The sequence below is a fragment of the Marmota monax genome, unplaced genomic scaffold (assembly GCF_021218885.2).
Source record: "Marmota monax isolate L192 unplaced genomic scaffold, Marmota_monax_Labrador192_F-V1.1 WCK01_AAM20220418_F8-fsc00013, whole genome shotgun sequence".
Lineage (NCBI taxonomy): Eukaryota > Metazoa > Chordata > Mammalia > Rodentia > Sciuridae > Marmota > Marmota monax.
In genome coordinates this window covers 18,012,252-18,084,340 of record NW_026692202.1, presented here as the reverse complement: position 1 = coordinate 18,084,340, position 72,089 = coordinate 18,012,252, and positions in this window count along the sequence as shown.

Below are 72,089 nucleotides of genomic sequence, written 5' to 3'. Positions count from 1 at the left end.
TTGAAGTATCAACCAAAAACACCACACTTAAAAATGCATTAAATTCCTGCCAAAAATAATGAAATGGTAAAAGCTTTCTCTCTGTTTTACAATGGGTGCAGTCCTTTGAAGAACTGGATGAGATTCTTTTACAGCTCCAACTGTGAAACATCAACACTGAAAAATTTGTCAATCAGGTTGAATCCAATTTCATCATGTTAAATAATGCATTTTTAAAATTTTTGATTTGTTATTTTATTATATTTAAATTTTTAATTTGTTTAAATGGTAGTTTTGTATGATAGCAGAATGCATTACAATTCATATTACACATACAGAATACAATTTTTCATATCTCTTGTTGTACACAAAGTAGAGTCACACCATTCATGTCTTCATACATGTACTTAGGGTCATGATGTCCACCTCATTCCATCATCTTTCCTACCCCCCCCCCACCATTCCCCCTCTCTTCCTCTCCCTTTCCTTTGCTCTATATAGAGTTCATCTAATCCTCCCATGCTCCCCCTTAAATAATGCATTTTTAAGGGGATAAAACCAGATAAATGTTGCCTAGGAGTGTAGCAGCTTGGAGTGGACGTTAATGCTAGCTTAGCCCTATCCTTTTATGTCTGTCAATATTAATGCTGTCCCTCTTAAAGCAGAGAATGTCAGAGACCCCAGACAAGTATCATTTGATTACACACTTATCTGTTGCTTTGTCACCAGTGAGTGTTCAGTAAACACTCCTGGGTGGCGTTTTCATCATGAATGATTATTTCAAAAAGATATGTGATAGAAACGGTCATTGGTTTCAAACAGAGAACCATTTTGCAGTAATTATATTTTCTTATTAACTATGTGATAGGCATCGGAGACACAAATTTCCTGTGCTTAATAACTACAAAGGATCTTTGATAATAAGCCCCAGTCTTCACTTTCAAAAGTTTCTTTTTTAGTGGGAAAAGAGAACACAGGGAAATCACGATCCTGAGAGACTAAAAAAATGGCTGACTTGACTCATTGTTTAAATGGGACAGGATCTTAGATCTCTTATCTTTTGATGGCAGACAGGGGATGGGGGATTGAAGAAAAGCATGGAAAATGAGCACTTAATTTTCTTGATGAGGTTATACCAATAACTACAGTAGACTTTATAATGGAAGTTAGAAATGTTGACCTAAGTGGACACAACGAAGGCCAATTTTTTTTTTCCATATGTACCCTTGGGCTTCCCAGTGTTATTTCTTCCACACTGTTGCAGATCTTTCCTGTTCAAAGAGCTCCCTTTGGAGCTAATGAAACCTCATTTAACTGTACCATAAGTCATATACGTTTCCCAAACATGAGACGGCCTGACAGAATAGATAGCTAGATAGTTAAGCAGGGTAAGAGGATATCTTGGAATTGAATTACAATTGTAAATATTGTTTGGTATGATCAAAACTCTCATAAAACAGCAATTAATTTTAGATAATTACTACTTGGAAACTACATAATTGGGTGTTTCTCTCTGGAGTCACCTTGCCTTTGTGCAAAGTATTTAATCGGTCATGCAGTTAACCTGGAAGGGAAGGGCACTTACAATAGAATTAAGAACTGTAGCAGTGTGACATTCGAAATTGCAGCATGTGAGGCCACTGAAATCTTTAATAAAGGTACTTATTATATCATTGGAAGTAATTTTGATATAGAGAAAAAACTTTTAATTTTAGGATTGGTTACATACGAGCCTCCCTTCTCAGCATATAAAAGAGCCATATGTGTGAAAATCTGAGGGCTGTTTTTGGAGGTAAAACAGTTTTCTATCCACTTTGGAAATGGGGAAGGACCAAACTGGGAGATTTGCATAAGAAACTGGCCCAAGAGGAATGCTGATTGTTCCTGATAGTATAGTGGTTAAGACATAGGCTCTGGAGTCCTTTGTGTTTGAAATTATTCTGTCACTTATTTACTGAATAAATTACATCCTCTTTGAACTTGAGTTTTATTACCTATAAAATGAGAATAAGAAAGTACCAATGTGGGAAGGTTGTGACTTTTATAAACTAATATATGTAAACTGCTTAGCATGATACTTAGCATTGGGTAAATATTCGGGTGTAAATGTTTATTTGTATTATATTTAGTTTGAGATGGCAACTTTTTCCCTGAAACATATACTATAAGACATACATGGGCTTCAAAATTTTGCTTCAATTGTGATTTCTCATTCTCCATTCAAAGAGATTTAGTTTGAGCTAGTCAAATACAAATTCTCATGACCCTTATCTAGGATGACATATATTTTAAAGGCAGTTCTATCTTTGTACTTTTGGTGTTTTAAAATGTTGCAGTGTAAAAAATATTTACTGTAAAAAATATACATTAAAAGACATCATTTAAAAAGTCCTCAGTAAACTTTTTTCCCCCCTCTGAATCAGAATTTCTCAATGTCTTTTTAAAGACTCCTTCCTTGTCAAATTTTATGTGTAAGATCCCATCTGGGTGGTTCAGATTTAAATTTTTTCTCATCTTTTAAATGGAGATATTCTGGATCTCTTAAACAACATATTTCATTGGACAGTCCATCCAAATTTAATGATAGTTTCTTCTTTAAATAATTTTCGGGTTTCTCTTGCCTATATTTTATTTGTGGAAAAGACAGGTTTTAGGATACTTCTTGATTTGCCACCATTAGAATCTTTATTGCCTTATGAGAAAGTTACCAGTGATCATAGAATTTTGAAGGCCCAAATGCCACAAACTTGATATGAATCTGTATTCCCAAGGCCTACTCAAACCCTATGTTTTAACATCATATCAAGAATATCTAGTTTATCTTCAATTTACACAATTTTATTTGTCAATTTTACCTCAATAAAGCTGGAGGAAAAAAAGGAATCTATTGTATGTCCCTGCAGATTAGACAACAATTTGCAAGGGTCATGAAATAAGGCTGTATTCTGTCCCCTCTTTTTTATAGTTACTATACAAACTACTAGAATTTTGAGTGGTATAGAAACATAGCCCTTTTATCATAAAAAACTTCCTTCCTTCCTTCCTCTTTTTATTTCCTTTCCTTTCTCGATCCCTGCCCCCTCTCCCCCCCTAAATGTCTTCTCTCCTCTGATATTATGGTTTACTTCTCCTGCACCACAATATAAAACTAGTCCTATTAACTCACTGTTTCTAAAGGAAGACAATTATATTTCCTGAAATCTAAGATATCATTAATTGTAAATTTCACCAAAGAATTAATAACAAGTTTTCATTTTAAAAAATAAACATTATATTCATTGTTTCCCAAAGTTAAAATAACTTTTCAGTTCAGAAATGCTAACATGAGAGAGTGAGCAAGTGTATCTTACAAATAATGGTGAATTGGTAGGGCATGAGGTGTTCTTGAAAGACCCTGGGAATACTTTTTGTTGGGACTTGGAAGAACCTATGTAGATACTTCTCCACTGAAATGATAATGAAGGATCAAATCTCTCATAGGGAAAGTTCAGATGCAAACATGATATTAAATGTTTAATTTCTATTTAAGGCTGGAGGACATTCCATGTTTCCTGGGGAAACTGAGGTGAGTAGTACCAGCAGTAGGCATTAATTTGAATTACAAAAATCTTACATTCAGCTTTGGGCAAAGCCCAATTAGCAGTCCCAAACAGTGAAATGAAATGGACACATTTGGAAAAAAATTGTATTTATTGTTTATGAGTCTCAGGTAGGGAATATCAGTAGTGAAGAATGTGGTAGTGTTTTAGTCAGCTTTTTTACTGCTATGACTAAATGACCCAACCAGAACAATTTTAAAGGAGGAAAATTTTATTTGAGGACTCAAAGTTTTGGTTTCAGAGGTCTTAGTCAATAGACAGCAGGCTCCATTCCTCAGGGCACAAGGTAAGGCTGAATATCATGACAGAATAGAGCAGCAAAGGGAAACAGCTCACATGATGATCAGGAAGGAGAGAGAGAGAGAGAGAGAGAGAGAGAGAGAGAGAGAGAGAGAGAGAGAGAGAGAGAGAGACTCCACTCACTCCACTCACTCAGGGGATTAATTCACTGTTTGGGTTAAGGCTCTCACAACCCCCCAAAAGCTCAAGCCCCCCAAAGCTCACAACCATTTCACAATGAAAACTACATTTTGTCCATTTCTTATAGTCCCCATAGTCTCAGCAGTTCCCAGAGTACTCATAGTTCAAGTCCAAAATCTTCTCTGAGGCTCAAGGCAATCTAGCATTGTGTCCTCCTGTAAAATTAAAAGCAATTTACAAGTATCCAATATATAATAGCACAGAGTAAACATTTCCATTCAGAAAAATAGGGGCATAGCAATCAGGGATAGGACCAAAGCAAGACAGAAATCTAGTTGAGCAAACAAGTCCTGTAGCTACATGTTTGGCATTTGGGGCACATGATATTGTGATGTTCTCTCCAAAGAATTTGAGTAACTTGTGTGGCCATGTTGGTTGCAGTCCAAGTGGCCTTCCAGTTAACTTGTCTCTGCTCAATTTCTGCAGCTTTCCTAGGACAATATCCTATATTACTGGAATTGCTTAATCTCAGGGTTATCCACTGCAGCTTCGGCTTCCTCCTCAAATCTCCACACATTGCCTTCTCAGTGGGTGCCCACAGGGACTCCAGCCCTCCTGAATCTTGTCTTGCTTCCAAGGTCTTCCTTGGAAATCTTGTTGGAAGCCTCTATGACCCCCTAACTCCATCATCCTGCATTCCTGTAAAACCAGCGCCATGTAGTTTACTCCAAGATCTGCTGCTATCTTGAGCAGTAGCCAAGCCTCCAGTGACCCTGGCTGCATCAGCCTCCAAATTCTAGGGTGGCTGAGAATGTTGAAAAAACTTATGAGGCCCCCTTTTGCAAGAAGGGTGCTCCACTTATTTCTTCTCAAGAGAATTTTTACTTTTACTCCCTTGATCCTAAAATAGGTGTGGTCTTACCAGCTCCTGAGATGCCCTCAAGCCATCTTTCTTATAGTCTCTGCCCAAAGTTTTTAGCATTTCTTTAGTGACAGTAAAGTCTTTAACAACTGCAACTTCCTTAGCCCCAGTTTTACTCCTGCCTTTCAAGCCCAAGTTTTTCACATCTTTCTGTTCTGCTTTCTGCTCCTGATGATCACAATAAATTTGGCTAAAAACTACCAGCAGTATCCATGCCACTGCCTGAATACTATGCTGCCTAGATATTTCCACCAGATTAAGAAGTCCATCACTTTTAATATCAGCCTTACTGTAAGTCTCAGGTCCTGGGCAAAATGCAGACAACTTCTCAGCCAGAACACAACATGAATGACCTCTAGTCCAATTACCAATAGTGCCCTCCTTTTCCTCTAAACCCTTTTGAGCCCTTTCCTCCACTATCCAGAGTCCTGGCCAATTCTGGTCTTCTGAGTTCCCACCAGAATTGGCCATTAAGCTCTGCTTACAACAACCAAAAGCATTTCCAGCTTGCACTGCTAAGTATCTCAAAATTTCTCTCATCAATTCCAAAAAACTCTTTCAAAAAAGTCTGAACAACCTGGTCAGGTTAGTCACAACAATGACCTTACTCCTGGTACCAATTTCTGTTTTAGTCAGCTTTTTATACTGATGGTACAGAGGGTTGGATCTCCTGGCTACCACATTTTAAAGACCATGCAGCTCATTCTCCCAAATACTTCTGTGCACTGCTCGGTTTATAAGGATTTGTGTCAGGTTCCTACCTTGATGAATTTTCTTGCTTTGAGTGACCATCACGCCTTGCTGAATGGGGAGAATTTGGTCAACATGTACAAACTTTTAGTTATAAGATGAATAGGTTCTAGGGATCCAATGTACAACTTGGTGGCTATGGTGAATAATATTTTGTTGTATACTTGAAATTTGCTAATAGAATATATTCAGCCCTTTGTATCCATAGGTTCAACATCCACAGATTCAACCAACTGCAGATTTAAAATATTTAAAAAAGAAATTGCATCTGCACTGAATATGTACAGACTTTTTTGGTCTTTATTCTGTGTACAATACAGTATGACAACTATTTACACTGTATTAGGTTTTACAAGTCATATAGACATGATTTAAAGTATGCAGGAGGATGTGTGTAGGTTACATGCAAATACTATGCCATTTTATATAAGGAAAGGACACATCCATAGATTTTGAAGTCCTTATGGAGGGTCCTGGAACCAATCCCCTGCAGTTACCTGTGGACATCTGTAGGTCTTATGTGCTTTTATCACACGCTCACAGAATATGGACTCTGCAAGGTGATAATTGACATGGTTGTGGAAATCATTTCACATGTGCATATGTCACATCAAAATTTTGTACATCTTAAGTATATGTAATTTTTGTCATTATACCTCAATAAAACTTGAAACAAAGGCTTGTTAATTCACTCAAAAAGATTAGTAGGCATAAGAGAAAACAGTCATACCTATTTCAGTTCCAATTCATAGCTGCAGAATTATTATACTCTGCAGAATTATTTTCATTAAGTTATGATGGACATTCTATTTTCAGTTTATACATGTTAGATACTATACAAAATAAAATATTAGTATAAAACTCATCAACGCATTTTCAGTGGGGATGATACTAAAAATATTGTCTTCTATTTTCCCTATTGTCCCCTGATTTTAGACTTGTGAAAAATTCTTTGAACATCTTTGAGTTATTCTTTCTGCATTACTGAAAAGGTAACATATCTGATTTTGTTACTGTATTAATTGGAAGCTGAGAAATGATAGTTTAGCTCAGTTTTATTAATAGCATATAAAGTAAATGCAAGGTTAACCTTTTCGTTTCTGATATTCTATCTTAATTCATATTTTCCCAGGCCTTGAATGTCTCTTTATATTTCAATAGAAGTGATCTTGTGGGATCTTTCAGACACTGTGTAACACATACTATTAAAACATGTACACTAAAGCATTTATAAGAAGTTCAAATATATTTTATTCTTGCTCATTCCTTACTTTTATTCTTCCTTCCCCTATTTAGTGTGATCTGATTGGTGAATTGTTAGTGCACTAGTTATTGAGTGATTAACCAGTTTGTCCCACCTGCTATATACTGGGACTGTGGGGTTTCCAAGAAAACCAGCAGTTCTGCAGTGGACACAGCTGAAGTGTCCTCTAATTCTATTCAATTTTGACATCATCTACTTGGTTGAAATCTCAGTTCCACAAGACTGCTTCCTACTTCAGACTCCAGTCACAAGTCTAGGGTTTCTACAACCCATCCTCAGATTCAATTAATCTGCTAAAATGGCTCACAGAACTGAGGGAAACAAAAGGACCAGCTTATTATTAAGAATACACATAAATGGCCAGATGAGGAGACATACAGGGCAAGGTCTGAAAAGGTCCCCAGCCTAGGAGTTTCCATTCCTGTAGAACTGGGGTGTGCCCCACTCACAGCAGGTGGACATGACTTGTTTGCTTTCCTAGAAGCCCTCAAACCCAGTCTTTTGGGTTTCTTATCAAAGCTTCATTACATAGAAATTATTGATTAAATCATTGGCCATTGAGCTGAATGACCCAACTCTGGGGCTAATCATGTGTTGGTCTTTGAGGTGATTAGTCTCAACACTAGAGCTCTCCAGGGGCTTCCAGCCAGCAGCCACCACCATACAAAGATACTTGTCAATCCAGAGATTCTATAGATTTTAGGAACTAAATGTTAGGGATCCAGATACAGACCAAGTATATATTTCACACTATCACAGTTATAAAAAACGCTTGTGTGTCAGGAATGTAGGAAGTGGGATTTGTTAGAAAGACAGAAACACTAGTGAGAAATGTCTGGTCCATAGGCTGAATAAAACTTTGGTTGCTTAGGGCAAATTCAGTTATTTATAGGGATTATGTAATGGATGACTTTAGTCACTTGTTCCTCTTCAACTTTTAAAGTGTTTTTGCTGGCTTTGCAGCATATTATTCCTCATTGATATAGTCACCTCTGTGAATTAATCTCTCTCTTCTGGAAAAGGAAACTTCTAGCTAAGCTCTCTAAAGAGAACATTGATGGATCATGAGGGAGGCATCAATCGTGAGGAAGGGGACCTGGGCATTTCTGACCAGCCCCAGGGGAGGTGACATTGCAATAAATATGAAGGTCCTGTGTAAGAAAAACAAAAGCTGTAAATATACATTACATGAGTGAGTCTCAGTTAAGTGCTTTGCAGAAAGTTTAAGGATTCACTGGAAGTTTTGGAGCCCTGTGTTCTTATTCTAAAAGTCACCAAGTTTATCACTCAATATCTGGGTGCTCTGATGGCAGGACTGAGATCACACTCAGATTTCCTGCAGTCCAGTGCCCCTGTTCTTGCCCTTTTCAATTCCAAATAAAATACGGGAGAGACTGCACTTCTAACCTTGGCAGTGACAGTCATTCTATTTATGTGGAATTGTGGAAAATCAAATCAAATTTGAAATCTGTGTCTGCTTAGATAATTTTAAGTTTCATCTAACTCATCTCTGTGATATAATTTCTCAAAGAATACATAGTCTATGTAGAACTCTGACTGGCAAAATAGTCTGCTGCTTTTAATCAATACATATCATTCTTAGTCATTGGTACAGAGTTGAGAATAGAGGCTTTGGAGCCTGACAGACTAAATCTGAATATTGATTTCTCTACTTAGTAACTGTGTGACCTTGGTCAAGTTCCTTAACCTCTCTGTATGTCAGTTTCTTCTTCAGTGTAGTGGAGGTCATATGAGGAACTGGCTCATTTTTCATGAGGGTTAAATGAGTTCATGTATAAGCACTTTGTACAGTGCCTTGTGCAAAATAGATAGTTAATAAGTATTAACTCTTATTTTTCTAGTTTGTTTTTCTATTTTTAACTTTTAGATTATTATGTGTACAGATTTTCTCAGGTTTTGCTATATTTAAACAATAGAACAAGATGCAGAAGAGAATACGAGTGAGCTAAAAACCATGCAAAGAAACAGTAATCAGACAATCTGTGGGACTGTTTGATCCATAAAGGTCTATTGGAGCAGCCTACCAAATGGTCATCCTGAGTGCGCTTAAGTTTTGAAAGACAAGGAATTCACATTTTTCTGGAGGCATTCCATTTCATTTGAACAGCTTTATGAAGAAGTTATCCGTATATGGAACTGAAATATTTTTCTAGTTTCCATTGGTTCTAGCTCTTTGGAAAAGGCACAAAGCAAATTTAACTTTTCTATTGACAGCGGCTAAATTTTTGAAGATACCTTTTACATGGATCTGCCTTTCCCATTTTTTTTCAAAGAATATTGAAACTTGTGATTTCAAACATTTCCCCCTTTCTCCCCTCTCTATCCTGGTACTTTTTTCAAAAAGTATTATTTGTCTATAATAGTTTTAATCATCAACTAATTGCTATATACACTTTCTGTTCTGATTAAGTTTTAGGATCTATTTTTTTTTGCATATTTTATGGTTAGCATTTGATGAAACATTAAAGCAAACTGCTAAGGAATTTACCTTTTGGCAGAAAGCCTTCAGGATACACAGACTCTTTTTAAAAAGGTGACATATTATCTAAAATACCTGATGGTTCTTATACACTAGAAGTCAATATTTTACTTAATAATTAAAAACCCCCATAATTTTAGTACATAGCTCTCCATTTCCATTGATTGTGAACATGAAAACTCCATACATCTTTAGAGTTCTTAAAAATCTGAACCGTTGTTATTTTGATTTCTCTCACTATCACTAGAAATTCAGGTCAGAAGGAGTTTCAAGTGGCTCAGTTATGCACTCCCACTCCTGGGTAAAGGCAATGGACCACATATCAGTAGGTTCGGCCCATACTTTCAATATAAGGATGGGTCTCAATATCTAACTCTTGTGTGTTTTAATGTGGATTTAAAAAAAAAATAAGTATGTGAATGGATGAGTGTAATGCCTTACATAAAGTGATTGCTTAGCTAATAAAAAGTAATAGGACTCATGAATTTCTGGTTCAAAAGGAAACCTCATTGTATACTATGTTTGTAATGTTCCAGACATCGCAAAATATTCCATATCTCTTCCTAAGTATGTGATATTATCAAAGAAGCAAGACATAAAAAGTTGTCTTTTCCCCATCCTTCACTTGTGAATTCCACTTTCCAGAAATAACTATGTAGATGGTTCAATATGTGTTGTATCCTGTCAGATATTTCATTTTCATAAACTATATATGTTTGTGGGGGGGTGAGTAAAATGTACGATTGATACGCATATATCTATTAATATTATATTAAATATTAATATCTATTAAATATGTGTTGGTTTATAATTGAAATCATATTACATTCTGCTGTGCAATCAACGTTATTCACTTGATAGTACATAGACATTTCTCCCCGGACTAAAAATGCACATACCTCATCTTTTTAAAAGCCACACAGCGCTTCATTGTAAGGATGTACTGTGCTTTATTTAATAATCTCTTAATTACAGACATTTAGAATATATCCATTTACTTGCTAATGTAAGCAAGGCAATCATAGATAGCCTTGGACAGAGATTTTTGCACCATTAAGTAAACCTTAGGGATACATTCTTAAAAATTGAACTGCTAGGTCAGAGGGCAAGTGTAGTCACATTAAAATGGCTATTGCCCAATTGACATTCAAAAATTTATATGAAAGTGCACCTCCACCCACAGGGCATCAATTTATTCTTTCATTTTTCTAGAAGAATTTCTCTTGTTCCTATACTCTTACCAGTACTGTGCATTAAAATTTTTTTCTTAATTTTTGCCAATTTAGTCAGTGAAAAATGAGAGTCTACTCGTTTTAATTTGCATTCTAAAACTATGAGTCACATTGAGCGTCTTTTAAAACACATTTATTGGCTGTTCATGTTTCTTTTTTTGTGAGCCTGCCAGTTAAATTCATTGTCTATTGTTCTATTGGATTGCCAGTCTTTTTCTTATTGATTTTAAAATCAATAACGTATTTAGATCTTTGTTGCAAAATTTGTTTCCTAGTTTGTTGTTTAGAGGGAGGCAAGCCATTTAATGATTGTTTGATTATTTGAGACAGCGTGCTACTGTGGAGACAGTGCTGGACTACAGAGAGAACTCATGAGTTCTAGCTCTGCCTCTTTCTCTTATCTATTGTGGAGTTTGGTTTCCCCTCTGTAAAATGGGGCTACTAACAGGTGACCAGGAAAGTGCCACAAATGTTAAATGTGATAATGCCCATGAGAGCATTTAGTAGACTCTAAGCTTTACAGAAACACATGCTGTTATTCCGGTGATGTCTATGGAATAATCCATCAAGTTGAGGAAAGTTTGCTAATCTTCAACCCTGAAACTCTGGTGACTGTGTCATAGTTTCAAAGCCACCCTCTTTCCACATATGGAAAATTTAAAAGTATTGACTTCAGCAGCTCGGGAGGCTGAGACAGGAGGATTGTGAGGTTAAAGTCAGCCTCAGCAATGGTGGCTAAGCAACTCAGTTATACCTTGTCTCTAATAAAATACAAAATTGGGCCGGGGATATGGTTCAGTGGTTGAGTGCCCCCGAGTTCAATCCCTGGTAACTGCCTGCCCCCGCAAAAAATATGGACTTAAGGTTAAAGAAGTTGCATTAAGTCCTTTCTACTCTACACTGTCAAGAGGACAAAGCTCATTTCTGTGGCCTGAGTTTTAACTTTATTATTCTGGAGAGCACTGAGACAGAAGGTGCTAAGAAGGAAAGTTCCCGGAAATCATGTTATAAAGGTTAGGAAAGCTTATCTTGGGGAAAAATGTACGTTATAAGGATTTAATATTTTTCTTCAATATTTTAGAGTTCATTTTTCTGGGACAGGGTATAGGCTTGTTTTCTTTTTCTTTTGTCCTACAGAGAACAAAAAATACTTAGAATTATCAATTTGGGATCCTTATAAGGAAGACATTTCTAGCAATAATGTTTAACAATGGAATGAGCTACCTTAAAACAGTAGTTACCTATTACTGGGATGTATTATAGCAGTGGTAGAATTTTTGTGTTGGTTGGAGGATAGCAATTTTTGAGACCCATCTGCATTATCTGGTCATCTGGGTGTTTTTTCCACTCAGTTCTCTTTATTCTTACAGTTTCTGAGACCACAGTATTTGCTTAGTCTTGAGTTAGATGTTGTGAACAACATGAAAACAGGTAAAATTTGGTCCAGGGCTTATTCTAATAGAGAAAACAAATTGTAGGAGGGTGGTATGTTAATCAGCTTTCCATGACTGTGACAAAATACTTGAGAAAAAGGACTTAAAAGAAGAAAAGATTTATTTTGCTCCTGGTTTTAGAAGTTTTAGTCTTTGATTCCTTGGCTCTGTTGCTTTTGGGTCTGTGGTAAGGCAGTATATCATGGTTAAGGTGCATGGCAGAGGAAACCTGTTTACATCATGGTGGTCAGGGAGCTAAAAGAGAGAGAGAGAGAGAGAGAGAGAGAGAGAGAGAGAGAGAGAGAGAGAGAGAGGAACGGAACGGGCCAGGATTCCAATATCCCCTTCAAAGAAACACCTGAAAAACCTAAGTTCCTTTATTAAGCCCCACCTCTGAAGGTTCCCGCCTCCCACTAACACCACAGGCTGGTGACCAAGCCTGTATCACATGGGCCTTTGGGGGACATATATGATCCAAACCATAACAGATAGAGAGAGGGGCTTCAGCTTGAAATTAGAAGATTCCGGAAGACAGAAGGATGTTTCTCGAAATTCCTTTTCCACAGTCACGATTATTCTGACACTTCCTTTGCTGATTTTCTTTCCTTCTCTCTTCCTCCCCCTTATCCCCTCTTCTTTTTTATGTTCTTTTTTGTATGGATCATTCTGGTTTTCTTGTATTTATTTATTAATAAAAATAATGAATATTAACGAACCACCACTTAACTCAAGGAATAGAACACTGAAAATAATTTTTAACCCCCTATGTGTTTTTCCCCTTTCCCAAACCCCTCAGTTGAATTTTGTATTTATAGTTCTCCTGCTTTTGAATATATATATATATATATATATATATATATATATATATATATACTATATATAGTTTTAGTTAGTGTTTTCATTGCTGTGACCAAAAGATCTGACAAGAACAGTGTCGAGGAGGAAAAGTGTATTTGGGGTTCACCCTTTCAGATATCTCAGTCTATAGATGGCTACCTCCAATGCTCTGGACCCAAGGTGAGGCAGAACATAATGGCGGACAGGCATGGAGAAGGAGACAGCTCAGAACATAGCAATCAGGAAACAGAGAGAAAACTCTGCTCATGAGGGACAAATTATAAACCCTAAAAGTATATCCTCAGTGACGTAGCTCCTCCAGCCGCACTCTATCTGCCTAGAGTTGCTGCCCAGTTAATTCATATCAGTGGATTAATTCATTGATCGGGTTAAGGATCTCATAACCCAATCATTTCACCTCTAAACTTTCTTGCACTGTCTCACACATTGGGGAACACCTCATATATAAGCCATCCACATATATATTATATAGAAACATATATGTGTATACATACATACATATATATATATAAAGTATAGATATTTGTTTTATTTGTTCAAGGATTTATAAAATGCTCATGCTATATGAAGTTTTTGGGTTTTGCTTTATCAATTCATGACACTAAAATCTCTGTTGTTGAATATTGCTGCAGTTTATCTGTTTTTCATTGCTGTATAGTATTTCATCATGTGAATATACTATAATTTATCTTTTGGTTTCCTGTTTAAAAATATTTGATTTTATTTTCAGCATTTTAGCATTATAAACAAATATTGTTTTATATACATACTGAAACTCTGTAAAAGAGTTTCCCTAGAAGTTATACAAGCGGGAATGTTGAATCATCAAGTTATATAAATGTTTAAATTTTCAGAGGAATGCCAAGTTATTTTAAAATGTGTTTGTGTCTTTGATTATATTTTTTTTCTTATAATAGCTTACTTTGCCAGAATATATTTTCCTAAATTACATTACCCACATGCCCAAGAATCCATAATGGCTTTCTGATAAAATGATTCTCATAGTGCAGTTAAATTTCTCCAGTGACTGGTGACCTAGTCATTTGAAGCCATATCTTATCATTTTCCCTGAGGAACACTTCACTTCATCAAAGATTGTGACCTCATAGTCTCACCTGCTTTTCTGTCTAATCTGGCATTCTCTAATGTACTACTTATAGCAGAAGATTTAAGAACATAGACTCTGGAACTGGGCTGCTGGAGCTCAAATCTGCACTTTACCACCACTCTTGGTGGCCTTATTCATCTATGTGTCTGTTTCCCCATTTGTGAAATGCAGATAGTAACATACCTTACCCTAAAGATTTGTTGTGAAGATTAAATGAATGAAAATACACCAACTTTCATAGAAAAATAAAGACTATGTAAGTGTTTGGTATTTTGCTACTATCTCAACGCAGCCTCTAATCATGTTCTAGAGTATTTTTATGACTAAAGTAATTTTATATTGTGTTTAAATTTCATAAATTATGTATCATGAGAGTAGAAATCATATTGGTACAACCTCCTTTCCAAGTATTTAGTTCACACTGGGTTGATGTTGAATAAGTGAAATAAAATGTGGCGTTAGCCCCACATTTTCACAGTCTTGATATTGACTAGGGAAGAACATAAGATTCCACTTGGCTATTTCACTGATGTGGCACTAATTTATGACACAGACCTTAGCACAATGCCTAAACAATTCACCTTGGAATCTAAACTCTGAAGATGAAATTTGGGACAATAGAGTAAGAATGAGTCTCCAAAATACAGAAATCTGGTAGTTGCACATTTTCCTAACACTGCACAGACTCCATATTCTACAGACTGTATTGGGTTGAATTCTCTTTTTAGAGAATTATTCTGGTGAAAGGAAAACAACATGGAGTCCTAGTCAGACCTGAGTGTAGCACCAAAAGCTAAGTCCGTGCCAATGACAGGTACTCCCTAACCAGAGGCCCTATTCACTTGATGGTGTGCTCTCCCAACAGGGCTGACACAGTCTGTTGACCAACATTAGCTGTCACAGAACAGCTACAGAAAACTGGGTAGCTCAGTTAATCTAAGACATGTCTTCTTTGATTGTGTGCTATAACATTATTCTTATAAGTACCATTTTCTAAAGGACTTCTGGAGCAATGGAAAAAGCCATAAATTGCTTTCCATCGCTAGGAAAAGTCATGTGTCTATTTAAGAATACAAGCATCTTCAGAGAGCTATTTGTGATTGCAGCATTTTCAGACTCAATAGAGCCACATAATAAAGCAAACTCTCTCTTAGCATTTGAGTGTCCTCTCTCTGCAGTTTGAAGCACACAGATGAAGATAAAGATACACTAGAGAGGAAAACATATTTCTCCCAGAAGCAGAATAGGGCATGTGAAGTGTTGAAGGACCCAGAAAAGGGATAATGATTAGAATTTCAGGTGTTCTTGAGCTATTGGATCAATTCAAAATGCATGAGTGTTTCAATTTTTAGAGAATACTATAAATGAAAAAAAATTTATCCATGCATATTTACATTTAAACATTGCTGACTTGGAATTTCAACAAAGCAATTCACATTGCCATGAATTGTAGATGGCAAGATTTGCATTATTGCTGAATCTGTCCATCTGTTGAGCTCTTAAATTCAGTTTTTTAAAATCTCTGGATCTGAAAATATTAAGAAAATTATAATATTCCTGTTGTATAGACATGTAGTATAAGAAAAGGAAGTTCCTGTAGTATGAATGTTTAAAAAAGTTGAGAAAGCATTTTGAAAATATAGATAATATTTATAAATAAGTATTTAAAAAGTGTTTCTAGCCTGCTTAGCCATAATTACATAATGGCCCAGAATATCACAAACCTGGATAAGGGAGGAGAAGGTTATTTTTCCATATGGAATGTTAGTTGGCATTTTCTATTTTTATTAGCAGGAAAAAAAGCTTAAACCTAAAGGATGGGATGTCATTCTTCATCTTTTTTGTGCTAACCTTTCAGCCCATTTAAGAATTAAAAGATGCATAGCCTTCTTAAGTCAGTAAGAGGATTCTCAAATAACATGCTTAGAATGAAGAGATCAGGATGACAATTCTTTAATCGGAACAAGTAATTTATAGGATTAGGAAAAATCCAGGTGCTTGACCATCTTCACTTCAGAGAAAGACTAAATTAAATTACAAGAAGAAAAAAGATCAAGAATTTGCTGCATGTTAATCGCTTAGTAGATTTCAATAATGATTGAAAGCAGGTTGATGCAAAACTCAGCTACTGGTCTTTGATATACATGAGAATTTTTTGGACATGTTGTCTAAATCACTTAGAAACATTTAATTTAGTTCTAGAATGCAAACACCATTTTTATAAATCAGGTAGTGGTACTCATTTTTTGAAAGGTATATAACATTGCTATAGTCCAAAGATTCTTCCGTTTCATTTTATGACAATGATAGTAACTCAATTTTAGTGTATAATGACCCAAGCCAGCCAGCCATAATAGCAAAAACTTAAGAGCAACCTTATCTGGAATGCTGACAAGGAACACATTCCAAGAGCCTCTACAGTTTACTAAACAATTGGCTTTAATCTTTAATACTGTTAAGTAGTAGGGGGCAGATAGGCACATTAGCATAGCTTTGTTTTTTATAAGTAGCATTTAATACACTGTATTCGGATACTGTTGGCCTAAGCATCTTATGTCAAAGAGTTTTAGACTTGAGCAAATAGTGAAAGGATTTCTTTTTTCTTGAAAGGCAAGACACAATGCTTGCATTTCCATGATGGGTACATAGTAGGGTATTAGAATTTGTATATCAGTGAAGTTTAAAGGCAAAAACCATGAACATGTGCCCTTAGGGAAACGAAACTCCTTGATATAAATTTAAGTTACAATAGGAAGAAGACCATTAAGAAGAAATTTTCTCAATTCAACATAGAAACCTTAGCTTCATTAAGTTCATGTACTCTGCTTGTGGCATAAAGTAGTGCTTTAGCCCCCACCAATATAGTTCTTCCTCTTCTCCATGGTTTTTCATATCTAAGAACTTTTTTATTATTGCATAAGAAGAATCCAGATGTGAATTTCAGACAGTCTTTTTGTCAAGGAAGCAAATATGTGTCTTTATGGTTATAGTATATCTTTGGATAATATTGAACAAAGGGCTTAATGGGATTGCTAAAATTGAAGAGCTAAGCTTGGATGATTTTTAAATGATGTACTGGGATCCTCAAACGCTGTGTATGCCAGGCAGTTCTGTAAGGCATACCCACATGCACACCGAACACCTTCCTGGAGCATTAGCTTCCTTGATGATAAGAAATAAAATTATATTTATATGAAAATAAGCAGAAATAAATTGTGAATATGTCTAAAAATTTACCAGCACTTTAAGATAAGTAAAACTGAAAGCATTTAAGAAAGTTTACATTTATGCTGTATAGTTTCAGAGGGCACCCCCAGGCTAAGAATAGTTGCCTTTGCATTAAGGGTTTTGTAAGGAAGGTTTGAGGAGGATGAACTTGCACAATAGGGAGCAAGATCTACAGTCTGTGGAAATCATGTGGTTAAATTGTAACTTATGGACTCAAAAAAAAAAAAAATCCAAATACAGTTTTGCCTCAAAGTACATTCTGATACAATTTGTTCTCTAATTGCAAGGAGCACAGGAAAAAAAAAATACAGGTTTTTACTTCTTGGCTTTATATTTCAAATGTAATAAAGCTACTTTGGAATTATTTTAGGTGTTGTTATTTGGAGGGAGTAGATTTATCAACTTGCTTCACACTTTGTATATGACCTTTCTTGATCTGCCTCATGGATTTTTTGGGTAGTATTTATTTTTGATAATCATCTCTTGGTTATTATGACTCTTCCACTGTATTGACACATTAGATGGCTTGACTATTTTGACTGAATTGTTGCTTAAATAAGTTATATATAGAAGAAACAGGGTATCAATAAGAGTCTTGCGTATTCTTTGAATATGTACGTATACATCAGTGAATATACTTTCTACTGGAGAACATCATCTGCATTGATCTTCGTTTCCATCTTACTGTAATTTCATCAATCTTTTAGTCAATAACAGTGTGTTAAACTTAATGCTACTTGTCATGGGAGATCTGAGGGAAATATTAGGCCCTCACTCTGACTTCAAGGAATTTATACCCTATTTTGAGAGATGAGGTTAAGATGCAGAAAACATTTTTTGGAAAAACCAAAACAATTTTTTGAAAAAAGCAGCATTATAAGATATTGGAATAGAAGTTCAGAAAGGGGATTGCTGAGCAAGACTTAAAGGCTTTCTTTATAGCTCATTTGAAAACATCTAACAAAGAGTACAGGTTCTAGCATTAAAGCAGACACAAGTCCCAACTACAGTGTCTCCTCACACTATTTATGCAGCCTCTGTTTTCTGACCAGCTTTCAGTTGATCCTCACAAAAATTCTATAAGATCGGGAAGTCTTTTGCTTCCGTTTCAGAGGAAGAAACTAAGATTCATAAAGACTGCATAATTTGTCCAAGGTCATTGTCCTAAGAAGTGGTATAGTAGTTCTTGAAACCTACACCACTAATTCCAAGATCAGAGAGATATTTTCTCAAATGCTTTGCTGTAAGTTTTCATGCCAAACTAAGTTCTTTATAAATATGCCTTTGTGTTGATAAATAAGACCTCTACATTCACCTTAAAAGGAATAAGACTGCGGAACTTAGTCCTACTCTTATCTGAATAATAATACAAAACAATTATTTCTTAGTACTTCAGAGAAGAGTAAAAATTGAAATATAAATCTGGGGACCACTAGATACTGTGGCCCTTTCTGGGAAATTCAGTGTTGCACTGCAGAGTGATGACCCTGAAAAGTACTGCCCAAAGTAAATTTACTTGATCATGGGTTTCTAAAATTTAATTGGGTCTGGAACTTCCTTTTCATTCCTCTTATTAACAGTTCCTACATTAATACTAAATTAGAGCTCATTTTAGAAATCGATTTAGTTAAGAGCAGCATTAAAAAACATAAACCTGGTTTGAAATTCCCAATGTCAAATTGGAGAGTAAACGCCTGGAATATGAATCTTATTCCCCTTTAACTTTGAAGTTTCCTGTAAAGAAAGAAGAGGATCTTTCAGTTTCATTTTTCCTTCTGCTTCCATCCCTTGGCTGTTCCAGAGCTGTTAACCACCATGCTGTGATGGTTTGAAATAAGCCAGCCTTGCTATGAAAAACTTTGATAGATTCAACATCTCTTTATTTTCCTCCCTGTAGTGATCATTGTGGCACAAAATGATTTTTGAGGTTATGGGATAAGAAAAAAGTTCTATGAAAGCAGGTCTTATTGATCCTATTGCAGGAGGTCTTATCACCTAGGATGGAAGATGCGGTTACTGAACTGCTTTTTACCAGCCTATGAAGAGTGGATGCATTAAGTTGAAAAGAATGGGCTTAGATCATAAATCTGTTCTTTGGGGAAATTACAGATTCATGCTCTTTGAAGATATTTATTCCTTCAAAGTTCTTAATTTGTGTTTATTCATTTTCCCCAGCTGCTTTCAGGTACAAAGATAAGAAGAAAAACTTAATTCTTGATTGTAGCCATGCCTGGTCAGTGATTAGTATGAAACTGCTTTCGAAGTTTTTCCAAGATTGCTTTTTAAAATAACCATATTTTGCTGCTTTCTCTGGAATCCTTTGTGTGTCTGATATTTGTCTAAATCTTGTTACTTTGTGAATATTAATTTTAAAGTAAAATCTTAAGGAAGAATGACTGAAAGGAAATTCACCAAAATATTAACAATGGTGGATTTCTCAGAAAGTGTGATGGTGGGTAATTATATTTTTTTTTCTTATACCTTACGTATTTTTCACACTTTCTACAGTATTACTATAATATCAAATATTTCTATGAAGATCAAAAAATACTAAAATTATGTAAAATTTAAAATTAGGGTTCTGTTTCTCCCTAAACTTCAAACATGATTTAAAGGTTTTTGCTTTTCCCTTCCTTTAAAAAGAATGGAGGGGGCAAGGTAAATGTATAATATTTCCAATAGTAATGCTTTGCTAAAATCAAACAATCACATAATGATGATTAAATATCTAGGTCTGCCTCCAATAAAAAAAAATGAGGAATGGCCTAATTACTGTAGTTTGCCAGTAAAAAAACCTATTCATTTATCATTTCACTGAGCATTATGATCAGGGTTTTACAAAAAGAGTATTTTTCAATCTATAATTTCCCTCCCTCATAAACTGAGGTTTCTGTTGAGCAGGCATGAGGGATTCAGTTGACATCCGGAAAGGAGAGCCCTCCAGACTTTCCACAGAGTGCTTGGGGAGACTTTCATGAATTTACATGCCTCAGGTCTCAGGAGCTGTTGCCCTGAAGAATCTGAGAGTAGAAATCTATCTGTCTCAGTTTCTTAAGTGAATTTGTTTCCATATAAATTTGCTCTCCTATTGTTTTTTGACACAGATAAGACCAGAAGACTTTATAGGAAAGATATAGGTAGTTGGTCAAGATAGTTTTCCATCCTTTAGAGAGGAACTGGAAATAAGTTTGTATAAAAAAGTATATAAAGATACAGGAGAAACTATTGTTTGTATTTAATATAACCCCAGAATAATTCCCTAAACTTTATATTTAGGTGCTAGATTTAGCCAGTGTAATTCAACATGATTCAGTGAAGTTTCCTCAACTTTTTTTTGTCTGACTAATCATAAGGCTAATAAATCTTGAAGATAAGAAAAAATCTCCCAATAAAGTCAATATTGAACTATCCTGAATTCAATGATATGGTTTATGGACTCTCTTAATCTCTAATTTCTCTTCCATTTCTTTCTGACCATCTGAATTGAGGCTATTTTGTGAAGTCCCATAAGGAAATGGAACTACTATGAAATCCGTATCATTTGCTAAGCCAATGCAAAGGGTAGGATATGTTAGAGTCTGTAAACAAGTCAAAATAACACCTGGCATTTTGCCAGGGGAATGTTAGAGTTCATAAACAAGTCTAGATGGTGCCTGGCAAAATGCCAGAGGGAGTGGTTTAAGAAGTAACAAAAGCGAGCCATTAAGTGTGGAGATTCCTGATTGGTTGACTGCTGTATCTACTTTATGTTAATTAGATAAGCTGTGTGGAATGTATAAATACCGCTCCTGTCCTACAATAAACAGCTCCTACTCCTGCTGTATCAACATACACAAGTTGTTCGTCACCCCCCCTGGTTAGTTTGCCCAGCCAGCCGGGCTGCGGCAAGGATATTCCTTGCCACATATATTTTAGAAGAAAAGAGAAGAAGACATAAGGAAGAAAGCATATTCTAATGTGTGGCAATAATTAAATCTCGGATTATCTAGTTGTCATGTTTTGATGTATTTTCCCCAACTTTCTTTACAATCTTATCACCCAAAGTCCCTCAGAGTCACCCTAGACTAAGTCCTGTAATTTTTTATAGGATATATGTATTAGTAAAGGTTCTTTAGAGAACCAGAATCGTGTGTGTGTGTGTGTGTGTGTGTGTGTGTTTGTGTGTGCGTGCATATTTCACTTAAAGAATTGGCTCATGAGACTATGGAAGCTAATAATCTGAAAGCTGGCAGGGTGAGTTGGTAGGCTGGAAAAGAGACCGAGGAAAGAGCAGATGCAACAGTGCCAGTCTGAGGTCTGTCTGTTGCACAATTCCTTCTTGCTTAAGGGAGGTCACTCTTTTGTTCTTTGCAGGCCTTCAACTGATTGCATTAGACTAAACTATATCATGGACAGCAACTCCTTTACTTGAAGTCCTTCAATTTAAATGTTAATCTCATCTAAAAACAATCTCAGAAGCATCCAGGTTATAGTAGTTTACCCTTGTTCATGGTTCCCTTTCCTTGGTTTCAGTTATCCAGGGTCAATGCAGTACAAAAACCTCATACAGAAAATTCCAGAAGTAAATAATTCATGCTTTTAAAATGATGGGCTTTGTCCTATCCAGGAAGTAAATCATTCTTTTGTCCAGCATGTCTATGCCGTATACCCATATCCTACCCACTTGTTTGGAGCTTAGTAGCCATCTTGGTTATTGCATCAACTATTGTGTTATCACTGTGCTTGTGTTGAACTAGCCTTTAGATAGGAGCTTAATACAGACTTGTAAGGCTTACATCCCCCTCACTTTATTCCATCATGCAGGCATTGCATCACCTCACATCATCATCATAAGAAGAGTGAGTAAATTAGATATTGAGGGAGACAGAAATATTCATATAACTCTTATTATAGTATAGTTATAATTGTTTTTTAAATTGCTAGTTACCATTGAGAATCTTTTACTGTGCCTAATTTATTAATTAAACTTTATCATAAGTGTGCATGTGTAGGACAAAAATGGTACTGTAAATACAGGGTTTGGTACTATCTGTGGTTTTAGGCATCCAGTGGGAGTCTTAGAACATACCTCCCACAGATAAGGTAGGCAACTGTAATGGTTGACAAAATATGTGATTACCATGGCCCAGACAAGTTGACACATCAAATTACTAATCAGAGGGTACATATGTTGATAAATATCCCATATCATTTTGATACAACCATCTTCTCTCTGAAGTAAAAAACAAAACAAACACTGGTTTCCCTGCCCACTGTCTGCTAGTTGAAAATCATTTGCTTTAGCTATGCCACATGAATTCTCTGAATATTGTCCTTCTTGTGGGTCTGTGTCTGACTTTGTTGTCCCCTCATTTATAATGTCCTTCCTACCACTTCTCTTTGTGGCTTAAGCATAAACCTGTTTTATTTGTTTATTTTTTAAAGAATTTCACTTCTGTCCTGGTGGTACTCCCCACTGTATCTGAAATGTCTTTATTCCAGCACATGGGTTATATTCTGCCATGATATTTTTCTCTTCCATTAGTATGTAAATTCCTCTGTACCAGACTGTGACTTATTCATCTTTGTATCCCCTCAGCTAACAGGGCCCAGGAGAACCTAGGTTCACAATGAACATTGACTAAATGATTATTTGATGAATTAATAGTAGATCTGAAGGCTATGTATCACCATTTTGGCAGGTGAGGTTGGAGAGAAGAGTTTTAAAAGAATGGTGAACATGAACTATTTACCCTCATGAGAGGGCTAATCCATGTGGGGCATCCTGGGCAGTGGAGAGAAACTTATTGAGAGGGAGTGAGGGACAGAGAGAGCAAGATTAAGTATTCTGATATCTAATATCAATTATTTTGATTTTTTTCTTAAGGTCACCTTTAACATGTCATATGTACTTATCTGATAGATAATAAATTGATGCAATATAAAATAAAATATCTGCTTTTAATAATCAGATTTTATGTTTGTTTAGTTTTGTTTCATATAGAATAGATAATAAATTAATGCAATATAAAATAAAATCTCTGCTTTTAACAATCAGATTTTATGTTTGTTTAGTTTTGTTTCATATAGAATGATGAAATTCCAGGAAATTCAGTGGTTTTCTGATCCTTTCCCATCTGCATTTATATATTAAGCTCTTGTAAGCAATCCAAATAATGTAATGGAATTCTCCCTACCCTTGCTGGCTTTCGTGTAGCTTGACATTTAAGGATTCCATGGCATGAAAAAAGTTTGGAGGTTATGGAGTTAAAGTCACTGACTCTTTTATTAAATTGGACAATACACTAAGTCAGAAGAACAATAAACACTATATTAGGACAATGGGAAATGTCTTCAGAGGTAAGGTGGGGTGCGAATACATTGATACTGATTGCATCTCAGATATTTTGGATTTAAACTTTCCAAAGTTCTGAATCACCACACCAAGTTTCCTTAAACTTTTTTTTTATGTGCATAATTGAGTGCTCAGCTGGATGCTGTACTCTACAATCCTGATTTCCTTCCTAATTGCACAAGTGGCTGAGCTCTTACAATGCCATATTTCTGTTCATTTGCATTTACACAATATACTTCACCATGTGCTTCAAATGCACTATGTGAATGTCGAGTTCTGTCTCTGTCTTTAGGATTCTTATAATGGCCAGGTCCACGAATAGAGCAAGTCTGGGGAGAGCTACTATAATCTCAATATGAGACTGTCTTCTTACAATCAGCCAATATTCAGCTGGTTTCTGAGGTGATGCTGAGCAGTAATTCAAATGGAAGAACACAGCAATAAGTAGAGGGAAAGAACACCCAAGGTGATCATTTAGAAATCGTTTTCAGGTCAGAATAAAAGAACATGGGATTTGTTTTATTTTATTCCAAACACCATATAATCAAAAGGGTCTCAGACTCCCTAGGAGTTCACCACATGGGGTTGCTTTATACAACTGTTGAACAAAGCTGGAAAGAATTCTTGCTTCGCATACTGTTTCTAACCCATATACTTGTTTTCAAATAAAATGAAGGGGTTTCTCCAGTCAAATAATGTAATTTCACCAAATGCTATAACTTCAATTTCTATAGAAGATCTGTTGATCAAATAAAGCACTCACTTGAGGTGGCAGAGCATAATCATATTGTGATCTACAATATTTATTACATTTTGAATTTTGAACATACTCTTCGTTCAGATTAACTAACCAAGCAAGAGCTCCTGGGTTGTCCTGAATGGTAGAATCATTGGAACCAGAGATGGAGAAATCCTGATGGGCTCATTCATATTGGCTGGTGCCAAATATTCCTCTATGTCAGGATTCACAACTTCTACACTAGTGGTATTTTGACCAGATATTTATATGTTGTGGGTGCTTGCTCGATGCACTGGAGGATGTTTAGTAGCATCCTTGGTCTCTACTCAGTAAATGAAAGTAGCACTCCTCCAGTTAGGGCAACAGAAATATCTCCAGACATTGCCAAACACTCTCTGTGGGCACAACTGACATGGCTGAGACCACTTCTCTAAAGTAACAATTTTGGTGGTTGTGATCAGCCTCCGTAGGTCGTATTTTTACTCAGTCTAAAATCTAATGAGATCTAACATGTAAAGTGTTGGGTTTGGCTAGTATGGTGGAGACTGAACTTTTATTGACTACCTCTAGTTTATAGCCAAAGTGACCCAGAGTTTTAGTTTATGGCAGAGATTTTTGTCACCATGCTATGCCTAGTATATTAATCAGAGTTCTTCACAGAAACTGAACTAGTAGGTTAAAAGATAGATAGTTTGGGGAGGAGACTTATTATGGGAACTGTCTCATTTGCTTATGAAGACTGAACATATCATGATAAGCTGTCTATAGGGTGGATATCCAAGAAAATTGGTGGTGTAATTCAGTCCAGAGCCCGAAGACCCGAGAACAGGGGTGGGGAAGGAGAGTAGTGGGGTGTGAGTGTGGGTGGGGCACGGATGTAAGTCTCAGAGCCTGAAGACCATGGCAGTCATGTCAGACAGCAGGATATTCTGTCTGGATGCCACAATTTCAGGGAAGAGAATTCACACTTATTCCTTCTATTTGTGCTATTCAGACCCTCAGTGGATGGCATAATTCCTGCCCACACTAATGAGGGTGATCTTCTTTACTCAGTCTATGAATTCAAATGTTAATCTCCTCTAGAAACACCCTTACAGACAGACCCAGAAATGTTTTACCAGACTTCAGGGTGTCCTTTAGCCCAGTCGGGTTGACATAAAATTAACCATCATACCTGGTCTGTGGTCTCAGACTTCCTTAAGTCTCCTAATGCAGAGCAAATATAAGCATACCACCTACCTCAGATTTTCAAGCAAAGAACATTTGGTTCCATAAATCAAACCAAGTCCAAATAAATTATTGACATTACTTTGAAACATTTAGCTTATCAATAGGGCATCACCAGTGATGCTGCTCTGTAACATTTCAAATGAGAATAAAAATCTTGCACTTTTTTTTTTGATGATTCACAAGTTGGCTTTATAAATCTGTAGTCACCTGAAGTTATAAACCCAGAGTTTAATTTATAGACCCTGCTAGCAAATCTTAGCAGCCTGCTTTTGATTTATAAGTCTCTCTTCTTTTTAATGGTAGTTGTAGCCAAATGGTTTTTATTGTTTTATAAGTCCAAAAATTAATTTCCATATCCTTAAATGGGTTTACAAATCCTAATATAGCTTTACAAGTCCTGAAACAGATTTTAAAATTAGGCCAATAAATCCTAAATAAAAAGTCTTGATTTACAAACCTTGATTTTGCACCTGGCTTTCCAGGAAGTGATTTATAAATGAGGAGTTGAGCGCAACTCTGGCAAAGTGAGCCCGTTCTCTCTCTGGAAGGTCTTGCTCTCTGCACTGAATTGCACAAGCTTGATTTACAAGGCAGTTGGCCTGAGCTGGCCAAGCCTCCTCTGGCTGTTACATGCTTGTGCTGGGGAGGGAAAAGGGCCACATCCCATAGGCTGGTTAAAATGGCCAGTAATCAGACTGAAGACAGCAAGCCATTCATCTTCTTTGTCAGAAATGGAAAGCGGCATCATCCAGATAGTGGAGACTCCCAGTTCTACCTGAGTAAAGTGACTGAGATTCACACAAGGCTTTGGGCACGAATCTAGTTGACATTAATCCTTACAATATGCTACATAGTCCAGAGCCAATGTCAGAGTGAAGGATGTGTGTCACTTCTCAGATGGAACTGAAGAGGGCGTTCGAACTATATCACCTTACCATCACCATGCTGCGGAAGATGTCTGGCCTGAGGGAGGAAATATACCAAACTTGTGAAAGTGGTTTTTCTGGGAAATAGCGAGGGTCAGGAATGAGAGGAAAATGGAGAAATTTCCTTTCTACTTTATTTACTCCTGGGATATTTGCATGACTTTCACAGGGACCATATTATAAAGAAATTTTATCAGGAATATAAGGAAAACAGGGGCTTTTAAAATTCTTTTTACTAAGTACCTGTTACAGCCTGCCATCACAAAGGGCTTCTTCATTAGCTAGCATTCTGCTTCACTCTTGTAAGTCCCCCTTTCGATTTATAAAGCAGTTTGGAGTCCTCAGAATCCTCCCATTCAATCCTTTCTGCTTGATTTACCCAGTATCCTATGAATCAGGTAAAGCAGTAGTTGTTTCAGATATGGAAATGGAAGCTTCAGAGGATAGGTGGCTTGTGTTCTCCAAAAGAAAATTTGAGAGGCGTGGACAAATTTGGACCAGCTTTGGACTTCTGGTTCCAAGACCAGGGCTCTTTTCCTGACAACACACATCTCACCATGCACACCTCCTCACTGTAGAGGTCTGCAGTATGTTCTGGCTCTTCTGTTCTCACTGCCATTTATGTAAGGTGTTATGTCTCCATCTGTGATCACACTGAAGCTCTCTCAGTAATGGTCTTCTCTAACAGACCACTAGCCTTTAAACTCTCTTGCTCTCTGTTCTGGTCTCTCATTCTTCCTCTGGAACATATGTACCTTTCCTCTGAGCCAAGTTGTGCCCTTAGACAACTCTGCCCAATTCCCTAAATGACATGGGTTGGCTCAGACACTAGGTTTTTTTTTTTTTTTTTTTTGTGTGTGTGTTTTAACAAAACCTCCCTGACCAAAGTTGGAGTGCTCCTTCAAATGAGCACAGCAGTTATTGTTCATTCATCTACCAGTTAATTATGGACTTCCTCACCTGATGTATTTCATTTTTGGAGAGAAATGTCTCCAAAGTTAAAATCAAAACTCTTGAATTTTTGTTCTGGTTCCATTACTTGCTGAAAGGAAACCTGATGAACATCCATTTATTTAAATGAGAATGTATTTTAACTTTCCTATGTATTGAATACAGTGATATAATGCTCAAATGGGATAAAATAGGATAAAATGTTTTGCAAACTTTCAATGATATATGACTGTAAGCTAATAATACAGTTCCAGAGTTGGGGGTCTGCAAGGTTTCAAAGTGGCTGGAGCAATGATGCTCAAAGTAACTGCAATGATGACTTAGATAGTAAATGCAGCTCAGTTAAATAATATATGAATTTGTATTATGTGGAATTTGAAGTAGTATACTATAAGATATTAATAATGTCTTATTTTATGTACAAAGTTTGAGATAAAAGGAGTCTTCTGAATTAAAAAAAAATAGTGGCTGAAATTGTACCATTTCAAAGTTGTTGGGCTGAGTAAATTATAAACTGTGTATGTGATAATGTTATTGGCAGTGCCACCTTAGCTGGTAAAGAGCTCTCATTCTTTGTCAGGAAAATGTGAACCAAACCTTTGCTCTGTATGTTGAAATGTGCTATTTTAAATTCACTTTATTATAATGAAACAATATAAAGAGCCAATAGAAATGTCATTCAAACTTTCATCAAGCAACAGTGTTAGCATTAAGGCTATGAATCCCCCTCCTTTTCTGCCTTCCAAAGTAGTAACCTTGTAACATAATTTAGGTGTGATAAAATACCATTTTTATTGTGCAGTTATTTGGTGAAAAGAACTTTCAGAAATATTAGAGATAATATTGTGTAAACAAAGAAGAAACAGCAAAGCAGATTTCCTTTCAAATTTGTTGAAGTCATCCTATTTTCAATCAAGGGTAATAGGAAAATTGATAAGATTGTGGGACTATTGCTATACAATAAACTCCCTATAATGTGCCTCTCAACTATAATGAATACAGTGAATACTCTGAGAATGAAAGGCACTATTTAAATTTATTCCTAGGAGAAAATTAGTCTTGAATTTTACAAGTTCTGAAATACCTCTTAGGGAAAACCTTTCTTGCATACAATCTGGTTTTCCTGCATCAGTGTGGTGGAGATATGGCCATATTTAAGATTCACAACTGAGTACTGGAGTACAGTAAAAGGTAAGACTGTGACCTTTAAACTTTTGTCTCTCATTTTCAAGACATTCTCTTTTTACACTCAATCATTGGCTTCTGGAAAGCGGGGGTAGTCCATTTCAAAATTTTTTGACATTGCTCACTATCTATGAAACAACAAATAGACTTTTTGGAATAACTGATTAAAATATACAACTGTATCATTCACAGACTCTATGTAAGGGTCTAATAAGAATTTCACTCCATGAATGATTTTGAAGATTTTCAATAGATGGGGTGCTTTGTTCACTCTAAGTCCACTGATTTGTACCTGGGCTTAGAGTTAAGATGAGATTTGAGGGGCCTGCTGATTGCAAAATGATTGTTTAAATCTTTGCTTGTTGTAAGAAGCCCTTTACCAAGTATTAGAAAATGCTAAATAGACATTCTCTAGTCTAAACAAATAAATCATATAATCCCAACATTATACAAGAATCTACAATGAAAATCTTAACAGGGAAGATGTTCAATAAGAAACATTCATGTGCATCACTTAATTTAATGAACAGAAAAAAAATCTACAGTCTTGTAGTCTGTATGTAAAGATAAAACCCCCTGTCCCCACCCCATCCATGATGACTGAGGTAGGACAAACACATACCTTGTATTAATTCAATATGAGTATGAAGCTTCTATCAACACTGAGTATTTAAAATAACCAACAGAACTAATTTAAAGGAGATATATATCTATATCTATATCTATCTATCTATATCTATATCTATATATATCTATATATCTATATCTATCTATATCTATATCTATCTATCTATATCTATATCTATATATATCTATATATCTATATCTATCTATCTATATCTATATCTATCTATCTATATCTATATCTATATATATCTATATATCTATATCTATATATCTATATCTATATATCTATATCTATATCTATATATCTATATCTATATCTATATCTATCTATCTATATATATATATATATATATATATATATATATATATATATCCATTCTTCATGAGAATAAAGTCCAAAGATGTGGGGGGAAAACCTTACTTGGTAATTTCACTTATACTAAAATTTCACATCTTCATCTATTATGAATGTAGGCAAAACAAATAAGCAAAGAAACAACAAAAACCCACTGTAGTAGTGAGTGGTGTCCATAACTTTGACTCAAGATATTTACATATCATATTACTGTTGATGAAGCTGTCTTGAAATACTACTGAGGCTCTTCTTCAAAATCATCATTAGTAAGCAAATCCATTAGATTTTGTTATTTAATGCATTAATAAAGAAGCACTAGATTATATATTTTAAATAAGTAAAACTGTATTACATATATACTCATAGTACAATTAGTTTCTTTTGAGATCCTATTAATTTTGTTTATTTAAGAACAGTCTTGGGAATAAATGCAGGAGCCTTGTAGGATCCCAAAAGCAGATAATGACCCAGAACAGGTTTAGAAATTCTGATCTATAGATGTCACAACCATTGTTAAATTGTCTTTATTTGTGTATTAATGGGTCACAAACTTTGAAGGCTAGAAGTCTAAGAAAGATCCCTTTACTGACCACGACTGTTCTGTTGTAAATGGGGACTGGAAAGGCAAATTTGTTACTACAATGTGCCAAAAATGTCTGCATGAGAGGAGTTTATGATCCTTTGTACCTTTTTATTCTCCATATGTTGATTAAAAAGTACTTTTGACTGTATCTCTTTGGATATTCTTGGCAATAGTAACATGATTTTTTTTTTTTTTTTTTACAAAGCCACACAAAAATAGAGCCATGATCTTAATTCTTTGTGCCTTATGTACAGACACGAGATTTGCAATGTAACAATATTATATCCAGTGATTATTCTCTACCAAAGAGTAATGGCAGCAACAATAATTCCCAAAGTGGCTTTTGTTCATTGAAATGAGTGACATTTATTCCACTTAGAAGTATTTCCTAATTACATATGGCTACTTTCTTGCCAAGTGCTGACCAGGACCGGCTTTCTTTTTCCAAGCTGACAGAAGGTTTCAGGTTGAAAGAGATTTGGACTTGAAACTGAATTTCTAATCTGACCAGCTCCCCAAATGGGGCTCCTGTTCTTGCCAAAAATGTTCCCTGCGTATTTCCAGAAAGTCATCAATTATTCAAAGGGACCTTTCAAATGTTGATGGCTTCAATAAGAAAACGTGCCATGGCAGAAGGAAGCAAGAATGGGGTGTTCCTGGCCAAGAGGAGCCTGCTAAAAGTAAATTTCCTTTATCAGGGATTTAGTCCTCAGGCAGGTCTTCCATTCTGTGGCCCCCCTATACCAGCTGGGTCAATAGGGATTCTGAGCATTAACATTTGAGCCCATCTGCTCTGAGGTGGGTGGCCTAAGATATTGACTCTTCTTATCTCATACTGCATTCCCTGAGAGGCACTGAGTCTCATGTGACTCATTATTGGAATACATTCTTCCAATGGCATGCCTCTTGCTTTGATATCTAAATGATTCTACCAACTCAAAGTTCTGTGGGAAGAAAAGGACATAAAATGTTGACCTCCCACCATTTCATTTCAATATATATTGAATGCCTACTATGCACTTGGCATTATGATGGCTGTTACAGGAGACAGAGTGTTTGCCTTAAGGAGATTTAATGAATTAAATAAGGCACAAAGATTATAGGTGATTGAGTGAAGATATTCATGCCTTAAGCATATTAAGCCTCTCATTATCTAGAAAACTTAGAATCTCTACATCCCCAAATATCACTAAAATCAATATATATATATATATATATATATATATATATATATATATAGCTTTTTCATTTGTAAAAGGAAAAATAGTAAATGCCTCAGAGTACATAATAAGCTTAAATTAGATTATTGATCAGAAGAGGACAATACCTTACAGGTAGGTATAGTCTAATTCATTAATGGAGCAACTCCTGTAGTCTTGTTTATGATGCTCAAATAATAAATTTCATTATTTTCTGGACTTTTTTCACCCCAGGATGAGTCCTGAGGATTAAATTAATTGCACAATTAAATTATTATGGAAATCAGGGGAGGGAGAGTTAACAGAGGGGGGTCTTCAAGGAAGTAGAATCTTAAATTGTTGAGAGATGACTAGGAATGGTTTCTGCCAAAGGAAGTAATATAACAAAGAGTCAGGTGAGTATGACACACATGTAAGGAGCATCGAGAAGTCTTTTTTATGTGGTTCTTGGAGAGTAGGCTGGGCAATAGTGTGAATATTCTTCATTTAGTTGGCAGTCAGGGGAAAAATGCTATGTGTTTTAACTGTATCGGAGCTGTGTTTAGGAAGATTAATTTGGTAGCATGTACAATGAATCAGAGAATGAAAGCATTCAAGGAGAGGGAGAGGGAGAGGAAGAGAGAGAGGGAGGGAGGGAGGGAGGGAGAGAGAGAGAGAGAGAGAGAGAGAGAGAGAGAGGAAGAGGGGAAGAGTGAGAGAGAGTAAATAGTGCTTTCACAGGAGATAGTATAAGAATTCAATGACTAGTTTAGGACGGCTCTCCACAGACAATGAGGTTATTATAACAGAAACTTGAACTGTGGGACCAGCTTAGCACCAGTTTTATAGGAATGAAAGGAGAAGATATTAAGATGATTTAGGAGTTTGAGGATAAGAGAAATAATAGTAATCAAGAAGATAGAAGAAGTTGGTTTGTGGGGTGAACAAGATAGAATAGTTCATGATACCAATTGGAGGCATGTTGAATTTCAGTTGTGTGAGAGACTTCTGTGTGGAGATGACCAGCAAGCTGTTAGGAATTTGGGTATGGAGTGAGAAGAGTGATAAGGACTCAAGTGTACACTTAGGCATCATCTCAAAGGAGGAAACATTTAAAGCTGGAAATTAATAGGATTCTTGAGAATATAAAGGAAGTAAGAAAGCTGGTGTTAGAAAATTAACATATAACTGTTGGCACAAGGGTGTGCTCAAAGGCATTATGGGATCAGGGTCTGGAAAAATCTATAAGTGTGAAGGCAGGAAACCTAAAGTGGGAGGGGAGACTGGTGTCAGAGCACCCTCAATCACTGAGTATTAGGTGAAGATTGTGGGGTTCTGGGGAGAGTGGGACTCTGTTAAGGGCACCACTGGGACACAGTTTTAGTGACTAGGCCCAGTGTAGCTGAATCTTTTGTCTTTTCAAGAGAAGTAAATAAATCTAGATTTTAGGAATCAAGGGATTAAAAAACATTAAGTCAAACTTTTAACTTGTTCTGCACTCTGCAGAACAAATAGAACATAAACATGGTCCTGACCGAGGTCCGTGTATCTCTCTTTCTGAGATAAATGGAAGTGTCAGAGAGGCCAAGTTCCTATAATTCAACAGATGCAATAGGAAGTAAGAATTCCAAGTTAAGTGAGGTTATATCCCTCCAGAAGTTGAGGAGGATGAGAAGTGAGAATGTTGCTTTGAGTCTGATGAGTAGGATATACTTGCCTTTCTAGAGAGCAAGGTGAAGTTAGAGGTCATATGAAGAGAGAGATACACACATCCAAACAGAGGAGAATTCTGGGAAATTTTGCTCAGTTGATAATCTTCCATTGCTTTTGCTGTGATGGCAGATGGAGAGTCTTCAGTGGTAGCGAGGACCACCGATTAAGAACATTTCATGAGGAAAATAAAAAAGACTTCCCAAATAACTATATTATTATGAGTGAATTAGGAGAGCAATTTGATCACTTGGAAAGTTCTCCTCTTTCAATAAATATAAAATATGGATTCTTGCTGAGATTTCTAAGCTGCTTCATCTAAATTATATGCTAAAGGAGAGAAACAGATGTTAAATATGATTAAAACCAATTACAAATTCCACAGTACAGTACTGTGTTTTACTTACATTAGTCTCCCTGCTAGCTTAGGTGCCATCCGTTTCGCCTTTATTTCCTGTTCATAACTCCAGGGTAAGCAACATGGGAGATTTAAGCCATTCAGACCAGAGCCTGACAGGGATATACAGACTCAAATAGTATTGCCTCAGCAAATTTAGACAACTAACATAAGGCTTGCTGAGGAGGGAGGTAGGGGGTGTCCTAATTTTGCACATAAAGCAGATTATCAAGTTGCCTGGCCTGACATATCAGTGCTTGTATCAAAATTGAATTTTGACTCAATACTGGGGGGAGATTTTCTGGATTTTTATTTGTTTGTTTTTAATCTTTTCAGTAGGTTGTTGCTATCATAAGCATATGACTGTCTGAAGCCTACATTTTATCACGTAGGGACTGGCAACAGAAATTCACTCAAATGCCTCAAGAAAAAGAGGGTTGGTTCATTATTAACATTTTGGTGACCTGGGATAGGAACTGAGTGGGCATGAGGCAGCTCAGGGGTTTTGCTAGTCTTGTCACCTCCAGTTCTCCTGGTGTCTGCAGGGTTATTGTGTTTGCTCCTGTTTTCTCTCCAGATGAATTTCTGTTGACTCCCAGAATAGGCTCCTCAAAAATCCAGCTTGTGAGGAGCCTTGTTGTTACGTTGCTACCCCATCTCCCCTCCACTTACTTTAGGTATCTTAGTTCTCAGGTATCTTAGTATCTCTCCAGTTATTTGAGAATTCTCTCCTCAAAATATTGTGGGGCAAATGTCATGTTTCTGCTTATCTTTTCAAACCTGACTGCTGTCCAACCTCTGGATTGCCTGGTCTTGGGTCAAGTGATCATTTATGGTCAGTTAGGTTTGGTGGGGATTTGGGAGTCATCTGCTAATAAAATGTGCCTATCCCTTGGGCAAGACTGTACATATAGGCCAGGTGTGGTGGTGCACACCTATAATCCCAGCTGCTCAGGAAGATGAGGCAGGAGGATTGTGAGTTCAAAGCCAGCCTCAGTAATTTAGCGAGGCCCTAAGCAACTCAGCGAGACCCTTTAATATATATATATATATATATATATATATATATATATATATATATATATATATACACATATATAAAAGGTCTGGGAATGTGGCTCCTCAGTGGTTAAGAGCCCCTGAGCTCAATTCCCAGTACCAAAACAAACAACAACAAAAAAGACTGTAGATCTAGACGATTTAACTGAATGGGACTGTAAGCTTCCGCTAAGATCCCTTGCTATTCTCAGTGCACAACAATCAGAAGTCCTCAAATATTCACTGAATGAATGAATGAATGAATGGAGTATCTTTGCCCTGTGATTAGATGTGTGTGTTTGCATGTGTGAGAAAAATGTTCTCACACTTGAGACTAAAGCATGTTCACTTGTATATTTTTTAATTATTGCAATTGGAAAATGAAATGAGAAAAAGCTATTGTGCCAAAGTAACATCTGATAGAAAAATAGTTACATTTCTTTTTATAGCTTTAATGGTCAAACTTATCTTAAATTCTTCCAAATCTCCAATTAGTCATGGGTGGTATGCCTCAATATCCCATCTCCTCCTTCATTCTTCTCTTTGTGTAAAATAGAGCCAACAGAGAAATCCAAGTTGATTTAAATATATATATCTTTCTTACAAAATGAGTCAATTAATAGTTTAAAACTCTTGATTTCCTGGGACTCAAGTCTCATAAGAAACTGATTACCATAACTCATTTTCAGAGTCAACTCTCTCAATTCTAATTAGAATTAGAAGTTTCTGAGGAATCCTGAGTACTTGTAATTCATACATAACATGAAATATTCTTGAGTTATTCATTGGTTTCTCTAAGGGAAGTTTTAAAAAATGATCTTTTGTCAATATCTGAATGACTGAAAACCTCTCCTTCCTATTTTCTTATCTTAATCCACCTTCTTTCCATTCCAAGTTATTACTATTCTAATGTGATTGATGAGGTCACAGTGATAGTGACCTGATTTATTTTTCTAAAATCTTAGAGTAACCTAGTATGTTACATTACAGAGCACTACTGTTGTGCACATTTATTTGGAATGGAGTGAATTTCAGAATAGTCCAAAAACACTGCCATCACTCTCTTGATACTATTTCCTTTCATGACAGCTTTGGATTTTTGAGAACCCACAGAGCAAAAAGAAAATGCCATCTTATATCCTGAAGCTTTGCTTAGTGGGATTCAGTGATTCCTATTTATAGATTCAGCCCCCTCATGATGGTATATGTATTGCAAATTGCATACTAATAATTTAATGTCGAAGCAGTTATTTCAATATTAAACATTGTTGTACTCAGGATAAGAACACACATAGAGAAGAAGCTGCAGAAAGCTAGGAGAGGGCAGCAGAACTAGTAGTGTCAGGACTTGGGTCAGAAAATACTGACTTCTGAATCTTGGATTTTGAATGGGATATTTAGTAAATTAATTACTAAATAATAAATAATTTAAATTATCAAAGTGAGCAGCTGCAAGAATTCATGAGAAAAATAACCACCTAGCAGAGATCACGTTTACCTCAGCAGGGTTTGAATGTTGCCAAGCTGAAGATATGGCAGAGCCAGATATCAATGGACATTAAAGACTAAGGCCTTAAAAGCCAGGCTGATCATTCAGGAGTGAGGATATGAACAGGTTAGCCAAACATCTCATGACAGATTATCTCCATGATAGTTACCCTATCCTCTTTGGAAGCTGGGATCCAGTTCTGCAGCTGGGATCCAGTTCTGCAGCTGGAGGTACGATAAGGTTTCTATACTTGAACCTAATATTTCTCAATTGGAAAACAGTTACTTCCCAGGGGACATATTTTTTCAATATTTGAAGGCAGCTTTTCTTGTGACAACTGGTGGGTGTTATTGACATCTAGTGGGTATATGCTGGGGATGCTCCTAAACATTGTATAATACACAGGACAGCCTTCTACAACAAAGAATTATCTTATTCAACATATCAAAGCTGAAAGAACTAATGGAAGAAGTCATTATATCCCTTGCATATGACCTCACAACACATGCTGATCCATACAGGGCTACTTCTTCCCAACATTCCCTATACCACACAACATCTCATTTTTCTCCCTATTCATACTTTAAATCTGGATATAAAAACCTGCTTCTGAAAGAAATCATTCTGGAGTTTCTCAATATTTTGAAAATGTTCTTATCAATTATTCAGTTCAATTCAGTTCAACAAACATTTGTTGAGTTTTCTCTCATAAGTATTTTGCTGTATTCCCTACATGAGGGAATACAGAGCTGAATAAGCCAGAGTCCCTGTCCCTTAAGAGATCATAATTTAGAGGGAGTCAGATATACATAATTAATTATAATAAAGACAGACTAGAGTACTACACATAGTGTAGGTAACTTACTTGTCAGTTTGGGTCTTCTTGGCTTTAGAGATACAGGCAACAGTGCCTCATATCTCCAGTTCTATGCCTGACTGTATGTGATCCTTCTAAAATATTTACAAAATCATAGGGTTTACACCTCTATGGTCTGGCTCCTGTGTCAACACCTTTGTTGTCTCTTCCTTCTTCTAGAAAGTAAAAATTCAGTCTGTTTTAGCTTCTGAATATAAATCTATGCATGTCAGGATTTCTTTGTATTTCTGCGGAATGCACAGGTAATTTCAGGTTATTTATGGAAAGACTGCATTGTATATTACGTAATCTACCCTTTTAGAGTTCTCCCTTCCTCCACCCTTTTCTGATTCTTGCCTCCCTACACTTCTGGAGAACCACACATTTTGTCCATTGCCTTATACCTAGCCATACTCCATGCACCCAGGCAATTTGTGACCTCATCATCTACTCTAGTCAGTTTTAAGAATGCTTTCCCCACCACCCCCAAAGAAATATATATTTTCCTTTCTAAGAGAATTTATCTTCAGAATTACATTTTTCTATATTATTACAAAAACATTGTAATGACATTACTTAAGTAGAAGAAATAAATTGAGAGACAGGGCTAGAAATGCTGTCTAGGAAGTATAACCCTGCAGACATTAGCAGAAATTAACAAACAGAAGAAAAGCATATGAAAATACCTCAGGCAAAGCAAAGACTATAAGCAATGACCTAGGGCAGAACTGCTCTGTGTATGGAAAACCACTATGACAAAGGTGCAGGATGTTTTCATGGTGAAGTGTTTAGAGGAATCATTAAAGGACTGTGTGTGTGTGGCATGCGCACTTGTGTGTCGGGAGAGGGCAAGGAGAGCAGAGGGGATGGGAATGCTATATCAGATTCATATTTTAGAAAGATCATTATGGAAACAATATGGCAGATGGATCAGAACAAGAAGGAATAGAGACTTATCAAGAAACAATCACAGTTGTTCAAGGAAGAAATTACACAAGAAAGAAGAGGAGGAATACAGATTATTTTATTTTCATTATTTTTTTTGTTATTTCTTGTATATAGAGGGGAAAATAAAAGAATACAACTTAGTGTCACAAAATTTAAGTTTGAGTCCTAGATTGTGAACTCTTCAATCTCTAAGTCCATTTGAGTTGTCTCCAGTGGTCATTTGTACTAAGTGATCATTGGCTTGGAGATCATTAACAGATAAGTAAGTAGCAATACCATGTCTTAGTAGGTCAGGCAAACACTGTGGAAGTTTTCTGAAATAATTCTCTTGAGTGGATTTCCTCCTCACTTCTTGCTGTAGTTTGGATGTGGTTGGTTTCCCAAGTTTCATGTGTTGGGAGCTTGTTCTTCTGTGGTGATGGGAGGTGGGGCCTTTAAGAGGTGGGACCTAATGGGAGATTGTTAAGTCACTGGGCAACTGCCCTTGGATTGGACTAAGGCAGCCTTTGTGAGACCCCTGAACTTTTGTGACAGTGAGTTTTAAGAGTGAGCACAATCCATGAGTCACCTTCTGACTTCCTATTTGGTGATGTGATTGTTTATTCTCATTGGTACTCACTGAAACTCATCCACTATGAGTTTCTCATCAGAGCAGAGCTGATTCAGGTGGCATGAACTTGAATCTCCATAACCATGAGCTAAGTAAACCTCTGTTCTTTATAAAATTAACCTACTTCAGTCCAGGTACTTTATTATAGTCAAGATATGGACTGATACACATTTTTCTTTCCTTTTGGTCAGTAAGTTATCTTTGCTACCTTGAGATATCTGGGGTTAATTCCTCTTCAAAATTTACCCTTCAAAAGTTCAATATCTGGAAAGGCACAAACACTAGGTGTTCTAGTCCCAGATCAACTCCTTCAATAGTCCATTCACAAAGTTTCTGTAACTTGTTTCCTTCAAAAAGTGTGAGCTTTTGAAGATGTGAATATATAGCACATATTTGCTTAGCAATGATAAAAATCTTTTTTGAAAGTCTTTGACAGCTTCCTCTTGACGATATTCTTGATAGCTTCAACTGCTAAAAGTCTGTACTTTGCCCTCCCATGCACCGTGACCATACAAAGTTCATATGTGAATTCTTTCAGTGATCATCATTCCAGGCTCTCTGTGACTTTGTGCTTTTGTAGTCTTCCTTGAGTACTTACAGAGCATTTCCTAGAAGGATCTAGACACCCCACTTTTCCCAGGGACACCATTTCTGTCATCTTAGATTCGAGTGAGTCATTATTCCCCAGAAAGAGAAAATCTGGTGGATTCATATGATTTGTCAGTTCAAATTGTGGTTGGATCAGCACATCTTTAAAGAACCAACACCATATATGTAGGGGGAAAACACTGCTCAGAATCGGTAATTGTGTGCTGCCTTGTAGCTATGCAAACTTGGAAAGTTGAAATGATCCTCTAAACCTTAAACCCTGAATCTTTTAAGCTAATACAACACATTACAGGTGATTGTGACAGTTGAATGAAATTGTGCAGGTGAAAGCACTTTCTGAACTTAAAATAGTGTATAGTGTTGCTGTCCTAATTGTTCTACATAATTTCTTGCACATTGTACATAAGTAAGCCCTTAAGATCAGACAGGCAGAACTGTCTAGTAAATGATGTAATTGTAAATATCAATCTAATAGCCCTTGTTTATGGGGTAAATAGGAGTGGAAAAGGGGGCTGCAAGAAAGGAGGTAGCCCCAATTTTTGGTGGCATAATTATTTTGTTCATTACAATAGGGAGGAAGGGCCTTCTTATGTTTTTGCCAAGAGCCTACATTTTTAGATTTATACCAGGAATCTGAGCCTCTGTTTCAGTTCAGTGTATAATAAAAGTCTTATAAAATACCAAGTCAGGCTACATCTTGTAGAGTTATGGGTTAAAAATGTTGAAAAATTTGACTAAACATTGCAAGAAACTACTTCTTACAGATTTTAATTATAAAGACTCAAGAGATGAACATCTCAACTTTTAGAAGATTAAGTATATCCTGAAATTTTCCTGTTCCGAGTGATCCACCTCAATTAAACCTGCCTCTCTAGTCCTTCATTTGGAACAGTGAACCCAGAGACAACGATGCCTCATTTAAAATGATTTCCGTTATAATTAGGAAAAAGAAAACATTAGCGTTAAGGAACAAAGAAACTATTCTGTATACTTTAGATGATTCACAATCAGCTGGAGAAGTGGCTTCCTCCACAGTTCAAAGCTCCGGTGGTGGTTGTGGCATTTCATGCCGTTAAGAGGATTTCATTTTTCTCCTGGGCAGCTTTTCGCCTTTGTTTTAGCTACTTCTAGAATGTACAGTTGGAAATTAGGCCTTCAGGTAACTCTCTCTATAAGAAATCATCACAACCGAAAACTCAAAATCATTTTATGACTGGCATCGTGTTATTTGTTAAATGGGGGGATTTGCTGAAATCAGGGGTCAAGTCATCAGAAGAAAAGATGAGAGAATAGCCCCCGAGTGCATGTTCAGAAGTTGGAAATGTGTGGGTTCAGGCTGGGGAGAGGTATCTGCCATCTCATCGACTGTACTTAAAATTTGGGAAGAGTCAGGGAAGATATGAATAGAAATGAAAAATTATTAGTTGCCACAAGAGAATTCAAAGAGCTTTAAAAAAAAACTTTGGTAGACAAAGATTAACTAAATGAGTCAGTGTACTTTCATTGATAATTTCTCCAAATGTTTAGGGGCTTTCTTATTTAAGGCTTAAGGATAGCACATCTTCAGTTGTGTATTGATGGAAGAACTCACCTCTACCAAGGTGACTTATAAAAGCACCTTGATGCCTTTGCCTTCTACTCCCTCCTCTGGAGAAACTAATTTTGCCAAATGAGTTGAGAAGATGAGTCAGAAGGTTTGCCTTGCTGAAAATTATGTTCCTTCTTGTTGTGAATGTCTGAAGATAAAAATACTATACCATTGCCATCTGTTAAGTGTATTCTATACATTCTGAGAATATATTAGAACAATACCTTATGTATTGAATTTATCTTCCAGAAACGGGGTGGCCTCATCGGTCTTTGGTGTCACGGCAGAGCCAGTATGCCTGTGAATAATGAAGCCACCCTTATCTTGTGCAGATGAATTCAATTTCCTTTCTATTGTAATGTCATATTTGATTCACTTACTTCTTATTTTTATTTTTAAAGGTTGCTTACTGCTCCAAGCCTTTTTCTCTGTCACCACTAATATGAAACATTTCTCAGAATTATCCAGTTCTGGGTCTGTTCGCCTTAGCAAGCTTCATGAATACCTCAAATACCTAAGTGGGGAGCATAGATTAAAAATATTTTCATTCTGTGAATGTCAGGATGACATCTGAAGTTCAGTCGGTAAATTTATCATCACAGAAATTGTCTATTTGGTTTGATTTCTGTTTTTTTTTTTTTTTTTTTTTTGTAATCTTACATATGCTCAAGCAGCACATTTGATTCTGCAGTAATTGATAGCATTCTATAAACTGAACGTTAATGAGGGATAGGTCATAGCACAGTCTGAATTTGAACCCAACTAGAGTAGCAAAGGATTTTGTGAGAATAAATCTGTCTTTGCTGGTTTCCTCTTTTGAGAAACAAGACAATATTTCCACATTATATTTACCTAATGGATGAAACTCAGTCTATTAGATGAGATATAAAATAAATTAAATTCTGTGGCAGGTGAACACCCTGAGGGCACTGCAGTTTGTAACACTATGTTAATATTCTCTAAGACCACTGCATGAGCTTAGCAGAACTGTCTTCAAAATTAGCTTTACAGGCCACCTGCAGACTTCACTTTTGCTTTCCTAATCAAAACTGCAATCCTGGGTAATTTAGCAAAATATTAAGTAAATAATTGCTTCAGAATATTTTAGGTTTAGAAACATAAATCGTATTCTTTTTTACATGCCTGCTGATGCTAAGAAGCAGGGAGCTTCCAACCTTGCAATTTAAGTTTTGGGTGAGCTCTATTACTTTCCATTCTGAAAAATTAAATTCCTTTTTCAGACAAATGTAACAGAATCCTTAGCTAAATTATAGTGGGAAGAGGATCTGACTTCAGGGGTCTGTTCAGTACATACTCGGGATCAAGATGAAAACAGTGTAACAAGCTCTAGGGTTTTGGAGTGTATTCATGTGTACTTATGAATGTGAACTCCTCTTTTGGGGATGGTTTCTGTTATGCTCTTTCAAAACCATGCCTTTATGAAACGAAGCACCAATGTGGGTAACAAGGGCTTTGCACTAGGTAAGCCTCATGCAGTTGTAGATGGAGGGGGCTTCCACAGTAGACCCTGACAGCTGAATACTGGCAGTCTCTCTAACAAAAAAAAAATGGTTATGACAATAATGACAGCAACAGGGTGTGCTGTCTGTGAACAGAGAAGCATTTGCATTTTGAAATAAGAAATCTGCTTTTGGATGTAGTTCTTCCATAATGTCAAGGTTTAGTTTAAAATCTGTTTTGGATCTGCAGATGGTTTCCTTTGTCTCCTTCCATATTTTCTATAGAACACTGGGGTTTCCATTATTCTTCCCCATTTTTTACCTGCTTCCCCTTCCTGGTTGGTAGGTTATTTATTTATTGCATTTTAAATTTCTTAATGGTTACTTTTATTTTAAATATAAATGTTGACCTAGTAATGCAAATATAAGTCAATATTCTTCCCCTCTTCCAAACAATGGAAAGACCTTCAAACTCATCAGCTGTTATACTTCTGAAAACTTGTATGTTATTGCTGCTACATATTTTAATTTATATAGATTTTTTAAAACTCAAATTAGTCACTGTTATAAAGTCAGCATTTAAATTATTGACCCCTGTGCTTCCTCCTTTCTGCTCCCTATTCCTCCTTGAGTGTCCCTCAGTCTTTTGTCTCCTTCTGTCATTTTAGGTATACTTGCATCCTGCTGAAATGCATCTCTTAAAACAATCCTTCTGTAGGGATCTGTTGATGGTAATTTTGCTCAGTTTTGTAGCATATGTTTATTTTATCTTCACATTTCCATAATAATTTGCCAAGGTCTTTAATGCTAATTTGAAAGCTATTTTCTTTCAGTATTTTATTATTTTCTTTTTTTCTGGCTTTCATTACTGTTTTTAGGAAGTCCTTAATGGGATTCCATTGATTATGGGTTATCTATATATTTTTAATATACTATCTTTGTCTTTATTGTATTTCATCTTCATTACTGTGTGCCTAGGTAGATATCCATTTTTACTTATCCTGTGTAGGATTGCTGAAAGCATAGACCAGAAAAAAGGGTGAGGGGAGAGGCCTGAAGTCTTAGAAAGGAATTTTTGTGCTGTCCTCCCCAGATTTCCATCATTCACTGGTTATCTTGTCAGTGTTTGCCCTGTCTGCCTACCACTTGTATCATTATTTATTTGCTATCTTTCTTTAAACTGCTTTTGAAAACTTAAATAATTAGCCAGGCATGTAGCTCTAAACCCAGCTACTCAGAAGACAGGCAGAATGATTCCAAGTTCAAGGTGAGACTCAACAACTTAAGCAAGACTTCATCTCAAAATAAAATAAAAAATGCTGAACTGGGGTTGTGGTTCCGTGGTAGAGTACTTATCTGGCATGTGTGAGTCCCTGGGTTTGATCCTCAACACCACATATAAATAAACAAAATGAAAGATCCATTTGCAACTAAAAAATATTTTTTAAAAAATGCTGAGGATGTAGGTCAGTGTTAGAGTACTAGTCTAGCATATGTGAAGCCTTGGGTTCAATCTCTTGATCCCCCCACAAAAAACCTTTCAATAACTAGAGTGTAAATAAGTATAAAAGAAATAGTCTGTGCAGTCATGGGTTTAATATGCTAATTATGATTTTTCCAATTAAAATATAACTATCTAGTGTTTTATTTAAATAAATATTTGTCTATCATAATAGAAAAATTTATTCGTGTCTCATCGAAAATAACTCGTACACCAGCAGTGCTGGATATCCTATGAAATGAGAAATGCTACTTAGTTATGTCATTGTTAGCTCCCTGTTACATTTATGAAGGTGACTTTAGTCATTGACTATCTGAGATGGTTTCTGGAAGGTTCCGAATTTGCTTAGGGAATTACCTGATTCTCAGTATCTGTCTCGGCAAGAAGGGAAAGATTGTTGTTCTATGTCCCTGGCCTGTCTGGCCAAGGATAGTGGCTGGAAGTGAGGAACAGAGGCTGAGAATTGGGAGTCGTTGGATTCTAGAGACTTGTTCAATTCCCTGCAAGGAATGTGTCATCCAAAAAGGCTCAGATGATCTGTTTTAATAAAAACTAGAATTTTTTTCCGATTAGAGAGGGGTTTAGAGTTCCTCTTAAGGATAAAAAAGAGGAAGTATAAGAGACTTTCATAGGTTGTTTATCAAGAATTATGGTTGGAGGATAAATTTACTTCTATAGTTCATTAGTTCAGCAGAAACCAGCTTGGACCAAATCATTACTCTAGGAAGGAGTTGAGTTTGTTCAATCCTCAGGATGTTCCTTCTCAGCAAATAACTCTCTTTTGGCATGCCAGCAAGAACAGAGTAGTCATGGCAGCACAAGATGGAGTCTGGGTGACAAAATGGAGTCCCTGCTGCCATTTTCTTTCCCAAACGATTTATCCAAGATAGACACATAAATTTATATTTAAACACCATGTTATGGTCAGTGTTCTTCAGCTGTTGAAACCAATAAATAAAGCACTTCTCTTAAATATGCACTTCCTAGAAGATTAACAAAAGCAGCAAAACATTTTATCAACTTACTGTAGTTCAAGTAAGCGAAGGGCAGAAGAAATTTATGGGTAGATTTAACATGCTTTGCTTGATCAAAATATTCACACAATATGCTAATTGAGGAAGAGATAATTCCTCAGTCAAATTCCCACTCCAACTGGTATATTATCACTGTTTGAAACACTGAAGAGACTATGATATGCTAATAGCTTTAAATTGGTTCACATTCAAATTTCTAGGTGTTTGGGGAAACTAAACATACTTTACAGTAATTGGCCTCTTCTGTAAATGTGGCCTTAGGTACCACTTCTTGTGTTGAACAGCCACTTTTACATCCAGGAGTGATGGGTTCCAGGCCTAGTTATGTCGGTCTTCCTTAAGTAGACATGGCGATATGCCATCTCACTGGGGGAACCTTCCCTGGTGTGGTGCCTAGCTGCTTAGGAGGTTTTAATTTGATATTTTGTGGAAATTTTTATTTAAACACAATTATGAAAAGGACCATTAATACTCAAGAAAGTAAAATTTGGTCCAAGAAGAAAAAGATGCAAGATACCAATAAACTATGGATAGTTATAAACAACCTTGAGAGAAAAAAATAAAATCAAATATGTGTGCTTGGTTTTGGGTAAAATACACTTTTGTAGAATGGGTAAGCAATTAAAGAAGAACAAACAAGTTCATGCCAATGTCTTTTCTGAGTTTATAGAAAACCCATGAACCCAGTGGTGATTCAAAGGGATACACATTCATACAAAAGAAAGATCTTTGAAAAACAATAATCTCTGCCCTCAAAAATGGAAAGTAGGAAAGAAATAAAAATACATTTAAAAGTAAGTCCTAAAGTCAGAATTTTGATGTTTTGTGTTAAAAAACAGAGAAGGCCTCCTATTCTGGTGGCTTTCCTCTGCTTAGGAATATAGAGGGGACAGACAATAAAGTTCTTCCACTTGAGAAGATAACATAGATACAAGGGCTTGAATTTTGAGATAATTATGATAGAGAAGACATGGATGGAATACATGGGCCAAAAGTTCATGATCTAACAGATTTATAATAGCTTCAGTGTGAGCAGACCCAGTCCTTAGCTATCTGTACACAGCCTAGTGACCACAGTTTTCAGCTAAGGGCCAGTAAGTAGAATTTACTTAGGATGCCCAGCTAATCTCTGTTGAAAAATTGGGTAAGTAGAGGAAGGGGTATACATAGTTTGCTAGGACTTCCATAACAGGGTACCACAAACAAGGTGGCTCAACAACAGAAATTGATCTCCTTTTATTTCCAGAGGCTACAAATCCAAGATCAAGGTTTTGACCAAGTTGATTTAATTTTGAGCACTCCATCCTTGACTTGTAAATGCCTGTATTTTTTTTTTTTTTTTTTGCCTCATATGACCTTCTCTCTTTTGCAGATGTTCTCTCTTTTTTTTTTCTTTTTTGAGAGTGGGAATTGAACCCAAGGGTACTTAACCACTGAGCCACATCACCAGCCATTTTTATTAAGACAGGGTCTTACTAAGTTGCTTAGGGTTTTGCTAAGTTACTGAGGCTGGCTCATGATCCTCCTGCCTCAGCCTTCTGAGCTGCTGTTACTACAGTTGTGCACCACCACTCCTGGCTTCTCTTATTCTTATAAAGACATCAATCATATTGGATTAGGACCTGCACCAGTGAGCCAATCTTACCCCTTTAAAGGCCCTATCTCTATATATAGTCAGGTCCTGAGTTACTGACCACTGGATTTCAACATACGGATTTGGGGCAAGTGGGTTGCAATTTAGCTCATAACAGGGTAATTTGGGCAGATGTCCATGAATGTCTTAGCAGAACTAGATAGTACCTGGTAATTATTATTTATTATCTATAAATATTATTCAAGTCAAACTGCTACATGTAATTTTTATAAAATTAATAATTGAATAATAAGATATTAGGCTTACTTAAAAGAAGAATATTGTAAGATTTGGAAACACTCTTGTATTATCAGTATTCTCAAAATAGAGATTCAGGAACCTTGGTTGAATATTAAATGCTGTTGAATATTCAATAATGATAATATTAATTAATACTAGTAAAATGATTTTAAATTATTAAAAAAGACCCTCCCACAATGTGGGATTTTTTTGTGATATAAAAGAAAAACATCATTTTCTATATCTACAAAATAATAAAAGTGTTGAACTTATATAAGCCAGTTCTGAGGACTTGACTATTTCTTCTTGTGCCTCAAGAAATATTTCCACACAAGTCCCTTAGCCCCTAAGCTGTATATCTGAACATTCTGTTTCTCAGTTGGCCAATTATGGATGATAAATAATTGATAAATATAGTCACAGACTAAAGTCCAAAAATCTGAGAAGCTTTGAAAGATAAATTTTAAATAAGAGATTGAAAATCACATTAATAGCAATATTATTAAAAACATATGTTATCTTTTCTTGATTTATTTGAGTGCAAAGTTTGGGCCCAAATTCACCATAGGGTTGTTTATGTTTGCCTCTGACATAGCCTGTTGGGTACCTTAATCTACCTCTAAGTACTTTTGAGCTTCTTTATGCAAAGTGCTCTATTAGAAGCTTGTGTTATTAGTCTTAGAGACTCAAACAGAAGCTAAAGTGGAATATATAAATATATATATATATATATATATATATATATATATATATATATATATATCTTTGAAACCCTAAAAAAGAAAAAAGAGACTATTTCCTAAAGGCTAATATTTGCATCCTTTGTGAACTTTTAAGGACCAGAAAGTTGGAGTTAGCAGAGAAAAAGCCTTACTAGGGATGAGATATTGTTCTCATTTTGTCTTCTGTAATAAAATGGATAGTAAAATCAAAACAAAATGTATAGTTAATATTGCAGGCATGATTTTATTATCCTCAAGAAAATATATTATTCTCAAGTTTTTTCTCAATAAAAATTGCTGACATTAAAAACCATAAAAGTAGCATATTTGTTCAAATCCTTTGAATACAGACATATAATTCTTAATTTCATGATAAAATATTGGGGCCTTGTCCTCCCAACTATATATTGACTTTATTTTGTTTGGTTCTTATTCAACTGATTTTAGAAATAGGTACATTTAGCAATGCCTCCCAAGTAAGAGTAATTATAATTTGGCACAACAACCTCTGACAATATTTGACATCAAATAAAAATTTTCCTTTAAAATAATATGCATATATCTGCCAAATAACTAATTTATTGTTTTTATGAACACTGTGGAGGAATACATCTGTGGTGAAGGTATTCACTATCTAATAGTAGAGCTATTACTTCTGATTTTTATATAGAGCTTCCATTATAGATTCATCTATGTGCACAATGTTACTTCTTTCATATACATTCTTCTCTACAAATGGAGAAAGGGAAGCAAGGAGTTTAAGCAAGGACACAGGGTTCTTCCCTGACCTCTGGGTTGCTATTCTAACACCCATACCAGGTTTTTCTTTTTTTCCATGGGAGAAAATGAAATATCTCACACAACATATTTACAGTACAATATGTAAGGTAAGATGGCAAAACACTGTTATGTCAATACCATTTATGAAGAACAAATTAAAAAAAGACCTCCTTCACAAAATCAATAGCAAGGGAGAAAAAATCAAGATGAATGGGCAAGGGAAAGTAGGTAACCAGGATAACAAATGAGTGGAATCTTCGCAGGGCCTGCTTGAGTGAGCAAAGGTAAACAATTACTCGCTGAATGTGTGTTTTCACCGAGTAAGTTGGGTCAACAGAGTCTGATAAGAGAAAGAGAGGATAAATTGTTGAGGCATAAAATAAAAATGTTTATCTGAGCATTTATCATCCCTTGATCTAATGTGGAATTCATAGATGGAGCCCGGTGCGCGGCAGGCTTCGCTCTTGGTTTATACATAGCCTCGGAATCGTTCAGCAAACCATAAAACGTGCTTTCTCACTTTTCTGCTTGAATGATTTCAGAGCTGCTCTCTAGGGACCAATTTCTCTAATGGCGAGATCTAATTCAATTGTGTGCTCACTCAGTTCAGAGGGAAGGCTGTGGAGGGAACAGCAGTGCTGCAGACAGCGTGTGTGGGGCTGGAGGGACAGACGGCCTGCTCTGGGGAGTGGGGAGAGTGAATGTGTTGATCTTCCACCTCTCCCCATCTTTCTCACTCATCTAGTTCAGGTGGAGACCCCACTGTGCAGGAGGGGACATACATCTTTCCTGATTTTAAAATGATAGTAACAATTTCTCTTTTTCCTGAATTCTACTTTTAATCCCTGTTATTTAGCACTTCAGGGAATGGGCTGTCAGTTCACCAAGTGTTTCGCCATTTCAGTCAGTCACCATAGAATGGATTGGATGGCATGTATGTACCCCTTTGAAAATTATCATGAAGTCCCCAAATATCACATTACTCTCATTTTGTCCTTTAGGAAGGCCTTCATGGTAACTCCTATAGCCCAAGATTAACTTAGTGCTACTCATTTTGTATTGTTCAGATTTAGTATTGTGCTCACCATATTTTGGCAAGTTATGAATACTTTCTGGTGACAGTTTTTATTAATGCCATAATTGCCTACAGTTATGTAGGATCTATGATTTATTTGTGGATAGAGATGATAGATGTAGTCCTCATCCAAATGTCCTCTCCTAGCCATTTCCACAGGACTTGATGATTTCATTTGTGCATGAGACATGAGGGTGGGTGAACAGACTACCTTGTATATTAGGCCGTATTCATCAATGAAGCCTTCCCACTCGCATAATCAAGCTTCATATATTTAGGTTTAAAAGACCAGTGATCCTGGACTTTTATTTTTCTCCTGAGTATCTGGTTTCCAATGAGAACAATAGAATTGCAGAATTTGGGAAACTGAGGGGCGGGGGAGCTTAGAGACTCTCTAAAAGCTTCTCTTTATAGATGGAGAAATTGAGGCTCAGTAAGATAAAGTCACAGATTAATTAATGGTCAGGCAAGAAGTTGATCTAGTTTGTATCTTTTAATTTATTTATAATATAGCCTTCTCTTTGGCATGTACTGTTCTAGTTTCTGTGGCTGCAATAGATTTAGGCCCTGGGGGATAAAATTTCCTGGGCTCTAGCTCTCTCGCACTGGATGTATGGACTGGATCAGCTGAATGCTGCCTTCCTGATGAAGCACATTCATGATTGAAAACAATGTTTAAAAACCAGACATTCTTAGGTAACTGTTTTAAATCTTCACTTTTATCATTAAGGTGCTTACCAATGAATGCCTTTATGTAGGATTCAACAATCAATACAAGTGATGGCATTTGGTCCTCTACAGCTAATCTTGCCCTGGGAAAGCAGTTTGAGTCCCAGAATAGAGGTTTAGTGTGCAGAGTCTAGAACTAGTCTGTTTAGTTTCAAATCTTATTTCTGCCACTTCCTAACTATGTGACTAACCTTATGCAAATGATGTCCTGATGCTTCAGTTTCTTAAATCTATACAATTGGCATATTAATAGTTTCTAGCTCAGAGGCTTGTTGTACGTTTGAAAAACATGCATACACATGTGTGCACCTCCTGCACCCTCTCACAAAATGGAGAGCAGTGCTTGGAGAACAGCCCAATCAAAGTGTTATTCCTAGGACAATATGTCAAGAAAGTGACCTGGACCTGGAGTGGTGTAGTCTGCAGGGAAACAAAGTACCAACAGAGAGGCAGGAGTTTGTGTGACAAAGGTGGTATTTTTTAGTCCAATGACATCAGAAAGAGCTCTAATAAAAATCCTAAGTTAAGATGGACGTGTATAGGTGGTATGCTGTTGTCCTTGAACTTGGTTCCATTGGTGACACTGGGCCCATCCTTTATCACCAGACAAAATTAACTTTGGGAAAAGATTATGTGAAAGCCATATAGTGTCCAACTCAACCTGCACAACTCTGGAATGCATTCTGCTGGGTAGGGATGAAGACTTCACAGAGAGGGGCAGCAGGTTCTCATTAGCAGTTGTCTTTGGGGACATACTGTTCCTGCTGCAGGAGTCCTGGGAAATCCTCATCTCTACATTCTGGGTTGGACAGTTAAGGGACAGTGGATTGTTCCTAAATGGCCTACACTGGCACTGGGAGAATATGTGGTGGGGAAAGGATAAAGCTACTTAAGAGTTTGCTCTTTTGAGTTGTGGCTTCTCCGTGAACCAAGGTGGAGTTGAGGTTGTCCATGGTGATGGGAGTTTCCCCACCTGTCTTCCCTTTTAAATGCAAGATCTTTGAGGGCAAAGACTGAGCATGTGAACAGTTGCTCCTTAGCACATACCCCTGTTGATCATCATTTCTAGGTGATCCATAAAGAGTTGGTGAGTGAAATAAAAAAGCTAGGGAAATGAAGTTATAGCTGACTTAACCAGACATTGGGCCTCAGGCCTGATGCTTGCTCAGTTGAGGCACCCTCAGATTAGCACTTTGCAAAGAGTGGGATGCTATAAACTTGTGGTGATGCTTGAATGGAATAGAGCATAAGGAAATGAAAACTGATCCCAATTTCTGTGATAAAAGCTCATAAAGAAAACTTTTAGGAACTGAGAGAGTCAGTGAACACAGTTTTAAAAATGTGTACCAGTGTCCCTTGGAAACTCATGTAAATAGTTACTGTCATTTGCTAGAAAGGGAAATAGAGGTAAAGAAAAGTCAAGAGTCCAAGCCCCTACTGCAGGGGAAGGCAGGCTGGAGGGCAGGGATCAACCTGTCATCTTGTCTTCTGTTTTGCTATTCTGTTTAAAATTTATAAGATCTAAGCAGTACACAGGCCCAATTAATTCTGCAGAAGAGAACTAAAATGGTCTATTCACCAGTTTCATGACAATTGCTCTCTCCTGAGGGTTGGGAGGAAGAACCAGAATCAGGGCTTCCTTCCAGTGGAGCAGGGACACAAATAGATGTGAGAGGCCATCTTCTAAATGACTGAAGATTTCAATATCAGTTTAGAAGCTTTGGCTTGTGGCCTCATCCTTCCAAAAACAAAATTCTGGTCTCACTTTGCAAATAGTCCTCACACAGCCCCAGGTAGAGGTGGAGGGTTTTTGAAATAAGGCATGACACTGATTCAGGCAGAAAAGCCAACCTCAAGTTGTCTTGCCGCACAATTGATCTTTCTGCTTTCCTGAGGTTTCCTGTTCCTTAGCCCAGGCCATGGCATTTACTCTGCACCTGCAGCCTGCAAATAGTTTCTGAAGAGCCTGGATAGCTACACGATCTGTTTTAAAACCATGGCATTGTATTGACACATATTTTAATCATCTCTTGTGTTGGGCCACACCTGATAGAGTGGTTACACTTCTGTGCTAGGATTTTATTCACTTGTATTGTCCTAAGCTGCTAATATAATAAACCTTTGCTATCAATGGAGAATTTTTAAAGTCAACTTTCACACTAGTTTTAAAATATCAAAGGGAATATGAAAACTATAAAGTTAATATTAGAATTTTAATGTAATGCTAAGAAAACTGAGTATAGCTGCCATAAACCTCAGGCTCTTGGAGACAGTAGCAGTAGGGGGTAGGAGGCAGAAAGACTGTTTCAGTTTCAAAAAAAGATCACTGAAGAGAAACTTCTGTTTTTTTTTCCTTCCCTTTCTTTTTGTCAGTTGACTATATTTTGTCAATTTAGTTCTAACACTGGACATATAAGTATTTTATTTTATGTCAAACACCTTGGGCTTCTCTCTTTTCTCTCTCTCCTTACTTTTATCTATACATCTTTTCTTTCTTTCCTGGTAGTCTCTGAGTCTCTTAAAACTATTGGCTTCTTTCTCTTTAACCCCACTCCTTAGGGTAGTGGTTGGATCCTTAGCAAATATGTGTTGAGTGAAAAAAATGAATTATATTATGTGGAATGATCACAAGGTAGTGACAATATTAATTATTTAATTTATGTTTTTGTTTTTGGTTTAAAAATTTGGGCTATATTTTGATTAATAATACCACAATTTTAGTATTTGGTACTAAAAATACTTTAGAGCTTGATTGTCAAGTTTGACTCTCATTTTCAGCACTTACTTTCTGTGTACCCTTAAGCAAATTATTTAACTTCTCTGTGCCTCAGTCTTCTCATTTGTAAAATGAAGTTTTTGGAGGGTTGGTGTGTAGCTTAGTAGTTAAGTGCTTGCTTAAAGCTTATGTAAGGCACTGGGTTTGATCCCAGCAAATCCCAGCAAAACACACACACACACACACACACACACTGAAATGAGGTTATTGGTAGAATATACCTCCCAGAATTGTACTGAGAACAAAATGATTTATAAGACATGTATCATTCAGGACAAATCCTAGGACATAGTAAGGGCTGAATAAGTGCTAGTCTTTGTTTTGTTACTCTTACTTACCCTGGGAGTGATTCTCCTAGAGCAAGGTGTCTAAAAGGGTTCTGTCTTCATTACCAAAAGTTCAAATTAGTTTTCCAGTCCTTTGCATTATTTTAATAAGTGTTTAAAATGACACATGATTTCCTCTTGGTCCTTTTTTGGGATTTATTTTTAATAGTAGAGAAAACTGATATTTTACATGCTCACAGCTCCTGATGTTCATTACTTTGGCCAATGCTACCTTTCTAAATAAATGCAACATGAGGACCCATTGTTCAGATAGAGGCTCCAAAACCATTCTTCCAAGAAAAAAGTCTGATGTGGAGTGAGGGGATCAGTACTCTCATTATAAATCTACAGTATAAACATAGTTTCCTAAGTAGTCTCAGTCTTCAAAGTTTGATACTTGGTAGGAAAAGCTTCTGACTTAAATGACTTGAGCTAGGCCAATGGAAAATCTGATAAACTAAACAGGGAGTCCTAAACCTATTAAAAAAATGTGTGTTTCTGGGTTGTTGTAGTTTTAATACTGGAAGTTATGTAAAAGCAGTATGTTACCCTACTGCAGAATGCTTAACACGATTTCATAGTATGTTTAAATGTGAAATCTGAGAAGACATACTGCTTACTACATCTTACCCCCACTTTGGCTGTTAAGTTACATTATCCTTTTACTGCATTCCCTTCCTGTTTGAATACTGTGTGTGTGTGTGTGTGTAGCTTCTAAAACCTTAATAACATGGGATTATATTAAGAGGCACTAGTAACCAAGTTTAACACCAATAAACATCGAATTCTCATTATAGGTCAGAAATCTGGAAATAGAAAGTGTTAGTTGTTAAATAGGAGTTTATGTATCTACTAAAAAGGGTTCTGTTTTTCAAGCTACCTTTTATGGTGTATTAGGTTTGCTTTCTTGTGTTGAAAATCTTGACATCTCTTTCACATTAAATATTTCAAGATCATTGAGTTATTTATCCTTCACATACAATGAGTAAAACTATCCCAAAAGGAGGAAAATGGCAAATTGCTGAAATTACAACTGTTTTTACTTTTCTCTAATGGAAGTAGCTTTAAAATCCATGGGGGGAAAATCCAATTTGAAGGAAAGTGGTATTAGAAAGCATGCAATTATGTATAGTGAACATTTCCTCAATGATGGAAAAATTCAAAATACATGAAGAAAAGCCTTCGTGACCATTTTCTCAATAAGGTGAGATGATATTGTACACTGCTATTGGGGACTCCTGTAGTCAAGGAGGCAGAGTAGAAATGGATTTATTTTTGCATTCTGGACTATGGTAAGGGCACAATATCATTGATGGAGATGGGGCAATGTGCCAGAAACCACATAGGGAATAAAATATGCAATTTGAGCTTCCATTCTGACTCTGTTCCTAAAAATAATAATAATAATGAAAATTGAAACTATTAATAATATTAATTTAACAATACAATAGCTGTGCACATTAAGTAAGAAAATTTTCTTCAGTTATGAAGTTCAGGTATATGATGTAAGTCAAACCACTTAACCAAGTTTTACTGCTATGGAAAAGAGAGAATAAACATTATTCCCTTGTTCCATCTGGAATAGAGGCCTTTAAAGATTTTATATTAAATATAGAATATATTTACATTAATATAGAAGTCTAATTTTGTGAGCCCTTTTTAGGTACCCATTAAGTGTCCTTTTCTGTTTCTTATATGCTGGTGTGATTTTTTCATATAAAAGTTGCATTCAGGAGATATAAAACTCTCAAATCAGGAGAATATGAAAATGACTAAGTGGAAAGATGGATGAAGTATTGTAAAGCATATTTAAACCCACGCAGGATGAGTGGGTCAAACTCTGGAAATATGGGACAGAATTACTACAGCTTTGTGTATGAACACCCAGGCTGAAGAATTTATTCATTCATATCCAGATCCTGCTTCTCTCAAAATAAATTTTATGTGGCTTATGGGGATGAAGCACTTAAAGAAATTAGATTAGGAAAAATAAATCAAGCACAATCCCTCAAAACATTAGATAGGGAATTGAGAGGCAATTAAATCTATTTTTCTCTACATTTTTTATGTCTACTGTTAAGATTTTTATGGAATTATTTTTTTCAGGACTTGGCTATAGGATTGATAAGCTACCCTTCTCAATCTGTATATTATACAGCCTGGTATTTGTGAAATTTGTATGTTTTGTGTTTCTGTACATATCTTACCCAAAGCTGAATCATGTCATTTTGTAGTTTGGTATCCATAATGACAGGCACATGGCCTTTGGCAGGCATAGTTGATAGATAAATAAGTAAATACATATATATTTGATAAATAAGTAAATATATTTGATAAATAAATATATGTGTGTATGCATATATATATATATATTTCTTTTGAATTTTATTTTTTAAAAGTTGCCCTAAAATTTTAAAACATATAAAAGCTCTAAATGTGAATACAATGAATACTTGTATCCACAATCAATTTATAAAATAAATATTACCAATAAACTGAAGTTCCTTATGTCCTCTCACCCCTGCACCACAGGTAATATCTATCAAGTTTGGTAATTATTATTCTCAATTATATCTTATTCTTTTACTAAAGACAGTAATGCAGAAAATATATATAGAATACAATGATAAGCATGTATAAATAAAATCATGTTTTTGTGTTTTATGTAAATGGAATAATCTATTCTACTACAACTTGGCATTTTTTCCTGGATTTATGTTTATGGAATTAATCCATTGAAGGTATGCATGGTTGCTATATTTGCTGTCACTGCTGTAGCCTTCCATTATGTGAATGCTACAAATAATGTTTCCATTGTTCTCTTGATAGGCATTTAGTTTGGGGCATTCTTTTATATGGACATGGGCAAGAATTGCTCTATGTATCCAGGAGAGAAATTTCTGTGCTCTAAGATATGTGCCCCAACTTTACCAAATGTTGCTGAATTACTCTTTGAAGAGGTGAATACTTATTTACCTTCCCATTAGTACTGTATGAACACTCCTCGTTTAACATGCTAACATTTGTGATTGTCAGACTGTATAATATTGTCTAATCCGAAGGATAAGAAATGATACTTTTGGTTTTCATTTTCATACCTCTTCCTACTAATGAAACACAGCATCTAATCATGTTTATTGAACACTTGCTTTCATATTTTGTGAATTTCTGTTCATATGTTTTTCCCAGAATCCTATAGTTTAATAATCTTTTTGTCATTTTATATTGTGTTAAAATATACATAATATAAAGCTTTTCATTTTAGCCATTTTTATGTGTGTAGTTCAGTGGACTTAAGTACATTTATGGTGTCATGTGACTTCTTCAGGTATAAACATTTTTTTCATAGTGGCTGCTCTGTTTTATATTCCTGTCATGAATGTACAAGGCTACAGTTTTCCTCATCTTACCATCACTTGTTCTTCCCCCCACCCGTTATTAAGATTATGATCATCCTATTGTCCATTTTCCCAATGACTAATAATACTGAGACTGTCCTGGGAGAAGTGTCTGATAAAATCTTTTGTCTATTTTTTTATGGCCTTGTTTTTGTTTTTGATATTAAGTTGTAAGAGTTTTTCATATATTCTGGATATTAAACCCTTATTAGGTATATGATTTGCAAATATTTTTGCTTATTCTGAAGGTGTCTTTTCATTTTATAATGTTTCTTGATGCAGAAGTTTTACTTTTGATGAAGTCCAATTTTTCCAATTTTCTTTTGTTCTTTGGGGTTTTATTATGTTTTCCCTATTGATTTGTAGGAATTCTGTAAATATATTCTGGGTATAAATCTTTTTTTGATCATACTCATTATAAGTATATTCTTCAACCATATGTCTTCTCATTTCTTCTTTTAAATGTTTTTTGATGAACAAGAGTATAAATTTTAATTGTCACATTTATCAATAATTTAATTTATGGTTTATATTATGTATTTCTTTTAGAAACTTACCTTGTTCGAAGATCAAAATGGTATCACTCTATTTTTTCTTAAGATTTTGGACTTTTGCTTTCAAATTTAGACCTTTAATCTGACTCTGCCCCCCACTACCCCCAGCATGGCTGGCACATTGAGAGCATCTCTGAATGCCACTGTTGGACTCCAAACATAACCACAAGTGCCTCACAGGCAGCCCTTTACTGCAGGCTCCGGTTTCTTCTCTGGTTCTTTTAGACTGTCTAACTGACTTGTACTTTTTACAGAAGGAAAATCATAGATGCCTTTCAGTCCAGTTCTCTTAGTGTCAAGAACAATCAAGTTAAACCTTCTAGCTTGTGTCCAGTATGAATGGAGACTTTTCCATCTTTTGTTTTCTATGTAATTTTGTTAGGAACCTGAAAGGTGAAAAACTGGGCATCTATTGATGTCATACCAAATACTTTCTAGAATTTTGTCTAGTTGCCTTGGTCAGTGGTAGTGCTGACTGGAAGGAAAGATCAGGTACCACTCTGGACCTTCCTGACCTTGAAATTCCAGAAATAGAATGGCCTTATTGGTAGGAAGCATGACATATGCTTTATATGATAAACTCTATTTTTTCCTTTCCTTCTTCTTAAAAGACAACTAGATCCTTATATTATCATAAGTTAGACATTTCATTTGATAAAGACTAGTCATTACAGTTTCAGGATCCTAATGGCTATCTATACCTGTATCTTGTGTTGAGAGACAAAAATAATTGATGACACTTCTCACTCCTGGCCCGCGCAGGCGACAGAAGCTGGGTTCCCCTATGTGGAGTGGGCTGGCTGAGATATATGGTGAGAAATCACACAACACAGACAATAGTTTTAAGGGTTGAGCTTTCACCCTGGAAAGAGAAAGTGAGAGCCTGCATTTGCTTTATTTATATGGGGGAACTTCAAAGGCTTTCTACAGAATGTTTTTAGCCAATTAAGGTAGGAGGTGGGCTGTCCGGTTCCCAATGGATCATGCCCAACTCTGGAGCTATGAGATCAGTCTTCCTAGCAGAAGAAAGACAGAGGTCACATGCATAGGGCAAACCATTAAGTGTGAGGAGCCACAAAATAGCTTGCAATGCCAAACCAAAATCTCCTTGGCTGCAAGGCCTAGTGAAGACCTTCAAATAGCTCAGGGGTGGCTCCCCACAGGCACCGAAACTTTTAAGCAAATGAGATAAATGATCACCACTATTTTTCCCTGGTAAAGAATCATGTAAACAAAGGAATAAGAAAGAACATTGATTTTAGATTTCGAAATATCTAGCTCTTTGAAAATTTGCAAGGACTGTAGTTGAAAGAAGCACAACTGCCTGTAATTTTCTTTTTTTAAACTTCAAAACATTCATAATTGAGGTGTCATGGAAAAAGACAAAGAGATTCAACTAGGAATTTTGAGATGTCAATTCTTCTCCTTAGCAGATGAGTGTGCTTTCTGTATGTATCTCTGAGTGCTTCTCCTCGTGTGGGATAGTGCTAGTTGCATTGATGGAATGACAGGACATTTTAGAGGTTCACATAAGGCAATGTATGGGAAAGTATCTCATGAACCATAAGGCAGGGGCCACACATCAGTTATATCCAGCTGATGAAATGGGAACAAAGTTTCTAGCTGAGTTAGTTTGTCCTGTACAAGCTTCAAGCAACTGAAGTGTTATTTTAAATTCTCAGACTTTAGTTTTTCAAGTCTACATATCTGTCCACATGTAAAAAAGAAAAACAAAAACAAGATCCTCATGTCTGACATTTTAGATGAAAGGCAAACAGTTTATTCTATGATTACTTGGGGAGAAAATAGGGTATATGGACCTTGCAGAAAAACCAAGAGGAAGGGTGAGCCCAGCACCTGGAAAAAGATTCAGTGTGGGCTGGGCACCATGCCACTTGTGTTTCCCCTACCTTTCTGTGTTCTGGCCAGTCTTATATGGGGGAGGTCCTGCTTTGGATATCTTGTGATGGATTTGGGATTTCAAAAATATGATCATTTTTGGCAAAGTATCCCAGATGCCAGGAGAGCAACTACAGAATAAACTACTCTGAAATGATTTGGTTAAAAATGTGTCCAATTTCTACCCAGCAGAAGGCTCCTGAAATGTTTGTAGCATCTGTGGGCCCTGAGCTACTTCAGTCCTGGGCTCCAGATGCTGGCAGGCATTCCCCACTATTAAATCAGTCTTCAAGGATCGCCATATGCACTTCAATCAAACCTTTCTCACACGCATTCCCATAAAATTGCTGCTCTACAGCAAATCTTTTCAACCATACTTATGCTAATGTGGCTTTTTCTATGAATAGAAGAGAAAGAGTAAGTATAAAATCTGGTTCAACAATAGTGACAGTTATGTGCCCCACGGAGCTTCATGTGGTGCAGTGGGCCTCTGCTGATCCTCAGGATGCTGTTCCTTGATTTCTGGTCAGGCTTTTCTTGCTATATAAACAGTCAGATCCCACTATGCCATAGGGTTGGGACTCAAGAATAAAATTTTCTTCACAGGGTTTTCTGTCCTAAATTTTAATTCTCAAGACTTCATAGTTTTCTAAGTATTTTTCTTATATCTAGGTGAGGTAGGCAGAGCAGGTGTTATTAGCCACATATTTTTACATTAAAGAAACTAAGGTTCAGACTTGGAGATGTTAAATATCGTTCACCATACTATATTCCATAAGATTTTTATACCTGTTATTTATGTTGCTTATTTTCTCATTCTCTAATCTATCCCAGCTTAATTTTTGAAGAATGTCTGACCAAAAACCCCACAGGAGTCAGACCTTTTTTTTTTAATGTCTTTGAGATTATAATGAAATGGATAGATATTTTTGGAATTATAAACCTATGCAAGTTTCATTCCCGTTTTTGAAAATTTTATTTTGAGACAAGGTCTCACTAAGTTGCCAAGGTTGGCCTTGAACTTAACAACCCTCCTTCCTCAGCCTCTGGAGTAGGTGGGATTATAGGTGTGCACCTGCATTTTCAACTCTCATTCTCTTTGATTCATGATGTTCTACAAAAGGCAAAGACAGATACCTTCCTAGAACAGATATATTCACAGGGTAGAGAAGGAGGTTATGACTCTCCAGAAGTCCCTGCCAAGTAGGAAGCCAACGAGAAACACTTATACTGGGATGGGGAAAGAGAGTGTCCCACTTCTTTGGGGGGGATCCTGAGGAGGCAGCTGGCCTAGAATAGTAGACTGAACTGAAGCTGATAGTGGCAGGACGTCACCTGACCATGGTTTAGGGATGTATCTAGGCAGACAGATCTGGCACTTCTCAATCTCCAAAACGAGTTAGTGGGATGCAGAGGGTTCCAAAGTTCCTGTGGACCCTCTTTGGAATAAATACAGATATAGAATATGCCAACAGGCCTGAGTGTAGGTCTAAAGTGAGACATGGAGGGCTCTCTTAGCCAGAGATATGGAGCCTTGATCATGGACTTTAGCAGCTGCTCCAACATAATGCAGTCCCCCAATGGTCACAGCATAGGACCTAAGGGACAGGAACTGCCCTCATGGGAGAAATCAGAGGATCCTCTGCTGATCAAGCCCTACTCCCTGGCCCCATCACCCTGAGGACTTATGAGCTATTCTATATGGACATGTCATCTCTTCAAAGACTTGGAGGTATCATGAAGAAAACTGAGTATTTTTCCAAATGAGACTTAATGATCTCATCAATCAGTTTATTCAGAGAAATCTTTAATTTACTAAAAATTCCTCCTTCATTCACCTCCATTTCCACCTCCCAATTCCTGGTGAATTAGGTGCTCATGAGAAGTTTGGCTCAGTTATAGGGATACAAAGAAAGTTACTCTTAAGAAAAAAAAAAAAAAAATATATATATATATATATATATATATATATATATGTAGGCATGAATTGACCACCGTGTTACAATAGGAGGGGAAATATATATTTCATGGGTATAGGAGCTGAAGGCTATGTTAGAGGTCAGTGTGTATGACAACCTTGGAAACAATAGGAAACCATAGGCATTTTTTTCCCTTCTTGTATTTACTTTTGCTCTTGCTGGCGTAAGGATTTTTCTATAATGGACATCAGCAAAAATGTGTTCCTCCAGGAGGGCTGTCCTGGAGCCTGCAGTGCAGGCCTCCAGGGGTCCCCTGGATTCTTGATTTAATTACCATAAGACCTTTTGCAATTGCCCCATGGTATTTCTGGGCTTTCCAGAAGCTGTGCTATAAATCTTCCACCCACTGAAACCTTTTGTATATCCCTCAGCCAGAATAATTGGGAAGAAAATTATGTTCATGTTATTTCAGTTGGAGAAAGTGCTAATAATTCAGGGATCTGTGCAGTGGGACATAGAAATCTATTACTTTTAGGGTTAGCTCCATATTCCATTGACCTTGGGCAACTCCCTGAGCCACTGTGAAATGGAATGGGCTATATGATTTTGAATGTCACTGCTTATGATTTGTTTGATTTGCTTATTCAGTTAACACATAGGTGTTAAATGCCTACTATGTACCACCCTAGGTGATGGGCTGGGATGACCTAGACAAGCGTGGTCCTTGACTTCACAATGCTTTTATATGGACCAGAAAATAGAAACACTCTAATAAGTTATAAAAGGACATTCCCCACAAAACTACAACAGAGACACTAATTGCTCTACAGTCTAATGAACTTTCCATAGCAATACTTTTGCTATAAACCTTCCTAGGCATCCTCAACCACCTCTTTAACAAACTTGGTGGTGGATGCTCAAAAAGGGCAGTGGTGTAGGGAAGCACAGAAGCCAGACAAATGGCAAAAGGGCTCAGTCATGATTATGATTAAGGCAAAGTAATGGAAGTGATCAACATTTCAGTTGCCATTATCTGCCAAGTACAGTATCATGGGCTTTACATGTGTTATCTTACTGGGTGGTGTGGGGGTCGGGTGGGGTGGGGTTGGGTCAATGTCATTACTCCAGGTCCTGAACTCACAAGCTACAAATTGTTTTCTACCAGAACATGGCCTTCTGCTCCAGTTTAGTAAAATACCTTGCAAGAGGCCATCAAATGCACTAAAGGAAAAAAAGTGGTAGAGCAAAGAACTTCTTGGTGAAGAAAGGTGTGGTGTGTATGAGGGAGAAACAGATGGGAAGAGTAATAACAGTGAATTCACCTCTTAATTTCATAAGTAAAAGGACATTTTATAGCCATCTATATTATTTTGAAGTAATGAAACATCTTCCGAAGTGAGAAATCATGTCATCTGTTATGCTCTAGTAGTCTTAATATAAAGAAAAGCAAAGTATTTCATATGATTTTATGAGAAACTTTGAAAAAAAAAACAATGAGTGACCATCTGGTATATTTTAAAAATCTGTTCTGGAATGTATATTTTACATATTTTCTGGATTGTCATATTTTACTGCCAAGCATGTCTGCAGATACCCCTATTTCAGAGCCACATGTTCAGATAATTGCTGGAAAAAGACCAAATAAATAAATAAACAAATAGATAAATGGAGAAGGAAAAAAATCGAACACCAAAAAACCAGCCCCCGATACACAACAATAAAAACCCAAGCCCCAACTCCCAAAACAGTATTCTGACTGACTGTCCTTGACTATCATTCAGAATGGTTGATAAAATAGAATCTCAAACTAGGGCATACATACCTAAAATATTCATGAATAACTTAACTCATGTATGGGAAGTAAAACCCTTGAACCTCAAGTAGTTCATTTTTGGAGGACCTCAAATAGTTCTGAAAATGGTAGCAAAAACTTAAATTTGTAAAGACATCTTGGCTTCATATTTTGAGTAAATATTCAGTAAAAGTTAACTCTGTCACTGTTGTCTCTCCCTTATTGAGGGATCTATACTCCTTTCCAAAGTGGGTTCAGATGTAGGGAAGGTGCACATGGATTCGTGGGCACAGGGCAGAGACTCTGGCCTCCTTGTGTCTTCTCGGGCTTACTCTGAAATTCTCCCTCAATCTGCTGGCCATTGGTGTCTGTTGAGCACAGCTTGCCATGCCTCATTGGTGGTGAGTTGTGTGGTAACTGTGGCTGTAGCTTATAGATTTTTTTTCCATTTTCAGCGACTGGGTCTGGATTCAGAATTTGTGAGACCTAATGCAAGATGAAAATGTGGGACTCATGCTCAAATATCATTAAGAACTTCCAGATGGCTACCAGAGATCAGTAAACCAATAATGGGGCCCTTCTAAGCTCAGAGTTCTGCTGATTGTACTCTGCTGCAGAGCCACTCTATAGTCACTGGCCTGGCATTCTTCTTGACATTCCTAGGGGACCAGAGATGGAGAAAAGCTGAGTGTGAGAGGACTATTTTTTTTTTTTAATGGAGTGGGCAGGAACATGGATGTATGTTAATGAGTCTTGTCCTTGACATATGCTTTGTCACCAATTTCTTATTTGTTAAACTTGTTGCTGCATCTCTGCATGTCTAAGCCAAGTTCCCTGTAATTTGCTTTCTCTTTTTGCAAATGTCAGCACCATGTTATTCAGTGGCTGCTTTCTTTCTGTTGTAGTAACCAAGAGATTTTAAAGCTCCTTTGTAGGAGTTTCATTCTTTTTGCATTCCAGTGTGACATAGATTCTCCTTTTCAGAATGCTTTGGTCTTTTTCTACCACACCATCAAAACTTCTCCCTCTGCAACCACCTTCACATCTCTCAAATTTACAACAGTGTCTTAAAACATTAAGATTTAATATTGTACATTAATTCTGTGCTCTGTCTTCATCATAGAGTATGAAGCATTTCTTTTGGGGCAGAAATAATATTTTGTGAAGGTCAGTGTGTTAAAGATAACATATGTAGTATTTACGACGCATGTGAATGCTGACCAGTGGGCTTTGGCTTGCTGTTTTTAAATAAAAGGAAATGTGATGTAAATCTATTAGAACATAATCTAACTCGCTCTATAAATTAGAATAACATGGTTAAATTTTAATTCCAGTGTTTTCTATGTTGTATAGACATACATATAGTGAGTTGAAATGAAATGAAAAACATTTTGCTCAAAAACTGGGTGACAACTTTCTGTAGCATTGTTTACTACCTTTTTTTCCCCTTTAAATTCAGAGGGCTAATCAGTCAAAAATTGCATATTGTTATGCTAAGAGTATCTTATCCAATGTCTAAAACTCACTGCTGAAGCCTCAGTACTAAGAGATGATGTTCAGTGTTATATTAACAGAACATCTTTATTTTGCACTTCACTATTTACTTGTAACAGAGCACACTGAGAGCAAGTATGTGAAGAAGCACCTCACCAGCACTAACACCTACAATTACACACAAAGAGGTGGAATGAGGTGGACATCTACCTTATTTGATTTGTCAGCTGTTGGGGGCCACAGCCAAGTCGGGATGATGCATGGCATTTTTGCCAGAAGTAGTGGTTGAGAGGTGACGCTAGCGAGCCATTAAGATGATGACTTTTGAGTTCTGGCGGAGTTCCTGTTGAGTTCCGCTTGAGCTCTTGGGGGGATTCCCTGAGAGTTCCCATTGGTTGGGGAAGTGCCGGAGGAGGGATATTTCTGGTTGCTGGTTCCTGGAGGAGCCACGTGGTGTTCGGGGGAGTTCCCGGGAGCGTGTGTGGAGTGTGCTGGTGGAGTTCAGAAATAAAGTTTGTTCCTGCTTCAGTGGCTCGTGATTTGTGCCCATCCAGACTGTGGCAGTCAGCAGCAAACAACAGTTTCTTAATACCATAATTTAGATTCATGTTTTCCATGCAGAGGAAGCTGATATGATATTTCTGGGCGGTGGGGGTGGGGATTGTTCTATCCAAAAGAAGCATTTGAAAAGATGTGCTAATATATAGTGAAATAAGATTATTGAGTGGGGTTGGGTTTGTAGATTCAAAAAGTCATTCATGAGCAATATTGTTACAATAGGAAGTATGATTAGTAATTTCCAGATTTTGCCTTTACTCACTCTTCTTATGCCTCGGTTTTCTCTAGTGAAATAGTAGCACATTTCTGTTCATTAATCAAGTCCTCTGATTTCTTCATATCACCTCTTAAACCCAAGCCTTTTCTTTACCACTCTCCACCACTGATGTTTAGGATGGAGATACTTCACTCTTCCACAATCACAAAAGACTTTGTCTTCTTATCTTCACTCTTATCTCTAATTTATCCCATAATCAGCAGCCATAATAATTTCTGAAAATGACATTTATTTACACTATTTTTATGCTAAAAAACTAGAATAAAATTTAAGAGTCTTATTCTGGTGTTTAGTCCTTACATAACTGGGCCCACAGAGCCTTTTCAACCTATACTCATACTGCTTTGGATAGGGCATGTGTCCCTTCAAAATTCATGAATTTGAACTCAGTCCTCTTGATACCAAAGTGATGGTATCAAGAGGTGGGACCCTTGAGAAGTGATGAGGCCATGAGGGCTCCAGCTCATGCGATCAGCGAGTGAACCCATTAAAAGGGCATGAGGGAGTGAGTTTGTCTCTTTCTGCTCCTCTGCCTTTGGCCATGTGAGGAGACAGTAATAAGGTACAATTTTGGAAGCAGAAAATGAGCCTTCTCCTGATATCAAATCTGAAATCTTCTGGTGCCTTGATCTTGGACTTCTTCTCATTTAGAAATGTGGGAAATAAATCTCTGTTCTTTATAAATCAACATCTAAGTGGTCACAGCAATCTGAACCATGATACTCAATGATCTTTCCCCAAGGAATCTATCATTTCATTTCAGCTGCTCAGCCATGCTTCTGCCCTCATGTGTGTTTCTTGCTTACTCTTGTTTTACCAGTTAATATGCCTCCCACCATCCCACCACTTCAGACTCTGCTGAAATTCTCTCTGCTCTGTGGACATAAATTGTTCCTGTGAGGTAACAAGTATTTGAGTTCTTTTAATTTATTTAGTCCTGATTATTAAGCTCCTTCCTGTCAAGTTCTAGGTTGTAATAGTGAGCAGCCAGACAAGGTTGTACTCATGGAGGTTCCAGTTTAGAGAAAATCAGATATGAAATAGGATAAACTCCATTTCTAGAGCATTGGCTATCTATGAACTAGTTTGACACAATATATGTAGTTTCTATATTTGATGGACCCCTTTGATGGACCCCTTTGAGAGTTCTTACAATGAGTGCCACAAGAGACAACTTGGCACGGTGGGAAGCAGTGCAGCCAGACTGCAGACATTCTGTCTGCCCTGACACTCTCTGGTTTTGTAGCCTTGGGTGAGTTACTGATTATATTTTACACAGTATCTCCAAAAAGGGAGTATAATAAAAGCACATACCAAGATAAGGTGGTGACCATGAATTGATTTCACATGTGTACAGTGTCAGGCATGCATACTGGGTGCTAAGTGTTAGTTTTTGTTATTATTTTTATAATTCCACAGCCTGTGTGGCCTTAGGCAAATCATATAACTTCATTGCCATTTCTTTATCCCTCCTATAAATTAAGAATAATATTAACCTGATAAATGTGTGTGTGTGTGTGTGTGTGTGTGTGTGTGTGTGTGAGGAGATGAGATAAAACTTGAAAGTGTTTGGAAAATAAGAGGATGCTATAGAAACGTAAGGCTCATTCATTAGTCAGTGGCTGAGGCAAAACTGTCACAATCTCTGCCCTCTCTGAATTTGCAGTCAGATATTGGCAGTGGACAGAGACTAACAATTATAGTACCTTGTGCTTAGCATGGGGGCAGGAAAGGAAAGAACTGGGCAAATGTGAAGCAGGACTTCCCCACATGGCCTGCAGTGGAAGATGGTCAGAGAAAGCTTCACCTAAGAGGGAAAAGTGTGTGCAGAAGTCTAGAATAAGATGAGTTTGGATTGTTTTTGAACCTTAAAATAATGTTCAGTATAGTTGGCACATGAAATGTGTGTGTATGGCAGTAGCAGGATTTGGTATACAAAATTTTAGGGTCTAGTACAATACCAAAATGTGGACCCATTTTCAAAGAGCAGGAAAACAGTTTTCCTTTCTCATTCCTCATTTTGACCTGTTTTTAAATTTGCTATTTAATGTTGTCCTCTCTTGGGCACAGGGATACACTCGCAGGAATTTTTCGTCCCTCATAGGTGTTAGGGGTTCTATTCTGCAACTGGACATGCAAGTATCCAACTTCCACCTTCCCTGTGGCACATATTTGAGATCCTGATATGGGCAAAGGGCAGCATTGTTTGCTGGGTAGGTCCCAGGAACAGAGTCCTCCCTGGGAGGTGGAGAGGCAGTGCAGGTTAGAAGATGAGGATCTGAGTCTATGGTGCATGCTTCATTATCAGCCTTTGTTTACAAAACACACATATAAAGAAAAAGTGATTAAGAATTTGAAGATAATGACCTCTGACTATACATTGCTTTGTAATTATTTTCTGAGAGTGTAAACTGTAGATATAGAACAACTATGTATAATGCCAAATCAGTGGATCTTTTGGATCACTTCACAGTCAGTGTTTTATTACCCCTACCCCACCCCCCCTTTTTTAATGAAAAGAACATTAAGAATGAAAGAGATGAGTAAATACATGATACATGGAAAAAAGGACATGAAAGATTTTACAGTAGTTTAAAAATAATTTGCTCTAAAGAGACATATCATTGTGATTAATATTTTCTTTTGCTCATCTTAATTTTTATTGGTTCTAAAATACACACATTATTTTTTAATAAAAGATAAGTTATAATAATTTTCATAATATTTGTTGCATATTAATTATGTAAAAATGGGTTTCTATGTGACACTACTTTTATTAAAAAACCCTATGAGAGTTTAATAGTACTGTTCAGATAGAAAAAGGCTCCAAAAATGTGTGTTCCTCACAGAAATGGGTGTGCTAGACTGCATTTCTAGAATAAATCTAATTTGGCTATGATTTTTTAAAAATTTTAATGTATTTAGTTGCTTTGAAGATCAATTTTTTGTCAGCTTGACTGGGTCAGAGGATGCCCTGACAGCTGGTTGAATGGTAAGTCTGGGTGTGTCCATGAGGGTGTTTCTGGAAGAGACTAACATTTGAATTGGTAAACTGAATGAAGCAGATGGCACTTTTGAATGTGGGTGGCATCATCCAATAGGTTGAGGTCCTGAATAGAACATAAAGGCAGAAGATGGTTGAATTAACTCACTGCCTATTGGCTTGAACTGAGATATTAGGCTTTTCCTGCCTTCAGCCCTCCTGGTTCTCAGGCCTTCCACCTGGACTGGAACCTATACCATCAACTCTTTGTTTTCAAGTCTTAGAAAATACTTCTGGTTCTTCAGTTCTCCATCTTGCAGACAGCAGATGGTGGGACTTCTCAGCTTCCATCACTGTGTGAACCAATACCTTATACTAAATCTCTTCATATAGTGAGAGGATTTAGTCAGAACAAGAATATACCTCACTCTAGAAGATATAGGACTTTTATGTTTTTAGGGCAAAGCCTTTGTGTTTTACAAATTTGGCTATAGAAATCTCAAACTAAATGTGTTGAAGGTCTAAACAAGGTTGTAGACTCCTGAATACACAGAAGGCTTTAGTACCAAGTCTCATGAGCCTCATGGCAATCAATATATTTGTAGGTTTATTTATTCAGAATATTCAGTCCTCTGGAAGTTTGCATGAGATTGGAATCACTCACTCCTTAGACATTTGGTTGAACCATCCTATAAAGGCTTTGGGGCTTTTTAGTTATTTATAAGTAAGATTTCAAACTACTAGTTTAACTTCCTTAATAATTATAGCTCTCTACTGTTTTTCTACATAATCTCAGACAAATTTTGATAAAGTATATTTTTCTAGATATTATTTGGTGTGAATTTTCAAATTTATTGTCATGGTTACTTGTACAGTAATGAAGATTGAGCTCAGGGGAACTCTGCCACTGGGCTAGATCTACAGCCCTATTTATTTTTTATTTTTAGACAGAATCTCATTAGGTTGCCCAGGTTGACTTCAAACGTGTGATCCTTTTGCTTCAGCCTCCTGAGTAGTTGGGATTACAGGAGTGTGCTACTTCACTTGGCTAATTGACATAGTTTTAAAATTTTTTTCCAATCTAGTTATGATTCAGTATTCATTCCTGACATGGTCTATTCCAATTTTTTTTCTTGCTAAGAATTGACAAAGCTTTGTTTTAAATTTTTCTTTTCATAGACCACCTTTTCTCACTGTCAATTCTTTCAATTGTATCTCTTTTTTTTCAATGATTTCTGTACAATGTGATTTTGCACATTGGATTTTTTGTTTTCTTGCTTTCTTGCAAATACATACTTTGGTTCTTTTACCATTGCCTTTTAAAATCTTAACTATTTTATTATATAAATTTATATATTTATTTCCCTATATATCCATTATATGTTTTGATATGGATTATTTTCATAATAATTCAGCTCTAAGGATTTTCTAATTTCCACTGTTACTTAATTGTGAAATCTGAATGCATGAAACTTTTAAAAGTTATTGCTTATTATTGATTATTCCTAAAGTCAAGTTTATTGAAGTATGATTTACATATAGTAGAATTTACCTATTAAAATGTTTAGTTTTATGAGGTTTGACAAATATATACCATCATGAATCTACTTCCAAAATCAAATATAGACTATATTTACCATCCCATAAAATTCCCTCATGTCCCTTTGTGAACAATTGCTTACTTCATCCCCAGCCTCTAGCAACAACTGATTGGATTTCTGTCCCTGATGTATCACCTTGTTGGTAATTTTAATTTAGTTATACTGTGGACAAGGAACATGGACTTTTTAATAATGATTTTTTTGGTATTTGGTGGTACTTGCTTTTGTTCTATTATATGGTTAATTACATAACACATCTTTGGTCTTAGATTGTTATATGCAGAATTCTAGATGTCAATTAAATAAAACTTGCTTTACAATTTTTTCCAATCTGCTATTTCAGTACTCTATGTTCTGTCTGCTTTATTTATCAAATTGTGAAAGAGGAATATTAAAATCTCACACTGCTATGGATTATCTATTTATCCTTGCAGTTTTGTTGATTATTTGACTCATGCATATTGATGTTAAGTGCTTACAAGTATAGAATTGATAATACTTCCTTAGCATTTTAAACATCTCAAGTCCTTATGTTTTATGTAATTCTTTTTGCATAAAGCCTGGAACTGTTTAGTTTTTAAACCAATCTAACAGTTTTTGTCTTTTATCAGAACAGTTTTGACCATTTACATTTATTGTGATTACTTATGGCTTTGATGTCTCTTGTACTACTTTTTTGCTTCATATTTTATTTTTTCCTTTTTTTTTTTTTGCCTACCTTTGAATCATTTAAGTTTTGTTGTTCATTTGTTTTATTCTCTATCCTCACCTGCTTTGGTAGTTTTACAATACTATTGTTATTCTGTGTGATTACTCAAAATTTTAATATGCCGTTTAATTTCTCAAAGTCTAAATTTAATATCACTATCTATTTCTTGAATTACAAAATAACTTCAGAATTCTTTAAACATGAAATTACCTCTTCCATCTTCTAAATTATTGTTATCTAGTATTTAAGTTCTAACTTACTTTTATGTTCTCCACATTTTTCATAATGTGCTTGTATCGTTCCACATATTTGTGCCTATTTGTTAGATTCTTTATTTGATCATGACTCCTTGCATCTGAGATTTTGTCCCTGAGGTCATATTTCTAAAACATATTATTTTAGTGTACTTTGTTTCTGGTCAACTCTCTTAATTTTTTCTCATTTGTTCCTTTCTCCCTATCCCCTTCTCTCTCTTTTTGTGCTGTGTACCATAGTCCCCCTTTATCTGCAGGGGATATATCCCAAGACCCCTAATTGGTGTCTGAAACTTCAGTACTATTTTTTCCTATGCAAAAATACCTATTATGAAGTTTAATTTATGAAGCAGGTGTAGTTAGGAGATTAACAATAACTAATAATTAAACAGAACAATTATAAAATATACTACAATAAAATTGCTAGTATCATGACTCTCACATGGGGTCATTATTATGTGAATAAGGGTCACCTGAATATAAGCATTTTTATCTTGTGGTAGTCAATCTGATAACTGGGGTTCTATTAGAGTGACTAATGCATGGTGAGCATATACAGCAAGGATATGTTAGACAAAGTGAGGATTCAATTCTCAGGTGGAACAGAGTGGGGTGAGTGGCAATTCATTATTCTACCCAGAACAGAACACAATTTAAGACCTATAAATATTTAATTTTTGGAATTTTCCATTTAATATTTTCAAACTGCGGCTGACCGTGGATAATTGAAATTGAAGAAAGCAAAACTCTGGATAATGGAGGATTACTGTCACTGTACACTGTCCTGAATAGACATTATTTTCTTTGGATGCTTAAAACTGTTATGTAACTCTTTTGTCTGCCATCATTGCTATTAAAACTTATAATTCATCATCTATAAAATCAGTTTTGGAGATTTCCGTCATAATTTCTACGAATGTTGCCTCACCTCTATTCTCATTATTCTTTTCTAGAAATCCAATTTGATATATGTCAGAGAACCTCATTTTTTTCTTCCAAGTCTCTTGATTTCTTTTTTCATAATCTCCATATTTTTGTATTATATCCAAGGAAATTTCCTTTAGCTTATCTTTCAAATCATATCTACTCTTTAACTGTGTAGTTCTTCAAAGATCCAGGCTCTCTACAAGGGCCTAGTTCCCAATTTGAAGGTGCAATGCTTAGATCTTATTCTTGTAGCGCTTTTTGTTAAAAAGTCATTAGATTATGTATAAGAGAAAATGCATAAAGAAACCAAATCTTACATCAAGTTACTGTGCTGGTTTTCAGATGTTTTATCCCTAGCTTCTGGATATTTCCTTTATATTTTTATAATTTCAGCTATACATTTCAAAGAGTGGTAGTTATACTTTATCCAGTATTTATTTATTTAGCCTGGGGATTGAACTCTAGGGCCCTTAACTGCTAAGCCACGCCCCAGCCTTTTTAATTTTATTTATTTATTTTTAATTTGAAATAGTGTCTCATTAAGTTGCTTAGGGACTCACTAAATTGCTGAAGCTAACCTGGAATTTACAATCCTTCTACTTCAGCCTCCTGAGTTGCTGGGATTACAAGTGTGTGTCACTGAGCCTGGCTTACCCAGTATTTTTAGATATTTTATGCAAAAAAGAATTTTTATTATGTTTATCTGCCATATTGCTAGAATTGGAAGTCTAGAGTTTATTTTTTACTTGGATTTATATTTGGCCATATTTTAATAAATACGTATATTTGCTTCCCATATCTT